We start from the raw sequence: 72089 nt of genomic DNA, 5'->3' as shown, positions 1-72089 counted from the left end.
TTCATTCCTTCATCTCGTTTTTTTTATTCTAACCCTCTGGCCCATTGGTGAGCAAGTAAACCTACCAATGGTGTTCTTGATATGAGAAACCCTCTGGTGAGGGACTCAGTTCTCGTCCTCTGACTTCGAGACAGGTTTTTTCTAGGTAAACCCCTACTCTTCCCTTCTTTTATCTGCTCTCTATCACCTTATTTTATTTGCCTTTCTAGTTTTTGACTACCCATCTCATTTTTCTGGTGATATACAAGTTGTGCTTGGAGAATGATGCTCCACGACCTCGTTCTTGGGAGTCTTTTTGGCTTGGGAAAGCAGGGTAGGATCCCTCCGTGATTGTCTTGTTGTTTTTTCTTGTGTTATACTTAGTGAGGCATAAACCCTTACGGTTTCATTTTCTCAGTATGTTTTGTAAGGTTTCATGGGTTTCACAATCTCACTATCGAACTAGTCTTGGCGTACAAAGCATTGTTTTCGGTGCTTGTGGCTTTCAAAACCCTCAACTGTTTTGGTTTCATAAATGTATATTGAACTATTAAATTTTGAAATCTAACAAATGCGCAAGTGTGCTTGTATATTGAATGTAAATGTACCTAGATTTCTGAGAAAGAATGTGATATCTTTGTTGGCATTGCCTTTGTCTGGTTCCTCGTTTGAAATGACTTTAGTCACGAGATTTATGTCGATGTCATTTGGCCTCTTAATGAAATACTTCACTATTTTTCTTTAAAACAATATCTAAAACACTAATGCACAAGGCAAAAAAGGAATTGTCTTTCTTTCATAATGACAAAGATTTTAGATTCATTTGCTTTCACATATACTCAAGAAAGTAATTTCAATTTATGTGTTCTTTCTTCTATATAGATGGCATCCCCCTCATAGTGGAGATCCGGTTTTGCTTTTTTGCCTTACCAGGAGTCTCTTATAGTTGAGAAATTGTCCTTCAATTACCTTACAATTATCTAACATTTTCTTTAAACATACTCTTAACTAATCCTATTTTACTTGATTTCTTAATTTTAAAGGACAATGGCTATACGAGCCTTAATTTAAGTAAAACAAAATAAAACAAAATTCATAATTTTTTTCTTTCTTTCTAGTAGAAAATGGAAACCATTTCCAGTTGCTACATAGTATTTTGTCACCGACCCCGTATCCCCTGATCCTGGGAAGTGTCAATCCCTAAATGGCATCTGCTGTGTGTCATACATCTAAATATGTGTCCACATCTCGCAAATCACTCAAGAATATTAACCACGCTCATTAATCCTGAAGTTGACCCTTTTTACCTATGTTTCAAGATCGTCACAAGACATTAGTATTCTTCCTGCAACGATAGCTTAGAGTAAACAAGAACCTCGCGGCATCATTGCAAAAGTACATCTGTTCGTAGTGACGGTTAGATGTTAGGGATCGTCACAAGTCACTAGTATCCTACTTATGAAAATAGATCTGAATACAATATTGCCTCGTGATGTCATCTTTGAGTCTTTGTGTTTGACTCGTGACGACCCATATATGGAAAATTAGTTCAAACATAATGCTTTTGGGTGGTTCTAGAACATGTTTTTGGGTCAAGGAAGTTTGCCTTTCCTCATTTGAGATGGTGGTTTCACCTTTTGAGTAACCTCCCATGAAGATAATCTTCCTCTCCCTCATTTATGGAGGTTGCTTCTCTTACAAATCATCCTCCATGACTATGATCAACTAGTTTTTGGTAGTGAGCAAATTAGATAGTTCTTGGTGTTGGATTGATAGTTTGTAGTGTGAATTACGGATAGTCTAGCAATTGGTTGTGGTTTGATAGTGTGAAATGGTTTAATAAGAAGAAAGGCTTGTTGTCATTGCCCTAGTCTCATACTAGTGCTTTTGGGTGAGAGAGAGTCAGCCTTTCTAGGAGACCCTTGAGAAAGAATGGTTATGGAGACATATTGCTCAGACCCTTCAAGGAAGCTTGCGACGTCAAGACATAGTTGTAACCTTTGTTGTTTTTTATATTATACAACCAATGCTTATTTCCTATATCATGTATGAAATATATTTGATAGCTTATGGTTCCTTGACTCTGTAAGTGGATAGTTCATTGTTCTAGTCTATTATGTGCTTCGTTGTTTTCTTATGTTGTTTCAGGTGAATCACTCATCAAGGAGAAGAAAATGATAGCTGAAGTAGTGTAACAAATACTCCATCAAAAATTGGCATAAGGTAGTCTCTTTCAATGATGACTATTTAAGGAATTAGTTGTTGTCTTTGTCTTGATGAGACTAGACCCACTCTAAGGCTATAATGGTTGCCTTTGTTCACAGAGGGAACTTTACCTACATCACAAGTTATGGGTATATCATTGTTGTCGTCTACTATTTTACAAAATGGGCTGAAGCAATGCCTACGTTATCTAACGACAGTAAGACAGCTATGCAGTTCCTATTCAATCATGTGATTACTCAATTGGGAGTCCCTCAGGCTATTATCACTAATCAAGGTTCTCATTTCTGTGGTTATATGAAGATTGAGTTAACAACCTAGTTAGGCTTGCATCATGATAGTTCGATGCCTTATTACCCTCACACCAATGGCCAAGTCAAAGTCGTCAACAAAGTGTTGGTTACGATGCTTAAGTGTAGCATTGGAATGCACAAGTCCAACTGGCACTTGATGTTGTTTTCCGCCTTATGGGCCTACCATACCTTAGTGAAGGATGTAACTGGATTCACACCATTTTAACTAATTTGTGGTCTGGAAGTTACCCTTCCGATTGAATGCACAATACCTTCTTTCAAGTTAGTTGTCGAATTGCTCCCGAATACTACTCTTGTGGAAGAACACCTTCTTTATCTAGAGTGGTTAGACAAGACCTATCGACTTGCTTCTTTAGTCATCGAAGCACATAAGAAGAGACTAAAAACTCACTTTGATAAGAATGTTAATGCTCGTTCTTTCGCTGAGGGAGATTTAGTCCTACTATATGATCAAGCAAATGATAAGTTGTGGGCAGGAAAATTCGAACCTATGTGACATGGGCCTAATATTGTCAAACACGTTTTGCAAAAAGGGACCTATGATCTAATTGACTATGAAGGAAACCCTTAAGATAAACCCGAGAATGGGCTTTATCTTAAGAAATACTATGCATGAGTATTTCACACATCTACTGTGTACATAAGTGTGATTTTCATTTCATACATGTTTGGCTTGATGTCGAAGCGTTTGCTGCTTATTGTGTCCTTTTACTTCTTATCCAGATGTCTCTTGCACCTTATATCGGTTTCACTGGTGGTGCTTGTCATAGTAGCTGGAATATTTCCTCCATGGCATGTGTGATCTACGATCCTCATGGCAAGTTATTGGACCTTCAAGGTGTTTGTCTAAGGTGTTCCACAAACAATGCCATTGAATATAGCACCATAATTGAATTACTGGATGAGGTTGTTTACCTCAATATTCATGCATTGATTGTGAGTCTCAACTCCCATCTTGTTGTTCTTCAAATTAAGGGACGTTATTCCGTTAGGAACCCTCAAATTCTAAGGTCGTATTTATGTGTTCGCTTATTGGAAAGAAAGTTTGATTATATCACATATCAACACATTCCTAGAAGGCTAAATATGCTAACTGATGTATTAGAAAACCATGTATTAGATAGACATTTATGCAATTTATAGGAATCATAAACAAGTATTCAGACTCGATAAGTAGATACAGTAAAACATAGATAGATGTATATCATGTGTTGTGCGTCATGGCGCCCAAAAAATATATGTATATGTCCAAAAAATATGTGTGTTCAAGTTACATTGCGAGACACATGTCTCTCAAAATTTGCAGAAAATGAAACCTAGAATTCTACTATGGATGATGCTCTCTATAGCAGACTACTACTCGGAGCACCTGTCTAAGTAGTTGGTGTATCCTTTTCGACACACCCACAGTGTGTCTTTAGTACTGTTTGGGGATCTCTTCGAAAGATCTGTAATCTGGGATCCCCTCAGTCAAGCCTCTAGGTTATGTGTTATCTCCTCCTTAGTATCTCCACGTGGAGGTGGTAAGTCAATCTCTCTGATAGCCCTCCCGGTAATAGGAATGATACCTACAGGTTTCTCAAGTCTAACATCTACAAATAAATTGAACATAATGATCAGGGCATGTATACTTAAAATATAGAAACAACAAAAAACAAATTACAAAAAGTTTTTCGGTCAAACTGAGTATTTTACCTCTCCCATCCCATTGTTCTCCAAGAGGAAGAAACATGTTTGGGTCACCTATAATGTCCATCCTATCATATGGCTAATCCTCTACTATGACCTGTTGATGGTTCTTCCACTCGATAAACTCTGGACACCATGACATAGGCTGGCCACTGCCTCCTCGCGGCATCACAAGAGCCCACTACGTAATCCATGTCTCTCGTGGTCCTGGCCATCCCACTATTACATGCTACCTATGAAGGATTGTTACTCACTATAGCATGAGCGATACCAAGATCGAACCATAACCAAACTGTTTTGTCTCACCCCTATGACATTTGGTCAATTGTCTCTTCATGTTAAGAGACATGACCTCGGCCTAGTCAAACATAGTGTGATTTAAAGAGTCTAAGGCTAACCACAATTTTTTTTTGGTTGTCTCATGCTGGGCTTGGGAGCCAGCTGCCCTAGCTATACTGAATAGTAAAACCTGCAATGAAAAATCATTAACCATGGAATCTGCACCTTCTCATTATTAGATGATTTCCATGCTCCTGGGCACACTCTTGCAATGAGAGTATCCAACGAGTCTCCAATAACTCGAGTACCCACCATGCGAGGTCTCTCCCCTCGCCATTAAAATATGGTCAAAAAATAAATGTTTGTGGCATGAAATTCAATTTCTTGCCCACATATGATAAATTTTCCCTCCATTGGATTCCACACTTGTATCAGGTACTCCAAGAAATCTAGTTGAGCTCTCAATAGTGGTGTTAAGAAGAATTTTAATATCCCACAATTTCGTAGGATATTTAGGCAATGAGGATCAGTTGCCCCCATAATGTCATCATTTGTGAGTGTGTTCCTGAAAGGAGAAAGACATTTTGAATCCCTGCATGCACAAAAAGCCTTTTATTAAATTCCATTCAACTATTTTCATCTATTAAAACTGTTTAGAAATGAAGTTTTTTTGGTTCCGTCACTTGTCGCAGCTGTTTTTAAAATAGTTGTGATGGGCCGATTTGCATAGTTCACAAAATTTCAGGTCATTGTAGGTGTACATCACTTTCATACAACAATCTTATTTTTGTCTCGTGCAATTTTTTTCGTCATTGCAACCCCGAGGGGGGGAACCTGTGACGACCAAGACGTAATTTTTGACCAAAAAATTACTCCAAACCCTAGTCTAAAACATGAAATTACATCTAAAATTGGCATAGAAACAAAGGGAAGGATACAACATTTACTTGGAGGAAGTGTGAAAGGAAATGGACCACTGCATCTTTGGGATTTGATCACCAAGTTTCACGAGGTATGCAAGGTTTGAAGTGTTTTTACCATAGTCAAAAACACAAGTGAATTGTTTTTTTACCATAATGTCTCTTTTATAGCCTTTTTGTTCAAAATTTTTGGTCATCTAGGGTTTTGAATTACGGTTTTAAGCATTAGTCATGTACTTTTGTGAAACGGGTCTTATGCTTCAATTTCCTTGTGCAGTGGCAGGTGTTTCGAACGTTGGAGATGATCGATATATACTCAATAAAAACCAAAAAGTCTATTCTGAGTCAACTTTAAGCTCTTTTCTAACTCTTGAATCGTAAAAAGATTTTCGAGCCCTTGTCATTTCGAGCTTGTTCATGGTTGGAAAATGTCGTGTATCTAGTAATTCTTTTACTTTTTTGGATTGGAGACACTATTTACGAAAAGTACTACTTGAGCGAAATGGTCAAGCAGTTATCTCAAGTATCGTTTTCTACCTTATCGAGCTTTAGAGGCACCAATTTACGAAAAGGGCCCATCTGGATTTTTCTTTTCCGTGTCTTTTTCAAACTCTCTAAATATGAAAAACACTCTATGTTTTACCTATGTCGGACTCATTAAACCCTGACAACATTGGACTCATCGCCATGATGAGACCTCAGCTTCTCCTCCCTAGGGCTCATTAAAATTTCACTAGGTTGGATTTGTCTGAAGGACAGACTTATATTGCAAGCATATACTATCCTCTTCAAGCTTGTTTTCCAAAAATAATTGGGGTACTCACCAGCAATGGTGGGGGTAAATTTGGAAATATTCTGTTGGTTATCTGTGGCAGCTTGAAACTCTTGTACATCGACACTTTTTTCTTCTTGCTGAGTTGATATCCTCACTTCGTCATTTTCCTTCCTGGGTTCTTCATTTTGCCTCATTCCATTCAATCCTTGTTGTCTCCACATAACCTTTGATAACTTGGTACCAAAGTGTTGCCACATTCTAGAGTCATGTTGTTGATATGTTCAAGAACTTAATCCTTTTGTTGTTTGCACCCTTACCTCCTCCTTTGATTCTCTCATCCATCATCATGTTGTTCCTTGTATTGTGTCATTGATGTGGGAAACATTGTGGCCCTCCTATGACAGATCGCTTCTCGTTGACATCAACTCATTATCCAAGAAGTTGATCTAGAGACCCCTTTTGGGTACCTTGGAGCTTGCATGCCTCAATGGAAAGCTCTTCGCACTTGACAACAGGATTGCATTATTGGTCTTCGATTGGGTGATTTCATAATTGTTCGAATTTAGATCATTCTTCACACTTTGTGGATTGTACTAGGATTACCTTGAGAACCATTGACATTACTAGTGGTCTCTCTCTCGCCTCTTAATGGTTTACATCATTGGTCGGTAATCAAGTGATTTTCTAGTATGCTCAAATTCAACACATTGATTCACATATTAGAAATTGTATGGTGGACAGGTTTGTTTCAAGACCCTGGACTGAGATTACATAAGTTCGGGTTACATGGATTCGTTTGTGATTTCATACATGACCCTTTGATTGGATGGCTACAACCATACCTGAGTCTTTCTGGATGGCTGCAACCACACTTGTAATTTCATATGTTCCTATCAAATCGATGGTTATGTCCGAACCACAGACCAATTCTATTTGTCTTTTGGATGGTTGTGCCCATACTTAGACTACATGTATTTCTTTCACTATCAGAGATATCAGTTGTAATTGCATCTGCAGGTTCTCGATGATGGTGTTCCGCTTCAGTTATGGTTTCGTAAATCATTTCACCCCGCCCACTCTCTCAGCCTTCATGCTTTAGGGGGCATCTCTTACACAGTATTTTGCCACCGACCCCATATCCCTTGCTCTGGGGAAGAGTCGGTCCCTCAATAGCATCTCCTTTGTATGATACATCTAAATATTTGTCCAAATCTTCCAAATCACTCAAGAATATTAACCATGCTCATTAATCCTTAAGTTGATCATTTTTATCTACATTTCAAGATCCTTGCTAGACAACAGTATTATGCCTATGACGATAGTCCAGAGTAAACAAGAACCTCGCGACATCATCAGAAGAGTACATCTATTATCAGTGATGGTGAGATTTTAGGGATCGTCGAAAGTCATAAATATGCTACTTGTGGCAGTAGCTCTGACTACATTGATACCTCGCAATTTTGTCTCTAAGTCTTAGTGTTTGACTCGCGATGACCAAGATATGGTGAAGTAGTTCAAACAAAATGCTTCTAGGTGGTTCTGGAATAGGTTGTTGGGTCAAGGAAGTTTTTCTTTCCTCATTTGAGGTGGTGGTTCTGCCTTTTGAGTAACCTCCCATGAAGATGAGATTCCTCTCCCTCATTTATGGAGGCTCCTCCTTTTATGAAGGCATCCTCCATGACTATGATCAGCTAGTTTTTGGTAGTGAGAAAATTAGCTAGTTCTTGGTGTTGGACTCATAGTTTGTAGTGCGAATTGTTGATGGTCTAGAAATTGGTTGTGGATTGACAGTGTGAAATGGTTTTATAAGAAGAAAGTGTTGTTGTGATAACCTTAGTGTCATACTAGTGCTTTTGGGTGAGAGAGAGTCAACCTTTCTCGGAGACCTTTGAGAGTGAATTCTTTTGGAGACATACTGATCGGACCCTTCAAGGAAGCTTGCGACATCAAGGCGTGGTTGTAAGCTTTTTTGTTGTTTATATTAATACAATCAATGGTTATTTCCTATATCATGTATGAAATATATTTGATATCTTATGGTTCCTTGATTCTGTAAGTGGATAGTTCATTTTTGTGCCCTATTATGTTTTTTGTTGTTTTCTTGTGTTGTTTCAGGTGAATTACTCATCAAGGAGAAGAAAGCGATAGCTGAAGTAGCCTAACAAAGACTGCATCAAAAATCGGCATAAGGTAGTCTCTTTCAAAGATGACTATTTAAGGAATTATCTATTCTCTTTGTCTTGTTGTGACTAGACCCAATCTAGGGCTAGAGGGGTTGCCTCTATTTGTAGAGGGAACTTTACCTACATCACTCTAGCTGTAACCTTTTAAGTCGGATGCTCCTGCATCAGGCTCCCGAGGTAAATTAAACTCATGGCTCTTGTCCATGAGCTCTTCAATAGAGTACCCGACGCTTTGAATCTAGCCAACATTTAGCCAAGAACCATCTTCAATAGGATGGCCATTCCACTTGACTAAGTATCACAAATATTCTTTTCTTTGAGTCGATCTAACCACCTGGGTGTCTAAGATCTGTTCAATCTCTAAAGGCTTTCCTGGGGGCATCTGATTAGTCCACGAGTCATTCTCATTCTGGGCGTTTCATGTTTATCTTTTCAAACTGTCTTCTTCATTAGCAAGAATGTATGGGTACAGATCTGCCACATTAAAAATGGGTGAGATTCCTATACCTGGAGCTAACTACAACTCATAACCGTTCTCAGAAAACTTTGAAAGAATCCTGCAAGACCCAATTTTCTTCAATCTTAACTTGTTGTATTCACCTTTAGCAAACCTCACCTTCTGTAGGTGTGCTAGTACGAGGTCCCCTACATTGAATTGTACCTGTCGCCTTTTCAAATCTACTTTCTATTTGTATCTTTGGCTATTATCTTGTAATTTTAATTTTACGAGTTCATGAAGATTGTTGATTGCCTTTGCAAAATCTTCACCATCGGCACTCATACGTTGAAACTGACCTAAATCCTACAACTCATGTACTCCATGTGGGTGAATTCCGTATAAGATCTCGAAAGGACTACTGCCTGTGCTTCTGTTGGAAGAATCATTATAAGCTAATTCTGCTTGCGCAAGTACACTATCCCACTCTCGAGAATTGTCACCAACTAGACTCCTTAGTAGATTTAGCAGACTTCAGTTCGTCTCTTTGGTTTGCCCAATAGTCTGTAGGTGATAAGATGAGCTGAAGTTCAGTTTGGTGTCTAACGTTTTCCACAAGGTTCATAAAAAATGACATGTAAAGTTCATGTCTCGGTCCAAAATAATAGACTTCGGCAAGCCATGTAATCTAACTATCTCTGTGAAAAACAAGTGTGCTACATGTGTGGGATCACTATCTCACTATCTCAATTGGAGGAGGCCCGGGAATAATAAAGAAAATGATTGTTAGATTTTAAGAATCTAAAATCAATGATATAATTAAATTTCTTTTGGAGAAAAAAAAAATTGATACCAAAAATTAACTAACCAAATTAATGGAGTTTTCCATGTTCCTGTAGAGTTGGAATCTCCTCCTCACATTAGCTACAGCATTACTGGAGCTTTGATACAACAGTAATGCAGAAGTTTCCTCAGACATGTAATTTTATTAATAAGAAAAGCAATTACATCTAGAATTTTGCAAGAGTTTACAACTGAACAACAAAACACTCTTGCAATGAGCTATTTATAAGCTTAGTGTCCTAACTACCTCTAATTATGGATCACTTAAAAAATAACAAGTGTCCATTTACAATAAAATCTATTTAAACAACTTACTAACAATTCTCCTAAAATAGAGCCTAAGACACGACACATTTGTAGAGTCATATCTTTTTACAATAATATTCTAATTCTAAATGTCTATATTAAATAATTAATTATTCTAGATTAATAATTATTAATTTAATATCATAAATTAATAATTATTTTATTCTAACTTTATGACCTATCATAATATTTTATTTTGGATCAACTAACAAAAACATAATCTAATATTTTCCATTTAGTGTTGGGTGAGGGATTTAATTGATAAGCTTTGGTAAGTTCTATAGCCCTAGTGAGTTTGTTGTCCCAATGTGAAGTGAGACGAAATTTAGGGGGGCATAATTTTATTTCATTATTATAGGGTAGAGATTATATAGTCTAAGTGTTTTTGAAGATCAATCATACAATAATTGAAGATTTTGGCACAAATACTGCTTATACTATACTCTTCTTGTTTTCTTAAATGTTGTCCACAATTAATTTTATTTTCTTATCGACAATATTATTTTATATATGTTTTTTCTATGTTGGTCATTAAAGATTTGATTTTAACTCACCAACAAAAATATTACTTATATGTGTGTATGTTAAATACTTATTATTTGTTAAAATTTACCCCCCCACACACACATATAGATATTCCATTTTTTTTTACTTAAAATTTACCTCTCACCACTATGATATCAATTTACATATTTTCTATATGTGAAATACTTATTAATTTTCACTTGGATCAGAAAACATTTTAATTAAGATACCAATTATTTCAGAAATATTTATTATTTTTTTACTCATTTTAACTATAATACATTTTGATTTTTTTTTAAATGAATTTTTACATTACACACCAACAATGCTTTTTTGTGCAATGTTGGGGTGTTGGTCAGTTCTATATCCTCGTGATTATGTTGTTCCAACGTGAAGGTACAATGTTGGGTGTGAGATATCGGAATAAAGAATCAGTGTTCGTGATTTCTACATCCTCGTGATTATATTGTTCCAATCTGAAGCTATAATACATTGACACTCACATAATTTTATGTTAGAAATTATATAGTTTAACCATTTTTAATGAACAATCATACAATAAATGAAGTTCTCAGTAGTAATACTCCTTGTACTCTAGTATTTTTGTTTTCCATGTATATGTGTGTGTTTTTCCTTTATACATTCGAAATATTTATTAATTTTTAGGTATTTTTTTTTACTTAGAAAAAATCTATCTTGCCCAAATATGATATCAATTTATGTATTTGATATATGTGAAATACTTATTAATTTTTACTAGTATAAATTTTACCTCACATAAAATCATTTTAGCTATGATACCATTTATATCAAAAATATTTATTGTTTTTCAAAATCATATAATCTAATACCCCTCAATGAAAAGTAAATATTTGATTTACTTTTACAGAAGTCATTTGGAAAATGTCATGAATAAACATGAATATGTATTTGTTTAATTTTATTAATTGAAATTGGTTATGGTTTACCTAAATGGGAAAATATGTGAATAGAGAGTTTTACATCAAGGAAATTATGAGATATGTATTCCTCTCCCTAGAGATAAATATCTTTGTTAAGGAAACAGGGGCCAAGATGGTGAGAGTGGAAAAAACTTAAGGCAACCTAGAGACTTAGAACCTAGTTGAAGGAGGACCAAGACATGAAATGAAATTGATTCCTCAAACATGACATTGTTGAGGAAGTGGAGGATAATGTGAGAAAAAGGGCTTCTTGAGCTAGTTAGCTACTGTAATACCATTTTAGACTTGGAAGGTCTCTAATAAACCTGATTGACATAGTGTGGTTACAAAATTCTAGGTCGACCTATTTTGATGCCTATTTAAAGAATTTTTCTGGAAGAAAACTCACTTAGGGGGATTACTTTTTCTCCTCAGTAATTTTGTGGTATCCCAACTAGTGTGAAGAAATAAGTAATTTTGTTACAACGTTATCCTCATAATGTGTTATTTGTTTATTGAATGGATGTAGTTCTGTATTTGATGTATTTTTACATAAGATAAAATTATGATTGGTTCTTCATCCTAAACAGAGAAAATTGAGTACTACATTTTACATACTAAAAAAATTTGTTTTAAATAATCATAGGCAGTTATTCCACTAATGTTGGGATTTTATTTTATGTGAACCTAATAATATTTGTGTAGAGAAAAGGATGGGGAGTATACTAAAGGATGGTGGGTGGACCTACCCATGGTTTTGTGCATAGGTTTTGCACATCATTTTGGGCATGATGGTTTGTCGTAGATGTCATAAGGGGACTATTGTTATGTTCTAATCCATGGTTAATAGATTGGGGTTTATGAATGGTTCAACATGTATGTATATGTATTTAAAATTGAAATAAATATAATGAAAAATCAATCTTGTAGTCCGAGTTTTGGGATCAAGGGGAAATCTCTCTATAGATTGTTTTCCTATTCTCACCATTGTTTATCTTTTTGTTTGAAGAATTCATTTGCACTGGTACAAGGCTAAAACTTACATTTGGTATCAGAGTTAGGTTTCGGGTTCAAGGGGATGTATTTGTTTTTGACAGGTTTTTATCAGGGCTCTGGTAGACCGTGTTGAGTGGGACGTCTCTGGAAATGATTCTTACAGTGAAAGAAGATAATGAAGAGTAGAAAGATAGAGGTTGAGAAATTTAATTGCCATATTTTTGACTTTTGGAAGCTCAAGATATGTTGGTGGATAACTATAAGTGGATCACACTAGATCCAAGTACTAAACTAACAATAATTTCAACAGAAGACTAGGAAAAGTTGGATTGAAAGGCAAAGAGAACAATACATTTTTGTATCTTAGATTTAGTATTGTTGAATGTATCAATGGAAGCTATGATGAAGGCTTTGTGGGACATGTTAGAGACTTTGTACCAATCTAATTCTCTTGTGAACAAATTGTTCCTACAAAAAAAGATGAATAACATGAGGATGAAGGATGGATACCTGGTAATGGAGCATCTCAACACCTTTAATACAAATTTTATCTATTGATATAAACATTTCAATTTGTTGTGTTCTCTAAGAGATTCATCCTATAGTCTAGTTGTTGCTAAAGGTAGCAATACAACTACCTTGAAGTTTGATTAAATAGTTTGATACTAGTTATGGGACAAGATGAGATGGAAAAATAGGGGGAGAGAGTATGGAGATTGGAGATTCCTTGTGTGTACGAGGACACTCCGAGAATAGAAACAAAAATAAGTCCTGGTATATCTGCAAAAATATCATTCAACAAAAATCAATATGAATTGGGCTACACCAAAGATGATAGCTTTTATGTTCAACACTACTTCAACCCAATTAAGTTTGTGATTGCACAATTTCTTGAATAACTTAAAAATATTAATAATGGCAATCAACATTGTCAAAAAGTGTGTCAAATGGAGAGTCAATGTTTTGATATCCATCATCCTCTTCATTGTGGGAAGACAAACCACCTATTAGAAATATTTTGAAATTAGAAGGATAAGAAGAATGTTAATTATGGATAGATAAATTCCTATAGATGGAAAGAAGAAGTGAATAAATTACGAGTCTTATTGCTTGGCCAAAACATAGATAAACACAAAACTATCTAGAAAAATGAACAAAGAGAAAATATTTCAACCAATGACTCAAACAAAAAGGTACTCTCCACACCTTGAGGGGAGGGAAAAATCATAACTCTCATACAAATTTGAAGGGGGGAGTATATTGATGAATTGAAGATGGTTCATGGTAGCCCATAAATTACTACATTATCCAAATCAAAGAAGATTAGTTAGTCATAATAAGGAAACAACTACATTATTCAAAGAAGATTGGTTAGTGGTCATTAGGAAACCACTGCATTATTCAAAGCAGACTAGTTAATGGTAAACCATAAACCGCTAGTTTCTATGAAAGATGGTAATTGGTTAAATAGAAAAACTACCACCTAAAGAATCCAATACCCGAGCTTGGACCCTTTCCATAATGAACTATTGAAAAATTCTCCCCTTTCATGTGACAAGCAAGAATATCATATGTCAATTTCCAACTTTCAAAGTCTTATAAACATTCAATCAACAATTGAGATTCCCACATAGTAGTTAGTTTCCTTAACATAAAAGCCATGAACAATTTTTTGAAAATTTTATTAACAATCTATTCTCAACAATACCACAAAAACCTTCAAAAAGGAAAGAATATATGAAAGAACCTCAACCTTTTTCCTTGGGGCTCACACATATCAAAGGACAAAGAATAACCTTAAATTAGAAGGTATACAAGAGCTCCAATATCGATATATCATGTCCATTAACTCTTTACCTAAGCCTTATATAGACCATACATCCTAGATTTGGAGATGAAGGAACTATGAATCATACTAATTCCACCCTATTTAAATATATAAGATCATTTGGCAAATTATATATTTGGTTTATTGAGTAATTTTATTATGTTATTGGGCCAACAATAAAAAATGTTGACATACTTAAACTACTCCTCAAAATAGGCCTAACTCTCACCATTTCAAAAATTTTGACATACTTACATTACACCTCAACATCTCGGCATACGTATTTATAGACTACCTCATGGTGAAAATATTGAAAAACTACTTATCACCCAAATCAAATAAAGAAAAACTATTTATAGCCCAAATTAAGATTATAAAGTTGAATAATATATAGAAGTTTTAGACAATATACTTACATTACTCCTCAACATAATGCCCATTCTGAAAATTTAAAAAGTGTTGACATACTTTCATTACACCTCAACATCGTAAAATTATAAAGTGCCTTATAATGAAAATATTTCAAAACCACTTAGAACCCAAATTATATAAAGAAAGCCTATTCATACTACAGATTTAATGGGAACCAGAGTAAAAGTTCAAAATTAGTTTTAGAAAGTATTATAAGGAGGCACACTCTTTTTTTCAATACAATACCATAAAGCCTCACTAACAATAAAATCTATATCAAGTCACCATCACCTCAAAAAATCATCTGCAAAAGATTCATAGAATCAATCTCCTTTATAAATGTAAATAAAATCAACAACAATCTATCAAACTGCCGCATAAAATCTGAGATAAGCTCAACAACAATCTATCAAACTGCTGCATAAAATCCGAGATGTTCAAAAATAACCCTCCAATTAATGTTGGCATCCATGTATCTGCCTCCTGGACAACCTGGTTGCAGTTGCAGGATCCCAGTGCTCATTGTATATTGCAACATATAGTTACTACAATGCAGCATTAGCCAAATGTTATCTGAACCATCACCTACTGCAAGAAAATTAGTACCCTGAGAAGATACAATCATGGTTTGCATAAATTCAAGTGTGATGACCTTCACCAGATTCCATTGCCGTGTGAGCCCATCAAACTTCCATATGCCCAGATCAGAATGGGCGACTACAGGAAGCCTCCCATATACACCTCCAACACAGTTTTTTCCATTCAATCTTCTGATTAAGGCACACAGACTCGGATTACACGGCACCATGGTGGGAAATGTAACATTAATATGACCTTCCCTGTAAAAAAAATTGGATCTCAATTCCCATTCTTAACCTCCTATTCTGACCTGGGCGCACTATGGTGTAGCCCAGTGCTTTATTCACTATATTCACTTTAGAGGAGTAATAAAAGAAATCATTGGTTGCAGAGAAACAAACAATAACATTATCTACACGATGATAACTGCGTAGAGAGCCTGGAAATAATGCTGAGGATAATGGGCCGCGGTATGGGTTTCCCATGAGGAAAATTTTTTCAACCCTCCATTTGTTTATTGTGGAGTCATATCTAGCAAGATGTACAAAACCATTGCCATTATCTTCACAAATACCGAACAAGAATTTAACTTTGTAACTTCCTGTTGCTTCTTCATCGACGATCATCTCTGTTGTTCCATAAATAATGAGAGATTTCAGATCTGGGCACGAAAAATAAACCGTTGTAGCTGGCTCTGACGCCCAAAGTCTTCAGGGCCAATGTGTCCTAATCCCAAGGGACCTTCATCAGAAAGAAATGCCTGGAAATAACACTGAAAGCCCACATATCTAAGTTATGATTGTTCACTACAATGCAGTTTTCTATTAGGTCATGCATACCCTGGAAATATTTGGAATTATAAACTGTTGCCTAGTCATGGGATATGGACCTAGAGGTTACCAAATCAGCTCGTTGAAGCCTTAGAACAATGTTATGCAATATCTCAGCTGGAAGATAAATGGCTTCCCCATTTTTCTCTTTTTCTTGCTGGACAATTACAGCCATTGAATTTTGACCCGATTCGCCTACACGAATTCTTTTGTTGGGTCGGAGATTGGGATATAAACGATCAAACTCCTGAATCAAAAGTTCCATGGGAAGGTTTTCTGCAAAACGTATAGTTGCTTCTCTCCATGCAAGGACTAACACTGAATCTGTAGAGAGTTTCCTCTTTCTTCTTAGTTTGTTATCTTGTCCTATCTGTGATGCCGAGATAGAGTCCTGTAACATTTGGAAAATTGTTGCGACCTTGGTACCCTTTTCTTGCTGCCTAGTAACCTCTTCCTGCTCGGTGAAAGTTTCCATGTTGGAATGGAGGGTAGGGTTAATAGTGCCAACACGGTGGTGGTTGGTTTTCACTTCCTCGCAAAAAAATAATGATGACTTGATGAGTTTTTCGTTTGCCTAGCCATGTGGTTTATATATACAAATCCCTTGGGAGGTGCTTCCTTGGTCAACGGGCCTGAGAAATGTCTTGGTCGGTGCTTCCTCGAGATGACATAGGATTTGAGGGAAGTGGGTCGTAGATTTTGTATGGACCGGCTTGTTGAGGGCCATGATCTTAACTTACAAAAGATAACCTCTCATGAAACTCGTTTTTCTTTGATGGCTGTGGTAAATTTTCATGGTATTTCTTTAGTGTTTAAAAATTTAAATGATGTGGATTGTTTAAAATGTTTGTTTGAATATAAATATATATATATATATATATATATATATATATATATTTATGTTTTTAATAAAATTTTAATTAAATGAAGTTGGATAATTTTCCATATTTACTACTTTTTTATTTTTGTACTTTTATATTATAGAAAATTTAAACTTATATCTAAATTAATATATAATGTATATCATATTTATTAAAAAGACTCTTTTTATATTTCTTATGGATGTTTAGATTTATATTAAAGTATGCAAGTGATTTGATTTTTTTAGAATGATTTAAATTTTTTAGTTGTTTAATAAATTATAAATTATCATGGATAAAATTCAAGTGTGTTAGCAATATAGATTGTATTTGTATTAGTATCTATATTTTATTAGCTTAAATTCATCTTAACTTCAAATGTGAAATATTTGAGGAAATATTTTATAAGTCAATAAATTTGATTCCTTTAGGATTCCAGGATGAGTTAATTATTAATTATTAATAATTTTATTGTTTATTTTATTTTATTTTATTTTTAATTTATTTTTATTTTTATATAATTTGACCTAGTCCAAATGTTTACATGCATAAACTTATAAAAAAAAATCATTGTGGTCTCAAGATATTATTTTCTTATATGTGAGAAGCATCCACATCCACATATCAAATCTATTGATATTTAAACTTTTTTTTTGGAGTGAAACGAGACTTTATCCCTCTCTATATCGAGTTAAATGGATCTATGTCACTTGAATTTATTCCACATGAATACCATGAGTTTGAGTTTATTCCACATGAATACCATGGGTCAATACTGTGGGTTTCCATAAATCTCTAGAGTTAAACGTATATGCCCATTTAATTTCCTCCTTTAAATGGACTTTATTCCACATGAATACTATGGGTCAATACCATGATTTATCATAAACCTTGAGCTCAAAATCTATGGTGGTATAATTTCCTCCTTTAAATGGACTTTATTCCAAATGAATACCTTGGGTCAATACCATGAGTTCTCATACAGCTTGAGCTCAAAAACCACCTGTAACTTCAACAGGTTAAGTTTACCTTATTATTTTAGTTGAAGGTTATTTTTGTATTAAGGTAGAATTATTTTTAATTTAATTTATTTTATATTTGACCTAGTAAAAATGTGAAGGTATGATTGTTTTTATTTTTATTAATAAATATAATTATTAATTGTTTTATTTTATTTTTATGTTTTTTGACCAAACAAAATGTTTACATAACAAGAAAAGAAAAATAAAGATTTTCACCTTAGAACATAAGATATACTTTATTTTTATTTTTATTTTTATGTAATTTGACCCATTCAAAATGTTTACATAACATAACCTTACAACATGTCCTCCATACTTGGCTCAAGAGATTAATTTATTTTAGACAATGTTAGATCCATCTTAACCTCATATCTACCAATTAGCAACAATAAGGATAAGTGAAGATAAGTCTCTTTAGATGCAAACATGTTTTAAAGTGAAAAATGGTTTGCTCTAGCTTGGTAGATATGGAGTTAAGATTGATCCATGCTCGTTTAATTATTATTAATTTTAGGAGTTGTCTTTCCTTGCATATGAATATTTGAGGTAAAATCTTGATTTGTATATTGAACACCCCAAAAACCTACCCATCAAACTTGATATTGCAATAAATTCCTCCGAGATTTTAGAGAAATTAGACTTGAAAAGCCCACTAGAAAAGCTTCCAAAAAGTTGCACTAAATATAAGTGTTAATTTTATGTTTATTTTACTTTATTAAATTTATTTTTAATGTTATTTTATTTTACTTATTTATTTATTTTACTTAGGGAAAATGTTAAACAAGACATTACAATATCTATACCATACTACACAAAAGAGTACCTGTATTGGGCAAAGATAAACTCAACAACCTAGTATGTGGAAGATGTTGTCATGTAACGTTAACTTAAAAAAATAATAAAATAATATCTACATTAACAAATAAAAAACTAGTAATAACAAAACAAATCAATGTCACCCTTAAATTAAATACTTCGTTTTTCACATTTGTAATACCTTCCAATCTTGAATATGGATTTTGATATGTAATATTTAAAAAAATAAAATAACAATAATAACATAAATAGCTCAATATGTACATACTGATATAAATAGAGATAGATATGTAACATTTTAATTAATTTATATACATATATAGAGAATGTATGTTTTCTACTTCATGAAAAGGTGACACTATTAACATTGTAATGTGGAGAATTTGAATCATAAATAAATAAAATATTTCACAGTATATATGTGTGTGTTTAGTTTAAAAGCATCCTAGAATCATCATATGTATATTTCAAAAAAAAAAAAAAGGATCAAGAAGATATTCATCTTAACACTAATCAAATTTCTTAGGGTGAATACATTTTCTCAAATTTTGGGATCAAAAAAAGCTTCTCAACTTGAATGATTTGTTTTTACCTCAAAAAAAACATTACTTACATCTATGTTAGGAACTTATAATTTTCCTTGTTTGTCAAAAGTAATTTATCTTAAGAAAAAACATGCTATATATATATGTGTGTATGTGTGTGTGTGTGTTATACCTTCTATATGTGAAATACTTATTAATTTTCATTAGGATAAATTTTACCTTACATAAAAATGTTTTAGCTGTGATACAAATTATATCAAAAGTACTTATTGCTTTTTAAGCCACAAAAAAATGTTTTCAACCATAACATCAATTTTTACATAATTAATATATCTAAAAATATAATTATTTTTTTTACTCTTGATAAATTTCATCTCACAGAGATTAGCTTTAACTATGGTATGCATTTACTTAAATTTTTAGTTTTGTAAGTCTTCCAAGTTCATGCAACATTTTACACATAATAAAAGTTACCATGTGCGTAATCAATTTCAAGCTTCTAGAAAACATTCTTATAAGATTTTTTACATTACACACCAAAATTTATCTAATATTTTCCACGTAATGTTGGGTGAGGGATTGAAGCAAACCAAATTAAGGAAGGGGTGTTGGTAAGTTATAGCCCTAGCGAGTTTGTTGTCCCAATGTGAAGTGAGATGAAATTTAGGGGCCAGTAAGTTTATTTCATTACTATAGATTATAAATGTTTCTTTCTATTTTGGTTATTGAATATTTTTTTTTAACTCATAAATACTTATTATTTTTCTCTCTGTTAAAGTTTACCTCATTAAAAAACAGGTAAAGCATATATATATATATATATCTATATATATATATATATATATATATATATATATATATATATATATATATATATATATATATATATATATATATAGATATATATAGATATATATATATTGGTGGGAATATTGAGGAAGGACATGTATCAACGACCATTTAACTTCGTAGATCTTTCAAATAAAAAAGAAATGGTTTTAGATGTGAGGTTTCAATGCACTTTAATTGTTTTAGCATGCCCCTTTGTAGTGGCCTTGGTTTCGCAAATGTAGCCAATTCAGATCTGTCGTAGGAAACTAAGAGTCGGCTTCCATTCATGCATCCGTTGTTGGTCCAGTTTGGCTCTGTATGTGTGTTATACCTTTTCTTGTTTCTTGTGGTGGTTTGTTTTCTCGTCTATAGAGACTTCAAGTTAACTTTCAATCTGCAAGTTGTTTCATTTATTCTTTGTTTCTTGGCTTACGCTTCATTTTTATTCTACTCGTGGTGATTTTCGATGTTGGTTCTAGTGTTGATCTCGCTCTGTGTAACCACAGGTTCTTCCCTTGCAACTTCTGTTGGAATCTTTGTAAACGCTACTTCAGGTAATTTTTTGTTCTTGTTTCATTCCTTCATCTCGTTTTTGTGATTCTATCCCTCTCGCCCATTCGTGAGCGGGTAAACTTACCAATGGTGTTCTTGATGAGAGAAACCCTTTGGCGAGAGACTTGGTTCTCACCCTCTGACTTGGAGATAGGCTTTTTCCAGGTAAACCACTACTCTTCCCTTCTTTTATTTGCTCTCTATCACCTTATTTTATCTAACTTTCCAGTTTTTGACTACCCATCTCGTTTTTGTCATGATATGCAGGTCATGCCTAGAGAATGATGCTCCACGGCCTCGTTCTTGTGAGTATTTTTGGCTTGGGAAAGTAGGGTAGGATCCCTCCGTGATTGTCTTATTGTTTTCGCTTATGTTATCCTTAGTGAGGCATAAACCCTTCGGGTTTCATTTTCTCACTATGTTTTGTATGGTTTCATGGGTTTCACACCATCGCTATCAGACTAGTTTTGGCGTACAAAGCGTAGCTTTCGGTGCTTGTGGATTTTGAAACCCTGTATTGTTTCGGTTTCATAAATGTATATTGAACTATTAAATTTTGAAATGTAACAAATGCAAAGGTGTGCTTGAATATTTAATATAAATGTACCTGGGTTTTTGAGAAAGAATGTGATATCTTTGTTGGCTTTTCCTTTGTCTGGTTCCTGGTCTCAAATGCCTTTAGTCAGGAGATTTATATTGATGTCGTTTGGACTCTTAATGAAATAATTCACTATTTTGCTTTAGAACAATATCTAAAACACTAATGCACAGGAAAAAAAAGGAATTTTCCTTCTTTCTTAATGACAGAGATTTTAGATTCATTTGCTTTCACATATACTCAAGAAAGTAATTTCAATTTCTGTGGTCTTTCTTCTATCCAGATGGCAGCCCCCTCACAGTGGAGATCTAGTTTTTCTTTTATGCCTTACTAGCAGTCTCTTATAGTTGAGAAACTGTCCTTCAATTACCTTAGAGCTATCTAACAGTTTCTTTAAACATACTCTTAACTAATCCTATTTTACTTGCTTGCTTAATTTTTAAAGGATACTGGCTATACCAGCCTTAATTTAAGTAAAAAAAAAAAAAACAAAATTCGTATTTTTTTTCTTTCTTTCCAGTAGAAGGTGAAAACCATTTCGAGCTGTTACATACTATTTTGTCACCCACCGTGTATCCCCTGATCTCGAGAAGTGTCAGTCCCTAAATGACATATGCTCTGTGTCATACATCTAAATATGTGCCCACATCTTCCAAATCACTAAAGAAGATTAACCATGCTCATTAATCCCGAAGTTGACCCTTTTTACCTATGTTTCAAGATCGTCACAAGACATTAGTATTCTACCTATGATGATAGCCTAGAGCAAACAAGAACCTCGGGACACCATTACAAGAGTACATATGTTCGCAACGATGATTGGATTTTAGGGATCGTTGCAAGTCACTAGTATCCTGCTTGTGACAATAGCTCTGAATACACTATTGCCTTACGATGTCATCTGTAAGTCTTAGTGTTTGACTTGCGATGACCCATATATGGAAAATTAGTACAAAAATAATGCTTCTGGGTGGTTTTGGAACTAGTTGTTGGGTCAAGGAAGCTTTCATTTCCTCATTTGAGATGGTGGTTTCACCTTTTGAGTAACCTCCCATGAAGATAAGCTTCATCTACCTCATTTATGGAGGCTCCTCCTCTTATAAAAGCATCCTCCATGACTATGATCACCTAGTTTTTGGTAGTGAGAAAATTAAATAGTTCTTGGTGTTGGATTGATAGTTTGTAGCGTGAATTATTGATAGTCTAGCAATTGGTTGTGGATTGACAGTGTGAAATGTGTTGGAAATAATATTGAGAGGGGGGGTGAATCAGTATTATCTAATTCTTTTAATAAATCTTCCTTATTTGTTCTTTGAATTATTTTTTCATGTCAGTACCATAAAATAATGAGCATGAACAAAGAAAACAGATAGTCACACCAAAGAACACAAGATGTAAGGTGGAAACCCAATGTGGGTGAAAACCACCTGCTGCAATATGTCTCTATCTTCTTTCAAATTAGAAACTCCTTTTACAATGGTTTTGTACTAGTGCAGTCCTTTACCATTACGCAGGCTGCAACCTGCAGAGAGCTACAACTCTCTCTCTCGTTTTCCAGTCTCTCCCGGAAGGGAGCTGCAACCCCCTACTTCTTTTCTTACAAGGACCACTTTTCATAAATTTTCAAACTAGATCCATAAGCATCAAATGATCATCAAGTATAAGAAAATCACCCAGTCAACTGTAGTAACCAGATCAACAACAATAGAACCAGACCCAGAACACCTTATCAACAAAAAAATACAGCCAAACAAAATGTCTTAAGACAGATACGCAATTCTTCTTTCTCTGGTCTGCGTGCGTACGCACTTCACCTTCTGCTCCCCTGCGTATAACCGCAGAGACCCTTCTGTCGCACTGCGTGTCCACGCGTTGTTCCTTCAACCGCGCTGCTTACTGTTACTGCAAGTATGCACCCAGAGACACTATTACGCCGCATACTATTTCTGCAGGTACGCGCCCAGAGATACTATCGCATCGTGTACAGTTACTGTGCGTACGCACCTGAACCTTCGTCGCTCTGCGTACCCACGCAGGTCTCCTGTTTCTGCTCTGTGTACCCACGCAGATCTTCGGTTTCTGCTCTGCGTACCCACGCAGATCTTCTGTTTCTGCTCTGCGTACCCACGCCGCTCTCCTGTTAAAAACCTGCGTACTCCTGATTAGGGCCAAATAGGCAGTCCATCAGAGTGGCACAGATGCTCAGATGCCCAGATCTGATCATGCGCTCAAGAGATCACACTTCACAGATTCACTTTCAACTTCATAAAGATCAAGCTTTTAATACCATAACCTAATATATTTCAGATCTTAAGATATTCAATTGCAAAAGATACATAGCTAAGTGATCTCCTTTGCTTTATATAGGCAAGCTCCTCCTAAAATCATGGATCAATACCACGAGCCAAAACCATAGAAACACAAATACCGTCGGCTAGTTAAACATAAGAAACCCCACGTGTGCTTTTCTTTGCCTTGAAATGTGTGCACTGGGGTACGCACCTCCTGGACGGGTATCTGCGTATCAGGTCGCGGTCCCTTCACGGTGTACCTGCGAGTACGCACTTTCTGAACTTATCTCCTGCATACTTCTTAATTTTCAATATATTGAGAGCCTTGCCATGGGGGTTGCCATCAAGTACAACATCTGTAACATATAGCCATATCAGAAACATAATGCCAACAATCTCCCCCTTTGGACTTGATGGCAACGTCACAAACTTCAGCTTCATTCTCCCCCTTTGACATCAAGGGCAAAGGGTTATGCTCCCACTAAGAACATGATCCCCCTGAATATGAACCAGACCTGCAGCGAAGAACCATAATCCACCATGAAAGAGATAGAGACATATTGCAGCTACTTCCAAGATCTCCTTCTGCACATCCTCCATAATGCCAATAATGCATTATATGCTCCCCCTGAACCTGTACCATCAATCATAAGAGGTTCAACAATAAGATGATGCATCAACAACCCCCTCAATCAGATGAGGTTCAAAAGTGTCCCTGGGCAGTGGTTTGGTGAGTATATCAGCAACTTGTTCCTTAGAAGGAACATACTCCAATTTGACCTTCTGTTCAAGCACTTTTTCCCGAAGAAAATGATACTTGATTGGTATGTGCTTGGTTTTTGAATGCATAACAGGATTCTTTGAGATGCTGATTGCACTTGTGTTATCACATAAGATGGGGATTGGTGGTGTACAAGTGATTTGAAAATCCTGCAAAGTCTGCATCATCCAAAGGAGTTGGGTGCAACAAGATGCAGTAGCAACATATTTCGCTTCAGCTGTAGACAAGGGAATCGAACTCTGTTTCTTGCTGAACCAAGATACCAGTCTGGACCCCATAAAGAACGCACCACCACTTGTGCTTTTCCTGTCATCCACACTTCCAGGCCAATCTGCATCTGTATAAACATGAAGTGTAAGATCTGTATCTCTAGGATACCATAAGCCATAATTTTGAGTCCCTTGAAGATATTTGAAAATTCTCTTCACTGCCTGAAGATGAGACTCCTTCGGATTTGCCTGAAATCTTCCAACTATTCCAACTGCATGCATGATGTCCGGTTGGGTACCTGTCAAATAAAGTAAACTTCCAATCATAGATATGTAGGTTGGTTGATGTACTGCTGCAGATTCATCATTTGCACTGAGGCTACATCCTGTGACCATGGGTGTACATATTGGTTTTGCATCTTCCATGCCATATTTCTTCAAAATCTGTTTGAGATACTTGGTTTGAGATAAAAATATTCCTCCTTCTTTTTGTTGGATTTGCAAACCAAGGAAATATGTTAGTTCTCCTAGCAAGGACATTTCAAATTCTTTCTACATGACCAAGGCAAAGCTTTGACTCATGGCTTCTTCATTGCTGCCAAAAATAATGTCATCTACATACACAACAAGTATTAGTAATTTGTCATTTTCAACTTTTATATAAAGATTGCTATCTGCTGGTCCTTTTGAAAAACCTTGTTGATGAGGATATTTGTCCAAATGGTAGTACCAAGCCCTTGGAGCTTGTTTGATACCATAGAGAGCCTTTTTCAATCTGCATACAAGATTTGGATCATTTCCAAGAATGAACCCATCTGGCTGTTCAATGTATACTTCTTCTTCCAAGTCTCCATTCAAAAAGGTTGATTTCACGTCCATTTGAAATACTTTGAAGCTTTGAAAACTTGAGAGAGCAAGGAACATTCGGATGGCCTCAAGTCTTGCAACACGAGCAAAGGTTTCTTCAAAGTCTATTCCTTTTTGTCTGCATCATCCAAAGGAGTTGGGTGCAACAAGATGCAGTAGCAACATATTCCGCTTCAGCTGTAGACAAGGGAATCGAACTCTGTTTCTTGCTGAACCAAGATACCAGTCTGGACCCCATAAAGAACGCACCACCACTTGTGCTTTTCCTGTCATCCACACTTCCAGGCCAATCTGCATCTGTATAAACATGAAGTGTAAGATCTGTATCTCTAGGATACCATAAGCCATAATTTTGAGTCCCTTGAAGATATTTGAAAATTCTCTTCACTGCCTGAAGATGAGACTCCTTCGGATTTGCCTGAAATCTTCCAACTATTCCAACTGCATGCATGATGTCCGGTCGGGTACCTGTCAAATAAAGTAAACTTCCAATCATAGATATGTAGGTTGGTTGATGTACTGCTGCAGATTCATCATTTGCACTGAGGCTACATCCTGTGACCATGGGTGTACATACTCGTTTTGCATCTTCCATGCCATATTTCTTCAAAATCTGTTTGAGATACTTGGTTTGAGATAAAAATATTCCTCCTTCTTTTTGTTGGATTTGCAAACCAAGGAAATATGTTAGTTCTCCTAGCAAGGACATTTCAAATTCTTTCTGCATGACCAAGGCAAAGCTTTGACTCATGGCTTCTTCATTGCTGCCAAAAATAATGTCATCTACATACACAACAAGTATTAGTAATTTGTCATTTTCAACTTTTATATAAAGATTGCTATCTGCTGGTCCTTTTGAAAAACCTTGTTGATGAGGATATTTGTCCAAATGGTAGTACCAAGCCCTTGGAGCTTGTTTGATACCATAGAGAGCCTTTTTCAATCTGCATACAAGATTTGGATCATTTCCAAGAATGAACCCATCTGGTTGTTCAATGTATACTTCTTCTTCCAAGTCTCCATTCAAAAAGGTTGAGTTCAGGTCCATTTGAAATACTTTGAAGCTTTGGAAACTTGAGAGAGCAAGGAACATTCGGATGACCTCAAGTCTTGCAACACGAGCAAAGGTTTCTTCAAAGTCTATTCCTTTTTGTCTGCATCATCCAAAGGAGTTGGGTGCAACAAGATGCAGTAGCAACATATTTCGCTTCAACTGTAGACAAGGGAATCGAACTCTGTTTCTTGCTGAACCAAGATACCAGTCTGGACCCCATAAAGAACGCACCACCACTTGTGCTTTTCCTGTCATCCACACTTCCAGGCCAATCTGCATCTGTATAAACATGAAGTGTAAGATCTGTATCTCTAGGATACCATAAGCCATAATTTTGAGTCCCTTGAAGATATTTGAAAATTCTCTTCACTGCCTGAAGATGAGACTCCTTCGGATTTGCCTGAAATCTTCCAACTATTCCAACTGCATGCATGATGTCCGGTTGGGTACCTGTCAAATAAAGTAAACTTCCAATCATAGATATGTAGGTTGGTTGATGTACTGCTGCAGATTCATCATTTGCACTGAGGCTACATCCTGTGACCATGGGTGTACATACTCGTTTTGCATCTTCCATGCCATATTTCTTCAAAATCTGTTTGAGATACTTGGTTTGAGATAAAAATATTCCTCCTTCTTTTTGTTGGATTTGCAAACCAAGGAAATATGTTAGTTCTCCTAGCAAGGACATTTCAAATTCTTTCTGCATGACCAAGGCAAAGCTTTGACTCATGGCTTCTTCATTGCTGCCAAAAATAATGTCATCTACATACACAACAAGTATTAGTAATTTGTCATTTTCAACTTTTATATAAAGATTGCTATCTGCTGGTCCTTTTGAAAAACCTTGTTGATGAGGATATTTGTCCAAATGGTAGTACCAAGCCCTTGGAGCTTGTTTGATACCATACAGAGCCTTTTTCAATCTGCATACGAGATTTGGATCATTTCCAAGAATGAACCCATCTGGCTGTTCAATGTATACTTCTTCTTCCAAGTCTCCATTCAAAAAGGTTGATTTCACGTCCATTTGAAATACTTTGAAGCTTTGAAAACTTGAGAGAGCAAGGAACATTCGTATGGCCTCAAGTCTTGCAACACGAGCAAAGGTTTCTTCAAAGTCTATTCCTTTTTGTTGCGCATACCCTTTACAAACAAGTCTGGCTTTGTTTCTAATTACTTCTCCATTTTCATTCAATTTACTTTTGAAGACCCATTTTGTTCCGATAACATTCTTATCCTTTGGTTTAGGAACCAGCTCCCAAGTGTTGTTCTTTTCGATCTGCTCAAGTTCTTCATCCATTGCTTTTACCCAACATTCATCTTTGCATGCCTCTTTCACATTTTCTGGTTCAGTTGAGGAGAGTAATGCCAAATAGCTTGAAGCTTCTACAACTGTTCTTCTTGTTTGTACACCTGCTTCTTTCTACCACATAATCTGAGATTTTGGATGATTCTTCTGGACATATCTGGATGGAGTCTTTTCTTCTATTCTTGTTTGCTCCTCTGGTTCTTCTTGAGGTTCTTCTTCTTCATCATTCCGTCGTTGGGGGTAGCCTTCATCTTCTTTGATGTCTTCATGATGTACTTGCCTAGGAATGTATCCCTACTCATCAACCACTACATCAATGATGTCAACAATTCTGCCAAGTCTTTTATTGTAGCATTTGTATGCTTTGCTATGTGGAGAGTAACCAACAAGAATGCCTTCATCTGCTCTAGGTTCACGTTTGCCAAGCTGCTCATCAGTATTCTTGATATAGCATTTGCTCCCAAAGATTTTGAAGTGCTTTACCGAAGGAGTCCTACCACTCCAGAGCTCATGAGGAGTTTGAGTGTTGTTCACCCGAACATTTTTTTTGTTGAGAATAACAACCGCAGCATGTGCAGCTTCACCCCAGAAAGTTATGGGAGTTCCTGACTCATCAAGCATAGCACAAGCCATTTGTTGGACTGTTTTGTTCATTCTTTCCACAACTCCATTTTGCTGAGGAGTTCTTGCTGTAGAAAATTCTCTTCTTATCCCATGTTCTTCACAGAAATCGAAAAACTCATTTGAAGTAAATTCCCCACCTCTGTCGGATCTGAGGCACTTAATTTTGTGACCTGATTCATTTTCAACCAGGGCTTTGAAGGATTTGAATTTTTCGAATTCTTCATATTTGTGCTTCATAAGTCCTAACCAGACAAACCTGGAGAAATCGTCAATGAATAATATGAAGTATTCTTCTCCTCGAGGTGTTCTTTTCCTGAAAGGAACGCATGTATCTGTATGTACTAGCTCAAGAGGCATGCTAGCTGATCCTTCTTTCTTTGGAAAGTTAGTTCTGGTTTGTTTTCCAAACTGACATGATTTGCATATGGTGTTGTCAGGAATTTTGATATCTGGAAGATCGCGAACTGCCTGATATTTGCATGCTTTCCTTATTTGTGAAAAGCTTAGATGTCCCAACCTCTGATGCCATAACCAGTGCTCATCATCCTTGCTCAGATAGCATTGTTGTTGTCCTTCTTCAAATATGTACAGATTATTTGGAGTTCTTTTGCCTTTGATCACTGTTTTACCTGTATCAAGATCACGAACAAGACATCCATTTGATCTGAATATCACCTCGGTTCTTTGATAACACATCTGGCTGACACTTAGAAGACTATGCTTCAATCCATCAACATACAAAACATTTCCAGCCTTGACCTTTTCTTTTAACTGAGCAATGCCTTTTCCTTTTATAGTTGCAGGAGTATCATTTCCAAAAGAGACTTTCTTTCCTTTTTCTAGAGTAGAATATGACTCAAGTTTTTCTTTATCACCTGTCATATGCTTCGAACATCCACTGTCAATGTACCATAGATTTTCCTGTCCCTCTGCATAAAATGCTATCCCACATCTTTCTGTTTGTGGTTCCTTTATTCTCCATGTTTTGGTGCTTGAGGCTTATTCCTTTTTCTGCTGAAACCTGCTCCTGCATTCAGAGTCTTCATGACCAAAGTTATTGAAAATAGAACATTCAACTTCATTTTCAAGAACCGAAAAGTTGTTATAGGTCCTTTTTGTAATCCCGGGTCATACTTCTTTGTTTTTGAGCTTCCCTAGTCATGATCGTTTTATATGCAACACATTGAGCTGCTTTGTGACCAAAGTTATGGCAAGAAAAGCATTGTCCATTGAAGAAACTTCTGCGGTTATCGAATCTACCAGTCAATTGATTGTAATTTCTATTGTCATCTATTCTTGAACCAAATTGAGAAGATTTTACCCGTGGCTGGTTGTAGCTTTTGTTCACCCTTAAGACGGATTGCCCCTGATAGTTTCTGTTTGTAATTCGTCCCTGCTTTACCTGATGATCTTCATTGTGCTTTTGCTCATTTCTTCTTGCTGCATCACGATAACTTTTTGAGGTGGATGCTTGAGAAGTTTCTCCATTATAGCCCAGACCTGTCTTGTTTAGTGGAGACCACTGCACATTGATAATCTCATCCAAAGTTTCAGATCCTTTGACAAACTTAAGATTAATAGCTTTTGTTTTCTCAATATCTTTTCTAAGACCAACAATTTCACCTTCTAATTTTTCAAGATGTTTTTCCTTTTCATCAATTTGAAATTGTAGAGTATCAATGATCATATTCTTTTCTTCTATACTTCTCTTGAGTCTAGTAATTTCATCATAAAGGTTATCCACATCTATAGCATCCATATAATCATCATCTTCAGATGCCATTAACAACTTATATTCATTACCTCGTTCATATTCATCACTGTTTGATAGACCATCACTATCTTCCCGAGTGTAGTAGCTTTTATTATTTGCATTCTGTTTCTTGTTCCATCTAGAAGGTTCCTTTCCTTTATCCTTATAAGGACATTTTGCAGCATAATGACCTACTCTTCCACAAGCAAAGCATTTAAAAGGTAACTTACCTCTGAACCTTCCAGAACCCCTTTGAAGATTTCTGACAAAATTTGATTCTTCTTCCTCTTCTTCTGGAACGTGGCTTGCTTCATAATAATCTCCTTTGCCTGATGCCTTGAAAGCAGCTTCTCTTCTGTCTGATGGACCTCCCTTTCTCATTTCATAATCAGTTAGAATTCCATGTAGCTGAGACATAGTAAGAATTCGTAGATTTTCCTTTTCTTCTATTGCAGATACTTTAGATTCAAACTTGGGAGACAATGATCTTACAACCTTTTCAACCACAATAGCCTCTTTTATTTCTTCACCCAAATTTTTCATACAATTAACAACCTCATCTACCCGAAGAAAATAGTTAGCCACACTTTCATCATTATACATCTTGAGAGTCTCATACTGAATTCTGAGAGTTTGAAGTTTAGCACGCTTTACCTGTTCATCTCCTTCATAGCTCATGAAAATTTTGTCCCATATCTCTTTTGCGGATTTATAGTGCATTACCTTCATGAATTCCGATTGGGATATACATCCTAATAGAGTACTGACTGCTTTCGCATTTGTTTCATACTTCTTTTTCTCAACTGCATCTGTAGGAGTAGCTGAAGGAAAAGCGTAGCCTGTCTCTACGATGTCTCAAACTTCTGTACCAAGAGATTGAAGATAGGCAGTAACTCTTACCTTCCAATAATTGAAGTTTGTCCCATCAAAAACCGGTGGCCTGATTGATGCTTCTCTCTCGTAGTTGCTCATGATGAACGATCTACCTTCAAGTGATCAGGCTTCTCTGAAGGACCTGCTCTGATACCGATTGTTGGAAATAATACAGAGAGGGGGGGGGTGAATCAGTATTATCTAATTATTTTAATAAATCTTCCTTATTTGTTCTTTGAATTATTTTTGCATGTCAGTACCATAAAATAATGAGCATGAACAAAGAAAACAGATAGTCACACCAAAGAACACAAGATGTAAGGTGGAAACCCAATGTGGGTTAAAACCACCTGCTGCAATATGTCTCTATCTTCTTTCAAATTAGAAACTCCTTTTACAATGGTTTTGTACTGGTGCAGTCCTTTACCAGTACGCAGGCTGCAACCTCCAGAGAGCTACAACTCTCTCTCTCATTTTCCAGTCTCTCCTGGAAGGGAGCTGCAACCCCCTACTTCTTTTCTTACAAGGACCACTTTTCATAAATTTTCAAACTGGATCCATAAGCATCAAATGATCATCAAGTATAAGAAAATCACCCAGTCAACTGTAGTAACCAGATCAAGAATAATAGAACCTGACCCAGAACACCTTATCAACAAAAAAAATACAGCCAAACAAAATGTCTTAAGACAGATATGCAGTTCTTCTTTATCTGGTCTGCGTGCGTACACACTTCACCTTCTGCTCCCCTGCGTATACCCACAGAGACCCTTTTGCCGCACTGCGTGTCCACGCGTTGTTCCTTCAACCGCGCTGCTTACTGTTACTGCAGTTACGCACCCAGAGACACTATTATGCCACGTACTATTGCTGCAGGTACGCGCCCAGAGATACTATCGCGCCGCGTACAGTTACTGTGCGTACGCACCTGAACCTTCGTCGCTCTGCGTACCCACGCAGGTCTCCTGTTTCTGCTCTGCGTACCCACGCAGATCTTCTGTTTCTGCTCTACATACCCACGCAGATCTTTTGTTTCTGCTCTGCGTACCCACGCCGCTCTCCTGTTAAACACCTGCGTACTCCTGATTAGGGCCAAATAGGCAGTCCATCAGAGTGGCACAGATGCTCAGATGCGCAGATCTGATCGTGCGCTCAAGAGATCACCCTGCACAGATTCACTTTCAACTTTATAAAGATCAAGCTTTTAAGACCATAACCCAATATATTTCAGATCTTAAGATATTCAATTGCAAAAGATACATAGCTAAGTGATCTCCTTTGCTTTATATAGGCAAGCTCCTCCTAAAATCATGGATCATTACCACGAGTCAAAACCATAGAAACACAAACATCGTCGGCTAGTTAAACATAAGAAACCCCACGTGTGCTTTTCTTTGGCTTGAAATGTGTGCACTGGGGTACGCACCTCCTGGATGGCTTATCTGCGTATCAGGTTGCGGTCCCTTCACGATGTAACTGCGGGTACGCACTTTCTGAACTAATCTCCTGCGTACTTCTTAATTTTCAATATATTGAAAGCCTTGCCATGGGGGTTGCCATCAAGTACAACATCCGTAACGTATAGCCATATCAGAAACATAATGCCAACAAAATGGTTTTATAAGAAGAAATATTTGTTAAGATTCCCTTAGTCTCATACTAGTGCTTTTGGTTGAGAGAGAGTGAGCCTTTCTAGGAGACCGTTGAGAGTGAATTCTTATGGAGACATATTGATCAGATCCTTCGAGGAAGCTTGCGACGTCAAGATGTGGTTGTAAGCTTTGTTGTTGTTTATATTAATACAACCAATGGCTATTTCCTATATCATGTATGAAATATGTTTGATAGCTTATGGTTCCTTGACTCTGTAAGTGGATAGTTCATTGTTGTGCTCTATTATGTGTTTCATTGTTTTCTTATGTTGTTTTAGGTGAATCACTCATCAAGGAGAAGAAAATGATAGCTAAAGCAGTGTAATGAAGATTGCATCAAACACTGGCATAAGGTAGGCTCTTTCAATGATGACTATTTAAGGAATTAGTTGTTGTCTTGTCTTGATGTGACTAGACCCACTCTAGGGCTATAGCGATTGCCTCTGTCCATAGAGGTAACTTTACCTACATCACAAGTTATGGGTATATCATTGTTGTCGTCTACTATTTTACAAAATGGGCCAAAGCGATTCCTACATTGTCTAACGATGGTAAGACAGTTGCGGAATTCCTATTCAATCATGTGATTTTTCGATTTGGAGCCCCTCAGGCTATCGTCACTAATCACGGTTCTCATTTTCTTGGTTATATGATGACTCAGTTAACAACCCAGTTAGGCTTGTGTCATGATAGTTTGATGCCTTATTACCCTCAGGCCAATGGCCAAGTCGAAGTTGTCAACAAAGTGTTGGTTATGATGCTTCAGTGTACCATTGGAATGCACAAGTCCAACTGGCACTTGATGTTGTTTTTTGCCTTATGGGCCTACCATACCTCGGTGAAGGATGCAATCAGATTCATGCCATTTCAAATGGTTTATGGTCTGGAAGTTACCCTTCCGATTGAATATGAAATACTTCTTTCAAGTTAGTTGTCAAATTGCTCCTTAATACTACTCCCATGGAAGAATGCCTTCTTTATCTAGAGCAGTTGGACAAGACCCATTGACTTGCTTCTTTAGTCATTGAAGCATAGTAGAAGAGAGTGAAAACTCACTTTGATCACACTGTTAACCCTCATTCTTTTGTTGAGGGAGATTTAGTCCTACTATACAATCAAGCAAATGATAAGCTGGGAAAATTCGAACCTATATGGCGTGGGCCCTATATTGTGAAATGCGTTTTGCAAAAAGGGGCCTATGAGCTAATTGACTATGAAGGATACCCTTTAGATAAGCCCCAAAATGGGCTTTATCTTAAGAAATACTTTGCATGGATATTTCGTGCATCTGTTGTGTACATTAGTGTGCTTTTCATTTTGTACATGTTTGGCTTGGTGTTGAAGCATTTTCCGCTTATTGTGTCCTTGCACCTTATATCAATTTTGCTAGTGGTGCCTGTCACAGTACTCAGAATCTTTCCTCCACGACATGGGTGATTTACGATACTCATGGTGAGTTATTGGACCTTTAAGGTGCTTGTACAGGGTGTACCACAAACAATGCCATTGAATATAGCATCGTCATCGTGTTACTCGCTAAGGTAGTTGACCTCAATATTCACACATTGATTTTGAATCTGGACTCCTAGCTTGTTGTTGTTCAAATTAAGGGGCGCTATTCCGTTAGGAACCCTCAAATTTTACGGTTGTATTTATGTGTTCACTTACTAGAAAGAAATTTTGATTATATCAAATATTAACACATTCCTAGAAGCCTAAATACATTAACTGATGTAGTAGAAAACCATGTATTAGATAGACATTTATGCAATTTATAAAAATCATAAACAAGTATTGAGACACAATAAGTAGATACAGTAAAACATAGATAGATGTATATCAGCTGTTGCGTGCCATGGCGCCCAAAAAATATATGTATATATCCAAAAAATATGTGTGTTCAAGTTACATCGCGAGACACATGTCTCTCAAAATTTGCAAAAAATGAAACCTAGAAGTCTACTATAGATGATGCTCTCTATAGTAGACTACTGCTCAGACCACCCGTCTAAGCAGTCAGTGTATCCAATATGACACACGCGCGGTCTGTCATTGGTACTGTCTGGGAATCTCTTCGAAAGATCTGTAATCTAGTATCCCCTTAGTCAAGCCCTCTAGGTTTTGGGCTATCTCCTCCTTAGTATCTCCACATGGAGGTGGTAAGTCAATATCTTTGGCAGCCCTCTAGGTAGTATGAGAAAGACCTACAGGTTTTTCATGTCCACCCTCTGGAAAGAAATTAAACACAATGATCAGGGCATGTATACTTAAAATCCAAAAACAACAAAAACCTAATTACAAAAAAGTTTTTCGGTAAAACTGAGTATTTTACCTCTCTCATCCCATTGTTCTCCAGGAGGAAGCAACATGTCTGGGTCACCTCTAAGGTCCATCCTAGCATATTGCTAATCCTCGACAATGACCTGCTAACGGTTCATCCACTTAATAAACTCTGGACGCCATGACAAAGGCTGGCCATGGCCTCCTCGTGGCATCATAAGAGCCCACTGGGTTATCTATGTCTCTCATGGTCCTGGCCATCCTACTATGAAGTCCTACCTCTGAAGGATTTGTACTTGCTCCAGCATGAGTGGTACCAAGATCAAACCATAACCAAACTGTTTTGTCTCACCCCTATGACATTTGTTTAATTGTCTCTTCATGTTAAGAGACACGGCCTTGGCCTAGTCAAACATAGTGGGATTTAAACAGTCTAAGGCTAACCATAGTTGAGTTTTGGTTGTCTCATGCTCGGTTTGGGAGCTAGCTACCCTAGTGATAGTTAATAGCAAAAACAGTAATGAAAAATCATTAACCGTGGTAATCTGCACCTTCCCACTGGTAGATGATTTCTATGCTCATGGGCACACTCTTGCAATGAGTGTCCAAGGAGTCTCCAATAACTTGAGTATGCACCATGCGAGGTCTGTCCCTTTGCTATGACAATCTGGTAAAAAAATACATATTTATGGCATCAAATTCAATTTCTTTCCCACGGATGATAAAGTATCCCTCCATTGGATTCCACCCTCGGATCAGGTACTCCAAGAAATCCAGTTGAGCTCTCAATGGTGGTGTTAAGAATAATTTTAATAGCCCATAATCCCGTAGGATATTCAGGCAATGAGGATCAGCTGTTCCCATAACATCATCATCATCGTGAGTGCATTCCTGCCAAGAGAAAGACATATTGTATCCCTGCATGCACAAAAATCTTTTATTAAATGCCATTCAACTATTTTCATCTCTTAAAACTGTTTAAAAGTGAAGTTTTTTGGTTCTAGTCCTTGTCGCATCTGTTTTTAAAACGATTGCGACACGTTGTTTTTCATAGTTCACAAACTTTCGGGTCATTGCAGATGTACATCACATTCCTACAATGATCTTGTTTTTGTCCCGTGTAAATTTCTTTGTTGTCGAAACCTCGAGGGGGAAACGTGTGATGAATAAGACATATTTTTTGGCCAAAAAATTACTCCAAACCCTAGTCTAAAACATGAATTTACATGTAAAATTGGCACAAAAACAAAGGGAAGGACAGAGTATTTACCTGGAGGAAGTGTGAAAGGAAATCGACAGGTAAATATCTGGGATTTGATCACCAAGTTTCATGAGCTATGCAAGGTTTGAAGTTTTTTTACCATAGTCAGAAGCACAAGTCAATTGTTTTCTGATCATAATGTCTCTTTTATAGCCTTTTTGTTCAAAATTTTGGGTTTTCGATGGTTTTGAATTACGGTTTTGAGCGTTAGTTGTGTAATTTTGTGAAACGGGTCTTATGATTGAATTTCCTTAAGCAGTGACAAGTGTTTCAAACATTTGCTATGATTGATATATACTCAGTAAAAACCAAAAAGTCCATTCTAAGTCAACTTTAAGCTCTTTTCTGACAGTTGAAATGTGAAAAGATTGCCAATCACTTGTCAATTTGAGCTCGTTCATGGTTGCAAAATGTCGTGTATCTAGTAAGTTTTTTACTTTTTTGGACTGTAGATGCTATTTATGAAAAGTACTTCTTGAGTGAAATGGTCAAGTGATTCTCTCAAGTATCATTTTCCACCTTATCGAGCTTGAGAGGCACCAATTTATGAAAAGGGCCCATATGTAGTTTTCTTTTCCATGTCTTTTTCAAACTCTCTAAATATGAAGAAGACTCTGAGTTTTACCTATGTCAGACTCGTTAAACCCTGATGACAATGGACTCATTGCCATGATGAGACCCGAGCTTCTCCTCCGTAGGGCTCATTAAAATTTGAGTAGGTTGGATTTCTCCAAAGGAAAAACTTATATTTCAAGCATATACTATCCCCTTCAAGCTTGTTTTTCAAAAATAATCGGGGTACTCGCTAGCAATGGTGGGGGAAAATTTGGAAATATTCTGTTGGTTACCTATGGCAGCTTCATGATATTGAACATCGACACTTTTTTCTTCTCACTCGGTTGATATCCTCACTTCGTAATTTGCCTTCCAAGATTTGGGTTCTTCATTTTGCCTCATTCCATTCAATCCTTGTTGTCTTCGCATGACCTTCAATCCCTTGGTACCAAAGTGTTGCCACATTCCAGAATCATGTCGCCGATATGTTCAAGAGCTTAATCCTTCTACTGTTTGCACCCTTACCTCCTCCTATGATTCTCTATTTCATCCATCTTCATCTTGTTCCTTGTCTTTTGGCATTGACGTGGGAAACATTATGGCCCTCGTGCAACGAATCACTTCTTGTCGACATCAACTCATTATCTAAGAAGTTGATCTAGAGACCCCTTTTGGGTACCTTGGAGCTTCCATGCCTCATTGGCAATTTCTTCGCACTCGAAGATAGGCTTGCACTATTGGTCTTCGTTCGAGTGATTTCACAAGTGTTCGAATTCAGATCATTCTTCACAATTTGCGGATTGCACTAGCAGTACCTTGAGAATCATTGACATTACTGGTGGTCTCTCTCACGCTTGTTAACGGTTCACATCATTGGTGAGTAATCATGTGATTTTCTAGTATGCTTGACTTCAACACATTTATTCACATATTAGAAATTGTACGATGGACAGGTTGGATTCAAGACCCCGGACTGAGATTACATAACTTTGGGTTACAGGGATTGGTTCGTGGATTGGATGGCTATGGCCATACTCGAGTGCTTCAGGATGGATGAAACCACACTTGTATTTTGATATGTTCTTATCGACTCGATGGTTGTGTCCATATGACAGACCAATTCTATTTGTCTTTTGGATGGTTGCGCCCATACCTAGACTACATGTATTTCTTTCACTATCAGAGATATCAGTTGTACTTGCATCTGTAGATTCTCCACAATGGAGTTCCGCTTCAGTTATGGATTCGTAAAGAATTTCATCCCTCCCACTCTCTTAGCCTTCATGCTTTAGGGGACATCTGTTACAGAGTATTTTGTCACTGACACTGTATCCCCTTATCCGGGGAAGAAACGGTCTCTGAATGGCATTTTCTCTATGTCATACATCTAAATATTTGTCTACATCTTCCAAATCACTCAAGAAGATTAACCATGCTAATTAATCATGAAGTTGATCGTTTTTACCTATGTTTCAAGATCCTCACAAGACAACAGTATTTTGTCTACGACGATAGCCGAGAGTAAATAAGAACCTCGTGACATCATCACAATAGTAGATTTGTTCTCAGCGATGGTCAGATTTTAGGGATCGTCACAAGTCATCAATATCCTACTTGCGGTAGTAGCTATGAATACATTGTTTCCTTGCATTGTTGTCTCTGAGTCTTAGTGTTTAACCTGTGACAACCTAGATATGGCGAATTAGTTCAAACAGAATGCTTCTGGCTAGTTTTGGAACTAGTTGTTGGGTCAAGGAAGTTCGCCTTTCCTCATTTGAGATGGTGGTTCCGCCTTTTGAGTAACCTACCATGAACATGAGCTTCCTCTCCCTCATTTATGGATGATCCTAGTCTTATTAAAGCATCCTACATGCCTATGATCATCTAGTTTTTGGTAGCGAGCAAATTAGCTAGTTCTTGGTGTTGGATTGATAGTTTGCAGTGTGAATTGCTAATAGTCTAGAAATTGGTTGTGGATTGATAGTGGGAAATGGTTATATAAGAAGAAAGCCTTGCTGTGATTTCCCTAGTCTCATACTAGTGCTTTTGGGTGAGAGAGAGAGTGAGCCTTTCTGGGAGACCTTTGAGAGTGAACTCTTATGGAGACATACTTATTAGACCCTTCAAGGAAGCTTGCGATGTCAAGGCGTGGTTGTAAGCTTTGTTGTTGTTTATATTAATACAATAAATGGTTATTTCCTATATCATGTATGAAATATATTTGATAGCTTATGGTTCCTTGATTATATAAATGGATAGATCATTTTTGTTCTCTATTATGTGTTTTGTTTTTTTCTTATGTTGCTTCAGGTGAATCACTCATCAAGGAGAAGAAAAAAATAGGTAAAGCAGCCTAAAAAAGACTACATCAAACATCGACATAATGTAGTCTCTTTCAAATATGGCTATTTAAGGAATTAGATGTTGTCTTTGTCTTATTGTGACTAGTCCCACTCTAGGGCTAGAGGGGTTGCCTCTCTCGGCAGAGGGAAATTTACCTACATCACACCAGTTGTCACCTTTTAAGTTGTATGCTCTTGCATGAGGCTCCCGGGGTAAATTAGACTCATGGCTCTTGTCCATGAGCCCTTCAATATAGTGCCTAACACTTTAAATCTGGCAAGCATCTAACCAAGAACTATATTCGATAGGATGGCCCTTCCACTTGACTAAGTACCACAAATATACTTTTCTTCGAGTCCATCTAGCCACGTGGGTGTATAGGATTTGTTAAATCTCTAAAGGCTTTCCTGGGGGCATTTGTTTAATCCACGAGTCGTTCTCGTTCTAGGTGTTTCATGTTCGTCTTTCTGAACTGTCTTCTTGATTAGCAAGAATGTATGGCTACAGATCTGCCACATTAAAAATGGGTGAGATTCCTATACCTGGAGGTAACGACGACTCATAATCATTCGCAGAAAACTTTTAGAGAATCTTACAAGGCCCAATTTTCTTCAATTTTAACTTGTTGTATTAACCTTTAGGAAACCTCTCCTTGTATGGGTGTGCTAGTACCAGGTCCCCTACGTTAAATTGTACCTCTTTCCTTTCCAAATCTGCTTTCTATTTGTATCTTTGGTTGTTGTCTTGTAATTTTAATTTTACCTATTCATTAAGATTACTGATTGCCTTTGTGAAATCTTCACCATCATCACTCCTACACTCAAACTGACCCAAATCCCGCAACTCATGTACTCAACATGGGTGCATTGCATAGAGGATCTAGAAAGGACTATTGCTCATGCTTCTATTGGGTGAATTGTTCTAAGAAAATTCTGCTTATGCAAGTATAGGATCCCACTGTCGATAATTGTTACCAACCAAACTCCTTAGTATATTTCCCAGACTTCGGTTCATCATTTCGGTTTGCCCATCGGTCTGCAGGTGATAAGTTGAGCTGAAGTTTAGTTTGTTGTCTAACATTTTCCATAAGGTTTGCCAAAAATGACATGTAAACTTTACGTCTCAGTCCAAAATAATAGGCTTCGGCAAGCCATGTAATCTAACTATCTCTGTGAAAAACAAGTGTGCTACCTGTGTGGCATCACTATCTTACTATCTCAATTGGAAGAGGCACGGGAATAATAAAGAAAACGATTTGCAGATTTTAAAAATCTAAAATCGATGATATAATTAAATTTCATTTCGAGAAAAAAAAATTAGATACCAAATATTAACTGACCAAATTAATGGAGTTGTCCATGTGCCTGCAAAGTTGGAATCTCCTCCTCACATCAGTTGCAATATTACTAGAGTTCTCATACAACAGTAATGCAAAGTGTCCTCAGACGCGTCATTTTATTAATAAGAAAAGCAATTACATGTGGAATTTTTCAAGTGTTTACAATCGAACAACAAAACACTCTTGTAATGAGCTATTTATAAGCTCAGTGTCCTAACTACCTCTAATTATGGATCACTTATAAAATAACAAGTGTCCATTTACAATAAAATCTATTTAAAGAACTTATTCACAATTCTCCTAAATTAGAATCTAAGATACGACACATTTGTCGAGTCATATCTTTTTAGAATAATATTCTAATTTTAAATGTCTACATTATATAATTAAATATTCTAGATTAATAATTAATAATTTAATATTATAAATTAAATGTCTACATTATATAATTAAATATTCTAGATTAATAATTAATAATCTAATATTATAAATTAAATCCCTTTCTTGGACATTCTTATCATCAGAAAAGAGGATGGCTCTTTGGGCCATAAGGTTTTCAGGAAATCAACTCACACGGAAAGCTACCTTCATGCGGATTCCCACCATCACCCAGCCCAAAAGCTTGGCGTTCTGAACACTCTTGCCATTAGAGCCCTCCGAATTTCTGACTCAGAACATATAAATGAAGAGAAGAGGCATTTAATCTCAACTTTCAGAAATATAGGCTACAAGGATCATGAGATTAAAAAAGCCATAAAGAAAGCCGAAAAAAGGTTGTCCTCTCCCAAGCCTAAAGAGGAGGATCAACCTCATGATGGTAGGGTTTTTCTACCTTATATCCATGGGGTCACAGATAAAATGGCAAAGATCCTAAGAAAGAAAAACATTCTAACGCAATTCTCAGCTCCCGGTACCATCAGACAAAATTTAAAATATGTTAAGGATGATATTGATAAACTGCAGCTCAAAGGAGTCTATAAAATAGACTGTTCGTGTGGGAAAAGCTACATAGGTGAAACTAGTCGCTCCCTCCAGACAAGACTGAAAGAACATGGCGCTGACATCAGGAAAGGAAGATCTCGTACCTCAGCCTTGGCAGAACACTCGTTGAAAACTAAACACCACATCTGCTTAGAAAACGCCTCAATCATCGCAAGAGAGGAGCAGCATCAGAAACGGAAAATCAGAGAAGCCCTCGAAATCTTGAAGCACCCTTGTAATTTGAACAGAGACGGCGGTTTGGAGATTAGCGGAAGTTGGCTTCCCCTGATCAGTGAAATCAAGAAACGTCAGCCCGACCCCAGGTAAGTTGTCTAACAGGTAAGTTGTCTAAGCAGGTAAGTTGTCTAACAGGTAAGATAGTTATCAAGATAGATATGAATTTAAGTTTCCATAGTAATTAGAGACAATGGCATTGTTTTGATGTTCATAGTAATATTATCATTAGGTTAATTATATTATATTATATTAGAACCCTAATTATTAATATAATCTCATGGTTTGTTTTTGATATTATTTAGGCATTAATGCATGTTCTTATTATAGTCTAGTCTTTAATGTTGAATTAATATAAAATTTAGGTTTTATTAATTATTATTAATTTGAATTTATTTAGATATTGGTTAGGTTTTTATTAATATTTCATAATTTAAGCTTTTTAAGACTTTATGTTATAAAAATAAAAAAGTTTTAAGTCATATAGTGATCTAGGTTAAAAAAAAAAAAAAAAAAATTTAGGTTATATAGTCATTAGGTTATTTATTCATATTTAGATTAATATTAGAGTTATATAGCAATATATATTATTATTATTATTAAGTTATAGGTCTTATATATTAGCATTATTTTGTCATATAGTGTCATTATCTTATAGTATCATATTTATTAATATTAATATATTATTAATACATTTACATTAGTTTTAGATAATAATTTTATATAAAGATTATGTCTTATTAATGTTATGATATTAAAATATTTATTTTAGTTTTTTGTGTGATTGATATAAGCTTTAGGGTTGATTTTGATTAAATTTAATATATGTATTTGAAGTTGTAGGCTTGATTGTTTGTAATTCTAATATTTATATATGAATTTATTTAGATAAATTCTTAGTTATGTCTTTAAGTTATAAAAATATTAATGTTATTAGGTTTTGATTTAAATATCAAAATATTATAATTTATATTCTAGTTTCTAGATATTATTACCATTAGGGTTTCAGGTTTTTAAAAAATATTTTTTGATATTTTTATCATTATCTATTTTAGTATCTAGATAATTATATGATTTTAAAATTATTAAAATTAAAATTAATTTATTAAAATTATTAAAATTAAAATTAATTTATTAAAATTAAAATCAATAAATAAAAGTAAAATCTATTTTAGTATCTAGATAATTATATGATTTTAAAAATTATTAAAATTAAAATTAATTTATTAAAATTATTAAAATTAAAATTAATTTATTAAAAGTAAAATCTATTTTAGTATCTAGATAATTATATGATTTTAAATTTATTAAAATTAAAATTAATTTATTAAAATTATTAAAATTAAAATTAATTTATTAAAAGTAAAATCTATTTTAGTATCTAGATAATTATATGATTTTAAAATTATTAAAATTATTAAAATTAAAATTAATTTATTAAAATTATTAAAATTAAAATTAATTTATTAAAAGTAAAATCTATTTTAGTATCTAGATAATTATATGATTTTAAAATTATTAAAATTATTAAAATTAAAATTAATTTATTAAAATTATTAAAATTAAAATTAATTTATTAAAATTAAAATCAATAAATAAAAGTAAAATTAAAAATTAAAAATTAAAATTAGGTTTCATTATTTTTCCAGCCGACCTGTGCTTTACCTCTATCATTCTGCCCTCATAAGTATATATTCCCTCCATCTGGCTCTTCTTTTTATCATCTTTCTCTTCATCTTTCTCTTTTCCCTGATGATGGATCCCATTTGGGATTCGAAACGTTGGTGTAAAAACTCCATTACTGTGGGTTCTCCGATCAGAAATTCAAATAACACAAACCACAGATCTCTGAAATCCAAATTAATAGTTATTTTATTCTAACTTTATAACCTATCATAATATTTTATTTTGGATCATCTAACAAAAACATAATCTAATATTTACCATTTAACCTTGGTTGAGGGATTTAATTGGTAAGTTTTGGTAAGTTCTATAGCCCTAGTGAGTTTGTTGTCCCAATGTGAGGTGAGACAAAATTTAGGGTGGCATAATTTTCTTTCATTATTATAGGCTAGAGATTATATAGTTTAATGATTTTTGAAGATCAATCATACAATAATTGAAGATTTTGGCACAAATACTCCTTATACTATACTCTTCTTGTTTTCTCAAATGTTGTCCACAATTAATTTAATTTTCTTATCCAAAATATTATTTTATATATGTTTTTTCTATGTTGGTCATTAAAGATTTGATTTTAACTCACCAACGAAAATATTACTTATATGTGTGTATGTTAAATACTTATTATTTCTCTCTTTGTTAAAATTTACCCCCCACACACACACATATAGATATTCCATATTTTTTACTTTAAATTTACCTCTCACCACTATGATGTCAATTTACATATTTTATATATGTGAAATACTTATTAATTTTCACTTGGATCAAAAAAAAATTAATTAGGATTGCAATTATTTGAAAATTACTTATTATTTTTTATTCAAATAATCTTTTTCTAACTATAATATCAATTTACTTAATTTAGTTATCATTTTGAATTTTTTTTTTTTGAATTTTTACATTACACACAAATAGTATTTTTTGTGCAATGTTGGGTGCGAGATACTGGAATAAAGAATCGGTGTTGGTAAGTTCTATATCCTCGTGATTATGTTGTTCTAATGTGAAGGTGCAATGTTGGGTGTTAGATACCGGAATAAAGAATCAGTTTTCATGAGTTCTATATCCTCGTGATTACATTGTTCCAAGGTGAAGCTATAATACATTTACGCTCACAAAATTTTATGTTAGAGATTATATAGTTTAACCATTTTTAACGAACAATCATACAGTAAATGAAGTTCTCAGCACTAATACTCCTTATACTCTAGTCCCTTTGTTTTCCATGTATATGTGTGTGTGTTTTTGCTTTATACATTTGAAGTATTTATTAATTTTTAGGTATTTTTTTTTACTTGATAAAATCTATCTTGCACAAATATGATACCAATTTATGTATTTTATACATGTGAAATACTTATTAATTTTCACTAGCATAAATTTTACCTCACATAAAATCATTTTAGCTATGATACCATTTATATAAAAAATATTTATTGTTTTCTCAAATCATATAACCTAGTACCACTCAATGAAAAGTAAATATTTGATTTACTTTTACAAAAGTGATTTGGAAAATGTCCTGAATAAACATGAATATTTATTTGTTTAATTTTATTAATTGAAATTGGTTATGGTTTACCAAAAATTACTGAAGGGAAAATATGTGAATAAAGAGTTTTACTTCGAGGCAGTTATGAGATAGTTATTCCTCTCCCTAGAGATAAATTATCTTTGTTAAGGAAACGGGGGCCAAGAGGGTGAGAGTGGAAAAGACTTAAGGCAACCTAGAAACTTAGAACCTAGTTGAAGGAGGGCCAAGAGAGGATATGAAATTGACTCCTCGAACATGACATTGTTGAGGAAGTGGAGGACAGTGTGAGAAAAAGGGCTTCTTGAGCTAGTTAGCTACTGTAATACCATTTTAGACTTGGAAGGTCTCTAATAAACCTAGATTGACATAGTGTGGTTACAAAATTCTAGGTCCCTATTTAAAGAATTTTTCTACAAGAAAATCGTTAGTAATTTTGTGCTAGCCCAACGATTGTGAAGAAATAATTAATTTTGTTACTCAGTTATCCTGATAATGTGTTATTTGTTTAATGAATGGATGTAGTTTTGTAATGTATTTTTACATAAGATAAAATTATGAATGGTTCTTCATCCTAAACAAACAAAAATGAGTACTACATTTTACATACTACACAAATTTGTCATCAATAATCAGAGGCATTTATTCCATGAATGTTGGGAATTTTTTTTATGTGAACCCAATAATATTTGGTTAGAGCAAAGGATGGTGGGTGGACCTACCCATCGTTTTGTGCATAGGTTTTGCACATCATTTTTGGCATAATGATTTTTGGTAGATCTCGTCAAGGGGAGTATCCTTATGTTCTAATCCATGGTTAATACATTGGGGTTTATGAATGCTTCAACATGTATGTATATATATTTAAAACTGAAATAAATATAATGAAAAATCAATCTTGTAGTCCGAGTTTTGGGATTTAGGGGAAATCTCTCTGTAGATTGTTTTCCTATTCTCGCCATTGTTTATTTTTTTGTTTGAAGAATTCATTTGCACGTAATTTTTATAGTAGGTTAAAACCTACATTTGGTATCAAATTTAGGTTTTTGGTTCAAGGGGATGTATTTGTTGTTGATGGGGTTTTATCGAGGCTGTGGTAGACCGTGTTCAGTGGGACATCTATGGAATTGATTCTTACAGTGAAAGAAGATAATGAAGAGTGGAAAGATAGAGATTGAGAAATTTAATGGTCATATTTTTTAGTTTTGGAAGCTCAAGATGGAGGATATGTTGGTGGATAAATATAAGTGGAACACACTAGATCCAAGTACTACACTAACGGTAATTTCAACAAAAGACTGAGAAAAGTTGGACTGAATGGCGAAGAGAATAATACATTTCTGTAGATTAGATTTAGTATTGTTGAATGTATCACCGGAAGCTAAGATGAAGGCTTTGTGGGACATGTTAGGGACTTTGTACCAATCTAAGTCTCTCATGAACAAATTGTTCCTAGAGAAAAAGATGAAAAACCTAAGGATTAAGAATGGATACTTGGTAACATTGCATCTCAACAACTTAAATACAGTGGTAAGACAATTTTTATCTATTGATATAAACATTTCAATTTGGTGTGTTCTCTAAGAGATTCATGTAATAGTCTAGTTGTTGCTATAGGTATCAATACAACTACCTTGAAGTTTGATTAAATAGTTTGATACAGATGGAAAAATATGGAGAGTAAGTATGGAGATTGGAGATTCCTTGTGTGTACTAGGACACTCCGAGAATAGAATAAAAAATAAGTCCTCGAGTGTTATATCTGCAAAAATATCATTCAACAAAAATGAGTATGAATTGGGCTACACAAAATATTATATCTTTTATGTTCAAAACTACTTCAACCCAATTAAGTTTGTGAGTGCATGATTTCTTGAAGAAGTTAAAAATATTAATAAAGGCCATCAACATTGTCAAAAAGTGTGTCAATTGGAGTGTCAATGTTTTGATATCCATCATTGTCTTCATTATGGGAAGACAAATCACCTATTACAAATATTTTGAATTAGAAGGCTAAGAAGAAAGTTAATTATGGATAGATAAATTCCTATAGATGGAATGAAGAAGTGAATAAATTATGAGTCTTATTGCTTGGGCAAAACATAGATAAACACAGAACTATCTAAAAAAATGGACAAAGAGAAAATATTTCAACCAATGACTCAAACAAAAAGATACACTCCGCACCTTGAGTGGAGGGAAAAAGCATAACCCTCCTACATCTTTAAAAGGGGGAGTATATTCATGAATTGAACATGATTCATGGTAACCCAAAAATTACTACATTATCCAAATCAAAGAAGATTGGTTAGTCGTAATAAGGAAACAACTACATTATTCAAAGAAGATTGGTTAGTGGTCATTAGGAAGCCATAAAGTGCTAGTTTCTATGAAAGATGGTAGTTGGTTAAATAGAAAAACTACCACCTAAAGAATCCAATACCCGAGCTTGGACCCTTTCCATCACGAGCATCATATGTCAATTTTCAACTTTCAATGTTTTATAAACATTCAATCAAAAATTGAGATTTCCACATAGTAGTTAGTTTCCTTAACATAAAAGCCATGAACAATCTTTTGAAACTTTTATTAACAATCTATTCTTAACAATACCACAAAAGCCTTCAAAAAGGAAAGAATATATGAAAGAACCTCAACATTTTTCCCTGGGGCTCACACATATCAAAGGACAAAGAATAACCGTAAATTAGAAGGTATAAAAGCCCTCCAATATTGATGTATGATGTTAACTAACTCTTCACCTAATCCTTCTATAGACCACACACCCTATATTTGGAGGTGAAGGAATTATGAATCATACAAATACGACCCTATTTAAATATATAAGATCATTTGGCAGATTATATATTTGGCTTATTGAGTAATTTTGTTATGTTATTGGGCCAACAATAAAAAATGTTGACATACTTACATTACTCCTCAACATAGCCCAAACTCTCAACATTTAAAAAATGTTGACATACTTACATTACACCTCAACATCTCCCCATACTGAATTATAGACGGCCTCATAGTGGAAATATTCAAAAACTACTTATAACCCAAATCAAATAAAGAAAAACTATTTATACCACAAATCAAAATTATAAAGCTAAATAATATATAGAAGTTTTAGACAATATACTTACATTACTCCTCAACATAGTGCTCATTCTGAGCATTTAAAAAGTTTTGACATACTTACATTACAACTCAACTTCCTCTAATACTAAATTATAAAGTGCCTTATAGTGAAAATATTCCAAAACCACTTATAACCCAAATTAAATAAAAAAAGCCTATTTATACTACAAATTTAATGGGAACCAGAGTAAAAGTTCAAAGTTATAAAGCTATATAATATATAGAGGTTTTAGAGAGTATTATAAGGAGGCACACTTTTTTTTTTCAATCCAATACCATAAAGCCTCACCAACAATAAAATTTACAGCCAATCACCATCACCTCAAAAAATCATTTACAAAACTCAAAAGATTCCTAGAATCAATCTCCTTTATAAATGTAAATAATCTCAACAACGATCTATCAAACTTCTGCATAAAATTTGAGATAAGCTCAACAATGATCTATTAAACTGCTGCATAAAATCTGATATGTTCAGAAACAACCCTGCAATTAATGTTAGCATCCATGTATCTACCTCCTGGACAACTGGGTTGCAGTTGTAGGATCCTAGTGCTCATTGTATATTGCAACATATACTTACTACCCCTCACCATTAGCCAATTTTTATCTGAACCATCACCTACCGTAAGAAAATCAGTACCCTCGGAAGATTCAATCATGGTTTGCATAAATTCAAGTGTGATGACCTGCACCAGATTCTATTGCCTTGTGAGCCCATCAAACTTCCATATGCCCAGATCAGAATGGGGGATTACAAGAAGCCTCCCATATAGACCACCAACACTGTTTTTTCCATTCAATCTTCCAATTAATGCATGCTGACCTGGATTACACGGCACCACGGTGGGAAATGTAACATTAATATGACCTTCCCTCTAAAAACTTTGGATCTCAATTCCCATTGGTAACCTCGTGTATTGACCTAGGCACACTATGGTGTAGCCCAGTGCTTTATTTACTATATTCACTTTAGAGGAGTAATAAAAGAAATCAGTGGTTATAGAGAAACAAACAATAACATTATCTACATGAGGATAACTCCATAGAGGGCCTGGAAACAATGCTGAGGATAATGGGCCGCGGGATAATAAACCATTGCAGCTTGCTCTGACACCCAAAGTCTTCAGGCCCAAGGTGTCCCGATCACAAGGGATCTTCAACAAAAACCAACGCCTGGAAATAACACTGAAAGCCGACATATCTAAGTTATGATTGTTCACTACAATGCAGTGTTCTATTAGGTGACGCATACCCTGGAAATATTTGGAATTATAAATTGTGGCCCAATTATGGGATATAGACCTAAAGGTTACCAAATCAGCTGGCTAAGGCCTTAGAACAATGTTCAGCAATATATCAACTCGAAGATAAATGGCTTCCCCATTTTTCTCTTTTTCTTTCTGGACAATTAGAGCCATTGAATTTTGAGTGGATTCGCCTGCACAAATTCTTTTGTTGGGTTGGAAATTGGGATAACAACGATCAAACTCCTGAATCAAAAGTTCCATGTGCACATTTTCTGCAAAATGTACAGTTGCTTCTCTCCATGTAGGGACTAACACTGAATCTGTAGAGAGTTTCCTCTTTTTTCTTAGTTTGTTTCTTGTCCTCTCTATGATGCCGAGATAGAGTCCTGTACCATTTGGAAAATTGTTGCGACCCTGGTACCCTTTTCTTGCTCCCTCGTAGCCTCTTCTTTCTCGGTGAAAGTCTCCATTTTGGAATAGAGGGCAGGGTTGACAGTGACAACATGATGATGGTTGGTTTTCACTTCCTCGCAGAAAAATGATGATGACTTTCCTGTGCCATGTGGTTTATATATACAAATCCCTTGGTCGGTGCTTCCTCGAGAAGAGGACGTAGAATTTGAGGCAAGTGGGTCATAGATTTTGTATGGACCCGCTTGTTGAGGGCCATGGTCTTAACTTACAAAAGATAACCTTTCATGCAACTCGTTTTTCTTTAATGGATATGGTAAATTTTCATGGTATTTCTTTAGTATTTAAAAATTTAAATGACGTGGATTCTTTAAAAGGTTTGTTTAAAATTAAATATATATATGATTTATGTATCTTAATAAATTTGTAATTAAATTAAGTTGGATAATTTTCCATTTTTACTGCTTTTTATTTCGGTATTTTTATATTATAGAAAAATTAAATTTATATCTAAATTAATATATAATGTATATCATATTTATTTAAAAACTGTTTTTATATTTCTTATGGATATTTAGATTTATATTCAAGTATGCAAGTGATTTTAGACATGGTTTTAGGTGTGAGATTTTAATGAACTTTAATTGTTTTGGCATGCTCCTATGTACTCGTCTTGGTTTCGCAAATATAGCCAATTCACATTTGCCATGGGAAACTGAGATTCGGCCTCCATTCTTTCATCCATTATTGGTTTGGTTCGGCTCTATGTGTGCACTTTTCCTTCGCTTGTTTCTTGTGGTGGTTTTTTTGTTGGTCCACGGAGGCTTCAGATCGACTTTCAATCTACAAGTTGTTTCATTTATTATTTATTTCCTGGCTTATGCTTTGTTTTTATTCTACTCGTGGTGGTTTTCAATGTTGGTTCTAGTGTTGATCTCACTTTGTGTAACCATAGGTTCTTCCCTTGCTACTTCTGTGGGCGGCTCAGCAAATGCTACTTCAAGTAATTTTTTTGTTCTTGTTTCATTCCTTCATCTCATTTTTGTGATTCTAACCCTCTGGCCCATTGGTGAGCAGGTAAACTTACCAATGGTGTTCTTGCTGAGAGAAACTCTCTGGAGAGAGACTCGGTTCTCGTCCTCTGACTCAAAGACAAGAAATTTCCAGGTAAACCCCTACTCTTACCTTCTTTCATCTCCTCTCTATCACCATATTTTATCTTCCTTTCTAGTCTTTGAATACCCATCTCATTTTTGTGGTGATATGTAGGTTGTGCTAGGAGAATGATGCTCCACGGCCTCGTTCTTAGGAGTCTTTGCGCCTTCGGGAAACAGGGTAGGATCCCTCCGTGATTTTTTTTTTTTTTTCTGGTGTTATCCTTAGTCAAGCATAAACCCTTAGGGTTTCATTTTCTCACTATGTTTTGTATGGTTTCCTGGGTTTCACACCATCGCTGTGAGACTAGTCTTGGCCTCCAAAGCGTTTCCTTCAGTGCTTGTGGCTTTTGAAACCCTCTACTCTTTTGGTTTCATAAATGTTTATTGAACTGTTAAATTTTGAAATGTAACAAATGCACAGGTGTGCGTAAATATTGAATGTAAATGTACCTGGGTTTTTGAGAAAGATTGTGATATCTTTGTTGGCTTTGCCTTTTTCTGGTTCCTGGTATGAAATGCCTTTAGTAATGAGATTTTTGTCGATGCCATTTGGCCTCTTAATGAAATACTTCACTATTTTTCTTTAAAACAATATCCGAAACACTAATGCATAGGAAAGAAAGGAATTTTCTTTCTTTCTTAATGCTAGATATTTTAGATTCATTGGCTTTCACATATACTCAAGAAAGTAATTTCAATTTCTGTGTTTTTTCTTCTCTCTAGATTGCAGCTCCCTCACAATGGAGATTTGGTTTTGCTTTTATGCCTTACTAGCAGTCTCTTACAGTCGAGAAACTGTCCTTGAATTACCTTACAATTATCTAACTATTTCTTTAAACATACTCTTAACTAATCCTATTTTACTTGCTTTCTTAATTTTTAAAGGACAATGGTTGTATGAGCATTAATTTAAGTAAAACAAAAATAAAACAAAATTTGTGATTTTTTTCTTCCTTTCCAGGAGAAAATGAAAACCATTTCCTACTTATAGAGTTCAGGCTTCTGTGATCCATATCAAGTTTGTGAGAGATTTTTCGGCGAAAATCACATGGAATACCATTTGCCCATGGAAAGTGGTATTCCATGTGATTTTCGCCGAAAAATATCTCAAAACCATTTCCTATTGTTACACAATATTTTATCACCGACCCCATATCCCCTGATCCCGAGAAGTGTCACTCACTGAATCGCATCTTCTATGTGTCATACATCTAAATATGTGTCCACATCTTCCAAATCACTCAAGAATATTAACCATGCTCATTAATCCTGAAGTTTACCCTTTTTACCTATGTTTCAAGATCATCACAAGACATTAGTATTATGCCTACGACGATAGCCTAGACTAAACAAGAACCTCATGACACTGTCGCAAGAGTACATCTGTTCCTAGCAACGATCAGATTTTAGGGATCATCGCAAGTCACTAGTATCTTGCTTGTGACAATAGCTCTAGATACACTATTTCCTCACGATGTCATCCCTGAGTCTTAGTGTTTCACTCGCGATGACCCATATATGGAAAATTACTTCAAACATAATGCTTCTGGGTGGTTTTGGAACTGGTTGTTGGGTCAAGGATGTTTGCCTTTCTACATTTGAGATGGTGGTTCACCTTTTGAGTAACCTCCCATGAATATAAGCTTCCTCTCCCTCATTTATGGAGGTTTCATCTCTTATAAAAGCATTCTCCAGGACTATGACTAGCTAGTTTTTGGTAGTGAGCAAATTAGATAGTTCTTGGTGTTGGATTCATAGTTTGTAGTGTGAATTGCTAATAGTCTAGCAATTGGTTGTGAATTGATAGTGTGAAATGTTTTTATAAGAAGAAAGACTTGTTGTGATTTCGTTAGTCTCATACCAGTTCTTTTGGGTGAGAGAGAGAGTCAGCCTTTCTGGGAGACCTTTGAGAGTGAATGCTTATGGAGACATACTACTCAGACCCTTCAAGGAAGCTTGCGATGTCAAGGCGTGGTTGTAAGCTTTGTTGTTGTTTATATTAATACAACCAATTTTTATTTCTTATATCATGTATGAAATATATTTGATAGCTTATGGTTCCTTGACTCTATAAGTGGATAGTTCATTGTTGTGCTTTATTACATGTTTCATTGTTTTCTTATGTTGCTTCAGGTGAATCACTCATCAAGGAGATGAAAACAATAGCTGAGGCAATGTAACGAAGACTACTTCAATGTTAAGTTATGGTATGTTCTATGCTTACAACAATTTACTTCTTTTTCTTATTATATTCCATAGATTAGCAATCACATGTGCATAAAGTAATGTGCATATAGAACATTAAATGATCGACAGAAAATAAGCCAAGACAAGAGACACAAGATATGGCGGCTAGCAAGGGACAAACTCCACAATGTGTGGGGAAACCCTTTGATCAAATATTCTTTTATCTTCAATAATTCAGCAGAGGGAGATAGTACAATAAATCTGATTTATATCATCAATAGCAAATTGTAGATCAGCAACATCAACATTAGTAGCTTCATCATCAAACTAGGGTAGACGATATCTCACAAACAGATCGTCGAATCGGCTTGATTCCACCACCAAAAGTTGCAGCTTTCAGAGGAGGTTTAGATGAACCTACATCGCAGTTCAGATGAGGACATCTTCTGGTCCATGTAGGTCAAACATCACTTCTACAGTTACAGCTTTAGTTCAGTAGCTTCCTTCAAACTAGGGTGGTCAATATCTTGCAAACTATCTGTCGGATTGACTTGATTCCACCACCAAAAGTTGCGGATTTTAGAGGAGGTTTAGATTAACCTACAATTCAGTTTAGATGAATAGATATTCTAGTCCACGTAGTTCAAACTTTACTTCTGCAGTTGCAGCTTCAATTTCAGCAGCTTTAAGTTTCACATGTGTGAGGGAGAGACCCTTTTCTTTGCAGTAGAGAAGAGACTCCTTTCGCCACAGTAGAGAGAGAGAGAGATGTGATCAGATGAGTGAGTAAAAATGAGGAAAATTCCTTCTATATTTATACACGATGTCGATATTTGAATAGATGCAACTATTGCGCTTCTGAGCCTACATGAATTGTAGGTGAGCTTGCTAATAATTCCATAATCAAAATAAATTCATATCTCCATGAATACTTATCAGAATCTGATGATTTTTATATCAATCCTACACCTTTCAATGAGAGGAATCTAATAAAAATATTATCAGCCATGAATAAGATGAACCACATGAAGTTTTTCCCTAGTTTCCAATTTTAACACTCCCTCTCAACTAGGGAGAACTTCATCTACAATCTGTCTATTGGTCATTAATATTCATCCATCAAATGCATTGTCGTGTACAAATTGACCTTTGCCTTGCTCTACTCTATTCTACCTATTTTGCTTCGTTCTGTTCTGCTCTGCTTTTGTCTGAATTATGAAGAAGAAGAAATGATCGAGGATGTATCATACTGACTCAAAGTCAGTCTCAGAGTATGTACCACTGGTCCTAGACCAGTCTCAACCAACTCAAAGTCTGCTTCATACTTAGTACAAATCCACTTGTCCCACACCAGTATCATCCTTCATTGACTCAAAGTTAGTCTCAGAGTGCAGACCACTTGTCCTAGACTAGTCTCAACCGACCCGAAGTCAGCTTCATAGTAAGTACCACTCCTACCACTGGTCCCAAACCAGTATCGCAGTCTCCGAGAGTATACCACTGGTCCTAGACCAGTCTCAACCGACCCGAAGTCAGCGTCATATTATGTACCACTCTCACTGGTCCCAAACCAGTACTACTCTAACACAAAGTCAGTCTCAGAGTATGTACCAATGGTCCCAGACCAGTCTCAACCAACCCAAAGTCAGTGTCATAGTATGGTACAACTCCTACCACTGGTCCCAGACTAGTATCATTGATCCCAGATCAATGGATGTCATCCTACCGTAGGGAGTATAGTAGATACAACGATGTGTCCATCGGTACTACTATGGTCCCTAACCTCATTTCCCTGCTCATTGATCAGATGAGAGGTACTTCCCATGAGTCCCAGACTACATGAGTAGGATGCCTTAACAGGAGAACTAATCAATCCTCTCCTCACAGGAGAACACATCAATCCTGCTACAATCACCATGGAGAACATATCAATCCTGGCTGCCATGGAGAACATATCAATCTAGGCCTCACAGGAGAACACATCAATCCTGCCACAATCACCATATAGAACAAATCAATCCTTCTATAATGTCGCCACGGGGTGTACATGTATACCATCAGGGGATAGTGAATTATCATGTGGTCATATGATGCTCCAAGAAGTACCCCGAAACCCCCCAGAGCTCCGAGAGCTCAATGCATCATATATGACTCTCATCGGAGGGTCTTTGAACAACTCCAAGTTGTTCTCAGAAAGTCAGAAATTTTACTTTCCCAAGGGGTTTTGTGAGAATGTCAGCTTCTTGTTCATCTATACTGATATGTTGGAGCCTTATAGCTCCCCACTGCACCATATCTCAAATATAGTGGTATCTGATATCGATATACTTGGAGTGATCATGAAATATGGGATTCTCTGATAAACGAATCCCACTATAGTTGTCACAAATGATCACGTTGGTATCCAATGTAAATCTAAACAGCTCACTGAAGAGCTTTCACAACCAAACTACCTCATAGGAGGCCATGCTTGCAGCAATATACTCTGCTTCAGTGGTTCTCAAGGCCACCGACTTCTACTTCCTGCTCATCTAGGATATCGAAGCAGATCCCAAGGAGAAACAACACCCGGAAGTGCTCTTACTGTCCTCCACATTGCCTGCCCAATCAACATCTGTGTATCCAAATAGTCTCACATCTCTGGCAGTGTATCTTAACCCATAAGTGATAGTGTCACAAAGATATCTCAACATATTCTTGGCACCAATCCAATGTAACTGGTGAGGTTCAACCATATGTTGACTCAACATGTTGACTGCGAAGCATATATCTGGATAGGAGTTCACTAAGAACATTAATGCTTTGACGAGTTGTCGATACTCGGTAGCTTTTCGTAAAATAGGTCAAGCAGAACTACCGCTTAACTTCTTGAAGTCAAGCTCCATTAGGGTAGTTACAGGCTTGTAGTCCACCATAACGAATCTTTCCAATACCTTCACCACATACTTTCCTTGAGATAGGAAAGTTTCCCCTGGCTTCTGCCACACTTCAAGTCCTAGGAAATAATGCATGAGTCCTAGGTCCTTCATTTCAAATTTAGAAGTCAACTCCCTCTTACATTTGAGAATGAGAGGGTCTGCACCTGTTAGAAAGGGGTCATCCACATACACCACGAGTATGAGAGTTTTATCATATTCAACCTTAAAGTAAAGGTTATTATCAACTTCACTGCTAGTTAATCCTAACTTCATTAAGTAGTTGTCAATCCACTCATACCATGCACAGGGTGCTTGCTTCAGCCCATAGAGGGCCTTCTTCAACCTGCATACATGAGATTTTCGATCATAAATCCAAAAATCTTCTGGTTTCTCCACATAGACCTCCTCTTTGATTGAGCCATGCAAGAATTTGGTCTTGAAATCCATCTGATGTAGGTTCCATCCTTGTGAAGCAACAAGGGCTATGATCGAGCAGATGGTCATCTATCTGGCAACAACTACAAATATCTCACCATAGTCTATACCTTCCTTCTGATAGAAACCACGAGCAACAAAACGAGCCTTATACTTTTCCGTACTTCCATCTGTTGCGTGCTTTATCTTGTAAGGCCATTTGGAAGTAACAATTTTCTTGTCCTGGGGTCTGGGAACTACTTCCGAGACATCATTCTTAATAATAGACTCATATTCTTTGCTCATAACATCCTTCCATACTTGATGCTTGATGACATATGAGAATGATGAAGGCTCATTTTGCATGATCGTGCTCATGATGGTTAGGTATCCCTGATACCTATTAGGTTTCTTACTTTCACGAAAGGTTCCTCGGGGTGCACCATGTCCTTTAGCATCATCAAGCAGCCGCCTAAGCCATGAAGGCCTCTTCCTAGAAGAGGAAGGCTCATGTGGAGGAGGATCAATCTGATCCATGGGTTCTTCTACATTAGGCATTGATTCATTATCGTTTTCTTTCAGTTCCCTAGCTTTAGTTTCTTGAGAGCTCCTCAAAGTTGGAAGATTGTCCACCTTGCTGAGAGCCATATCTTCATCAAAGGTGACATCATGACTAATCATGACTTCCCTTTGACCAGCTACATAGATTCTATAGCCTTTAGTATTTTCACCATAGCCCACAAAAATTCCTTTCTTTCCAAATGCACCCAATTTATTTCTTTTCTCTTTTGGCGCATGAAAATATACAGGGCTTCCAAAAATTCTAAAATGAGAAACATCAGCTTTCTTACCTGTGAACTTTTCTTCAGGATTCTTGGAACCTAATTCTTGATGAGGGCATCGATTTTTTACATATACGGCGGTGTTTGTAGCTTCAGCCCATAGAAATTTTGGAAGTCTTTGATCATGTAGCATGGCCCGGACAGTGTCCATAATTGTGTGGTTCTTCCTTTCCACCACACCATTCTATTCAAGATTACATGGTGAAGTAGTCTCCCTCTTGATGCCAGCCTCTTTACAAAAATCATGGAAATTATTAGATTCATATTCAGTCCCATTATCAGCTCTTAAGATCTTGTTCTTCTTTTCGGTTTGATTCTTGATGAGGGCTTTGAAGTGTCGAAACCAAGAGAACACATCATCCTTCCTTTTCAAGAAGTATATCCAAGTATTTTGAGAAAAGTCATCTGTAAAAGTAAGATAATATGAATATCCTCCAAAGGAGTTCACAGGAATGATACCAGATATGTCTGAGTGAACTAGTTGTAATATATCGAAGGTCATGCTTTGACTTTAGGGGAATGGTCCCCTTGTGAGCTTTCCTTCGGCACATCCTGGACATACACCTTCTTTCTCTACTTGGAATTCGGGCATCCCTATTACCATATGTGTTACATCGGGTATAGCTTTGTAATGAAGGTGGGCAAACCTCTGATGCCAAAGTTTGGACTGAAGAGTTGTGTCACAAGACATGACACGTAGTGGACTTCCACCAACTTGATATAAAGAATCAACTCGAAACCCAAGAGTGAAAGCGTCTTTAACATTAATTTTCCATATGTGTACCTTGCCATCGCTGAAGGTTACCTTGTAGCCTTTGTCTTCCATCGGTGAGATCAAGTACATATAATACATCTTGTAAGTGGATCATACTACCTTGATTGAATTTGAGAGAAACATTGCCTACACCATTCACGGGGTTTTTCATGTCATCTCCAAGGAAAATTTAAAAGTTAATTTCTTTCTCTACCAGATTATGGAGTAGTTCTTTGTAACCAGTGAAGTGTCTTGAGGCACAACTATCAATGAGCCAAATTCCCATTGAGTTCGAAGGAGCGGAGGTAGATAGAGCAGTTGGCAGATAATATTCAGCCTGCTTATTGTCAATAGTTTTAGATTCATACGTGGAATTTCTAGCCTTCTTGAATGGTTGCCCTCTTCCTTGATTTCCAGCATTCCTTTAACCTTTGCTATTGAATTTTCCATTCCTTCGATTACCATGAGAGGGATTTTGATCATTGTCACGGTGAGAGTCCTTTCTATCAGGGCATTCCCTTGCATAGTGACCCGCTTTATTGCAAATGAAACACCATCCTTTTCTTCCACCCTTAGGTCCAGCCTTTCTTTTCGATTTAGACCTAAAATTATTTCTTTTCTTAGCATGAGAAGAAAAAGAAACAGGACGACCTTTAGGTAAGGGAATTTCTTACTCTTCTACCCTTGTTTCTTCTTGAATGCATCTAGCCATTAATTCCTCGAAGCCAGGAATTACATTATTGTCCAGAAGAGTAGTCCTGAACACGTACCATTTGGAAGGTAATCCTCCAAGAGTCATGAGTGCCATTTCTCTATTAGTAATAGTCTCCCCTATAGATAGGAGATCGTTCTTGATCTCGGTGATTCTTAAGAAGTATGCTTGCATACTCTCATCTTTACACTCCTTGATTTCTCTCAACTTATTTCTAAGAAACAAAACTTAATTTGCATCATTAACTTTAAATAAACTCACCAGTCTATCATAGATTTCCTTGGAGGTGTCCAGTTCAGAGATGTAGGCCACCAATCGCTTGTCAATAGAGTCCTAGATGATATTCTTCGCTTTAATTTCTCTGTTCTTCCATTTGTTCCTAGCAATAGGAGGTACATTTGATGGAGGCTCAACAATATTGCCTGTCACATGATCCAACACTCCTTGATCCTCAAGGGTTAGATCGATAGACATCTTCCATGCATGACAGTCAACTTTCTCACGGAGTTTGTCTTCGGCAAGAAAGAGTGTTGAGGACCATATCGTTCTTTCCAATCCTCTCTTCAGTGATTTCTCTTGCTCTTGCTCGAGATTTGTCTTCACCTCAGCTCCGATACGATGTTAATTTAAGCTATGTTCTATGCCTATAATAGTTTACTTCTTTTTCTTATTATATTCCACGGATTAGCAATCACATGTGCATAGAGTAAAGTGCAGATAGAACATTAAACGATCGACAGAAAACAAGCCAAGACAAGAGACACAAGATGTGGCAGCTAGCCAGGGACAAACCCCACAATGTGTGGGGAAACCCTTTGATAAAATATTCTTTTATCTTCAATAATTTAGTAGAGAGAAATAGTACAATAAATCTGATTTATTTCAACAGTAGCAAGCCCTACATCAGCAGCATCAGCATTAGCGGCTTCATAATCAAACTAGGGTAGACAATATCTCACAAACCGACCATCGGATCGGATTGATTCCACCACCAAAAGTTGTGGCTTTTAGAGGAGGTTCAAATGAACCTATAGGATAGTTCAAATGAGGATATCCACTGGTCCACGCCAGTAAAACTTCACTTATGCAACTGCATCTTCTGTTTCAGTAGCTTCCTTCAAAATAGGGTAGTCGATATCTTTCAAACCGTTCGTTGGATTGATTTGATTCCAACACCAAAAGTTGCGTCTTTCAGTGGTGGTTCAGATGAGGAGATTTGCTAGTCCACGTAGGTCAAACTTTAGTTCTACAATTTTAGCTTTAGTTTCAGCAGCTTTCGGCTAAACATGTGTGAGGCAGAGACCCTTTTCTGCACAGTAGAGAAGAGACTCTTTTCTGCGTAGTAGAGAGAGAGAAATGTGATTAGCTGAGTGAGTCCAAATGAGGAAAATTCATTCTATATTTATACACAACGTTGGTGTTTGAATAGATGCGACTGTTGGGCTTCTAAGCTTACCTGAGTTGTAGGTCGGCTTGATAATAATTCCATAATAAAAATAAATTCATATCTCCATGAATACTTATTGGAATTGGATGTTCTTTATATCAATCTGTTGTGGCCAGCAACAACCCCCCCCTTTTTGTTCAAACTAGTATCGACCACGATGCTAGAATGAATGGGGACCCTTAGTTACATTTCAAAAAAGAAAAATAATAATAATAAAGATTTCTTTTGAAATTGCAAGCATCAGCTTAGAAAAGGTTTCTTGGACAACTTAAGCCTAAACCTGTGTTCATAAAAGCAAATCTTCAAGGTCGCAGCACGAAAAGGGTAAGAAACGCCCGCATTTCCCTTCTGAAGGCCAATATGCGCATCATCTCGGCATTAATAAACCACGTCGCATCGCAATACGTTAACATCCATGGACAAAAGCTTACGAGTCCGCTGATTTGCGATATTGCGATGGCGCGATCGCACATCGCAGAAATGAGGCGGGGTACGTTAGCAAACATTGAACCATTGCGACCCGCGATGTTGCGATGCTGCGATATGCGATATTGCGATCACTACCGTTTGCGATCGCGCGGCATGCAGGATGCGTTGGCAGTTCATAAAAGCACCTTGATACGACTCCTTCGGGCACACCACCCAAAGAAAATCCACTTACTATAACCTGACTTGAGAATTATTGCGCTTTTAATGTTAGTAATGAATTAGTTGTCAGTTATTAAGTGGCATAAAGACGCGTGCCTTAATGCGGATTTACTTCACGTAAGGTGGCGTATCTGATCTATCTCTTGCATTCAAAACTCTCCCATCACCTTTTTTTATTAATCTTTCCATTTCTCTCATAACCTGCAGGAGCGAAGTGCGAAGGCAAAAATCAAACAGAAACGATAAGCAAGATGGGGAAGAAGAACAAAGCTCAGAGCTCAGAGACAAGAGAAAAGACCAAGGAGATGGCGCCCCTTTACACAGATACCGCATGCAATAAAGATGCAGGAATTTCCACATGGGAAAGCATGTATAGACTGTTGGAGGAAGAGAACTCTAGAATAATCAAGGCAACTGCTGTTGTCGCAGATGCACCGCGCTCTTCAGAAGCATCCCTGGAAGATCTAGCGTGCTCTTTCCTCCATAGAATAGCATCAAGGCCAAAGATCCTACCGTACACGGACATGATCAAGTGGGTTTTAGACGACGCAGAGCTGCATCATAGGCAATTCAAAGTCAAAGGACATGGGCTCGTAGGATCGTTCGCGGCTCAAGACCTGAAGCTCATGTATCACCTTCCCGAACCTCAAACGACCTACAATGCAGATTTTGTTAGGAAGTTCACATCAGAGAATCCGGACCTATCAGACACTACCAAGGAATGGTCGAAAAGGGATGAACCACTGAAGAAAGATAAAAACAGTATGTATAGCACCGGTTCCCTTACCTCTCTGTATTGTTTTGCTGCAGCCATGCTCTGTAGGCTATTCGGTAAGCCTGATATCAATAAATTTCCATCTGAATGGCTACCGTTAATTGATGCTGCGACTAACTCCGAGGTAATAGATTGGGCCAAAATCCTTTCTGACACTCTATACATGACCATTCTTCACTATCGTTGTAAAAGATCCTTCTCCCAAAGGTTTTATCCCCCTTTTTATATGTCTACCTACATAATGGACTCTATCTGTTATGTGTCTAAATTCCCCACTATGGGCTGGAAATGGACTACCCAAGACCCATTGCCCCTTCATGTCTACCATAAAGTCTTGTGAGATTCTCAGTTTGCCCCCCATTTTTACCAGATTTGCCACGGGTTCATACTGCCCATCCATAGAATGATATATGATAAAGACCCTCCGAGATGCTCTCCCGAAGCACAAAACGACATCACCGCCGTAGCAAGATGGTTTGGAGAAGAATGGTTTACCTACATTCGAGTTTTTGGAAGCACAGTACCTCCTCATGTCCTACCCTTGTACATCCCAGATAAACTGTTGGCCCGAGAGATTACTTATCAGACTTGTTCTGAAGGTGGTTTAACTAAGGACCTAAAGAACAAAAAGAAGGCCATTTGGCCTCTATTCCCCGTCACATGTGGGGCCTTCTCTTTATTCGATGTGGGACACGCTTTTGGTGAGGTGGAGAATGTGACGTGTCTCCAACTATTTAAACTCCCACCAAGGCCATTCGACCCAAATAAAGTCGCCCAAGAGTTTACAACTAGCGTCAGGATAAGTGTGTTCTCTGGACAGAAAGATCCCTTTGATGACCTCTTTCAGAGTAAGAACTCGATCAAATAAGTTTTGAAAGAATCTCAGTCAAGGTTTTCCCCAGACAACCTCCGGAAATTCAAGTTGTATAGAGAAAGAAGGTTGGCTAGCATTCCACTGGAAGTGCTGCGGATAGCTGCCAGAGAACTGACTCCAAGCGTCAGCCTCAGTGAACACTCCAGTGCCTCCAAACCTGATTCCAGCGCCATGCAAGAAATATCTCCATATCTTGAAGAGTCTGTCCACAAAGAAGACAAGAACGAAGAAACAATCAAAGACACGGCTCAGTCAAGCTCGATGGCCCAGCAGCAAGTTGCCGTCTCACCACCAAGAGGAATTACCCCTCCCGTCATTGAAGCACCTCTGGTTACAGCAGAACTGGATAAAGAATGGGAGACCTTCAATGAACTGATAAATCTTGAAGGCCAAGTCCCGCAAACACCTGTGAGCAATACTCAGGTGGCGTAAGAGGTCTTCTCAACCATAGTCAGTAGTACCGTAGAGGCGGAGCATCTCCCTATAGCTCCATCCTCAGAACTTCTACTCGGCATAGAAGAAATCCCTCCACTGGACGTATTTTACAGTCCACAGCACAAGGCAGTTGTGAGACGACAAAGAAAGAAAAGGAAGCTTGAAAATGCACTGGCTCAGAATGCAGAACACCTAGATGTCTTGTGGAAAGACCCGAATAACAATCCAAAAGAAAATCTCACGAAATTGTCTCAAATTGCAGGAGCATATGCTTCTGCAACTATCGACAACGCCTCTGAAGTTCAACAGCTTCTAAAAGAATGTGAAAGTCAAATACAACTGCTGCAACAACAGTTGCGACAAGCCAATGAGAACGCTGAAGCCTCCAAGCAGCTTGAAGAGTTACAGGAAAGCTTTCGCCGGATGCAGGTGAGCCACCAAAGAAGTATTGAAGAAAAAGAAAAACAGCTGCAGACGGTGCAAGAAATGCATAAAGATGAACCCAAGCTGACAGAGTTTATTTTAGAGTCCATCGGCTTAAACGACCAGTTTTCACAGCAACAGGAGGAAATGGTGCGCAAAATATCACAGTGGAGGGAGTTTTGTGAAATAAGCGACAAGATCACCAGCCAAGTAGTGGAACTACGGAATGACTATGACCAGGCCAACAAAAGAATAACAGAATACCTGGCTTGGAAAAATGACGAAGAAGGGAAAAGAGCAGGGGCACCCAAGATTAATGAAAATCATAAAGAACTGCTCTTTAACAAATGGGACGAGCAAATCACACAGGCGGAGCAGGCGGCAGAGTCAGCGGCAACACAGGCGACCATACTTATCGATTGTGTAAATGAAAATTTACACAGGGCCAACTTAGTTTCAGAGTCCACTCCGGGATACCTACCAATCGCATCGCAACTGGAGGCTGAATGGAAACAGAAAGCACAGGCAAATGGGGAGACAATCCGAGCATTATCGAGGCTAAACTGGGAAAGTTACTGGACTTACTTAGTTAAGCCCCACAGCCAATGCATGACAGTAAGGTGCATCATGAACGCAGCCGAGAAAGTAGCGCCAGCTCTTATGGACGCTGTTTTCGCAGCTCAACTAAGCACGGAAGTCGGCCAACCGACTCTTCTCAAGCCCATGGTTGAAAACTGCAATTTCAGAGACCAGATTAAGAAGTAATTTCAATTTAGAAAGTTGTTTTTCTTTTTTGTTTTACAGAATTAGAAAAAGGACGGTCATTTGAGAGACGTATCCTAAAATTTTGTAATAATACTATTATTAGGATTAGATAGTAGTATTTTAACCCTTCTCATTGCATTGGAGAAGGGTCCAGATATTTGTCAAAAACTTGTCCTCAGAACATGCACTTCTGCACCCTCAGAGGAGGTTTTGATGAATGGAAGGATCGTGATTTATTTATGTTTGCATTCTTATGTCTGCTACTAATGTTGCACTTCTGTACTCTTGGTAGATGTTAGAAGCAAGTAGAAGTAGATCGTTGTTGTTTGAAGTCTATGGGTAAGAATTAGTCATCAATGGTACTTTTATCTCTTGATTAATTTCTGCTTGTATTCTTAAAACGATATACAGCTGATATTGTTTGCATGTTAATGTATGAATATATAAGTTATCATTTGGCACTTCTGTACGGTGGATTTGTCTATTCATGTTTAATATGCGAATGATTTGATTATGCGATGTGTTGTTCACAACCGCTCTGCCTAACTTCTTATGCAGAATGGTTTATCTTTATTGATTTATATTCCGATATCAGTTGAATGATCTTTATCACCAGCTGCTGTTAGAAATCTTTCTAGATCGCATGATAAAAGAAATATCCTGGGTTAATGTAAATTATGTGTGTTGTTTTCATTTGATTATAGTAATTTAGGCTCAAGTTTGTAAGATAGATTTACAGTAGTCTTTAGAACGTTTCTTAGAAGTAACCTAACCAAAATTCCACACACACACACATACACATCCCATGCATCGGGAAGCTGGTCCCATTATCCCCAGTCGGACTCGCTACTCCAAACGGGCAAGGAGCCGCCAACCAGGTTCCGGACCGGGTGGGTATCCCCCTTGTTGTTGACCCGACCTCGGGCCACTCAACATTTCTGGCGCTAGAAGGAGGGCCTGAGCATATTGTCTATTGGGATATGTTTAAAACTAGAAGTCCCGGAAAAGGATGTCTACTCACAGAATTCCCATTTGGAGTTGCATCCAGGTTCCTACATCTTCCAACACTCCACCGGATGTGGTAAGACTATTATCTCAGGTAAAATTTAATGGTAAGAATAATTCTTCTGCGTTTCATCACGCCTTACAGTTCATTCATAGAGTCTCTAGTGCTGATATTCAGAAAATTGACAAAGGCGTTCTGTGCAGGATTTTTACTCTCACGTTCACAGCAGAAGCTAGGAGATGGTGCAGGAACCTCCCAACTGCATCAGTCCACAGCTGGGACCAACTTGTTAGAGATTTCATCTTAGAGTTTGATTGCTATGAATACGACCAGGTATACGATGAGATCGACCATCTGCGGAAACAAGACGAGCCCGTAAGGGATTTCAATATACGATTTCATCTTAAATGTCTACAATATGATCTTGAAGATGAACTCACAGATGAAGAATCTTCGGATTATGATGAGTGCTTCCCACCTCCTGCACCTGATCAGACAGAATTTAGCCTAGGAGTTTTGCATGCTCTAACATCAGAAAACGCAGGCGAAAGTACTAAGTGGGAAGGTGCCCTGACATCAGAAGTTGACTTTAATGTAAAGTCAGACAACATCATTTCAAATCAACAACTCCTGGTCCCAAGGTTAGATCCACCTACTGTTTCTCTTCCGAAAAATATCGATGCAAAAAGGTACGATCTAAAGCCCGATTCTTATCATGAATCTGATGAACGAGATTTGTTTGATGATTTTAAATACATTGTTCCAGATCGACATTTTTCTCTTTACCCCGATGTTTTTTGTAATGACAATATTCTCCCTCATAGTATCAAGTCTATTCCAATAGAGGGCTATTCGAACGAGACATCACTGGGTTTCCAAAATAAAGAGACCACTATATCACAGTCTACGATTCATATCAAACAAGAGCTGCCTCACCTCTCTTGTCTAAAAACATATAATGAAAAAGAGGAATCTAGGGAAAATTGTGAAATCTTTCGTGCTAGTTGCTTTGATATTTATGATGATATTGAATTGTCGCAAGTAACTCAACCAGGTTCTGGTTATAAGAAACATCTTAGATCAGAAACTGCTTTATCTGACCCGCATCTCAAAGCAAAATCTCATTTGAATAATTTCACTGTCCGAAGCGATACTCCTATCTACGATTCATATCCATAGGAGATCTCATTCCCTGATCGCAATCATGGTTCAATTCCCGATTCACAGAACCCGGCCAGTTCTTGTGAAAAACATAGAGTTTCAAGTAACTCCCACATGTGCGACACCACTGTATATACAGCTACCCAATCTGTTCTTTCTCACTTATTTTCTTTGTGTACGAAATCGAATCTCTCTTTAAAACTCCAAAATTTTGATAGACTAGATTTCGGCGATTTATGTATAAAAGCTTTCATTCCAAACGAGATCGCTAAACACTCAGAATTAACAATCGACGGGTCACAAGCCACCCAAATCGAAGAACATATCTCACGGATTGGATTGCTGTCCTTTCCATCGAAAGGCCACCCATTCACAAAAGAAATTCATCCCAATTTCTGCGATCCAATAGGTGTTCAGTTGGAAGAAACCTATCACAAGAAAATAAAATCAAACAAGATTCCAACTGGATTCGTGACTCCCTATCCCCTAAACAACAAGTCCTATCCATGGGGAATTCGATTCATTTTTTTTATCCTGGGGCAATCTATGCCACTAGGAATAATAATGAACCGTTGGTTCCACTGGAAATACCATTTCTCTTAGCTATTTCCTGCACATAATTAGAATAGGAGTAGGAGTAGTTTAGCTAAAGTTATTAGTTTTGCTTCCAATAATTGATAGGCAAAGTTAGTTATATTCTCTACATAACCCCAGAGAATGGTTGCCTCTCCCAATTAAAAGTTTGTTCTGGCAAAGCAATATTTGACGTTTCCGAAAGAAACCCTGTCTCTGTTAAAGATTTTGGAATTTCGGCTCTTATGAACAAATAAGCTTGTGGGAATTCAATCTTTATTGTCAATAGATATTTAACCCGGAAGATGGTGTTAGAATTCAAACCCAGAAAATTTTAAAGAAAGCTATCTCAGTGAGGAATTCGTGATAGATCAGCACAATAAAAGGTATCAATATCAGAATAAAGGTTCTCTGTGAAAACAACCATTATCAAAAGTAGCCCTATCATTGTCGTCCAGAACTTTCTTAAGGAAAGAGAATTTGACTTCCTCCCTGCTGAAGAAGAATGCAATGATTCAGGAGGATAACCCGAAAGGATGCTATATCTCGAAGAATAAGAGGTCTCATCACGAGCCGACTTATCATGATCACAGATATTATAACTTGCTGACTTTGCCAAAACTGTCTACCAAAACAGGGCAATGACTCAAGATTGTTGCGATCAAAAGACAAGGGGTCTCATCACGAGCCAGCTTGTTCAGCAAAAGTATAAATCAAGTGAATGACTGTGTCATAATTTTGGCCACCAAACCAAGACATTGTTCTTTTGAGGATTTATTTAAAAAAAAAAAAAAAAAAAAAAAAGCATCAAGAAAGGTATAATTCTTCTGAAAAAGTTGCAAGAAACTAAGGCAGGATAAAGGATCATTCCTGGATAATAGGTAACCCTGTCGAGGCTATGGACGCCTGCTGGCAGCAGTGGCTCTACCTGCGACAAAGGGACATTCTTTAAAAAGGGGCTGATACATAGAGAACACTTTATTTTTATGTTCTGCAAGACCAAGTAATAACTGATCCGAACTCGAAAGAAACCTGGGAATGCAAGTAATTGGAATAGAATGGGACGAGGACAAAACATCATTCACGCTTTAAAGTATTATTTCTCTTATCCTTTTATAATAAAGTTCGAATTCCCTGAGAAATTTTTTCGAAAAGGGTCTGAAAACGTCAATAGAAAAAGAGCAGAGATAACTGGTTCTCCCAAGTGAATCGCCAATTGTTGTGGCCAGCAACAACCCCCCCCTTTTTTGTTCAAACTAGTATCGACCACGATGCTAGAATGAATGGGGACCCTTAGTTACATTTCAAAAAAGAAAAATAATAATAATAAAGATTTCTTTTGAAATTGCAAGCATCAGCTTAGAAAAGGTTTCTTGGACAACTTAAGCCTAAACCTGTGTTCATAAAATCAAATCTTCAAGGTCGCAGCACGAAAAGGGTAGCAAACGCCCGCATTTCCCTTCTGAAAGCCAATATGCGCATCATCTCGGCATTAATAAACCACGTCGCATCGCAATACGTTAACATCCATGGACAAAATCTTACGAGTCCACTGATTTGCGATATTGCGGTGGCGCGATCGCACATCGCAGAAATGAGGCGGGGTACGTTAGCAAACATTGAACCATTGCGACCCGCGATGTTGCGATGCTGCGATATGCGATATTGCGATCGCTACCGTTTGCGATCGCGCGGCATGCAGGATGTGTTGGCAGTTCATAAAAGCACCTTGATATGACTCCTTCGGGCACACCACCCAAAGAAAATCCACTTACTATAACCTGACTTGAGAATTATTGCGCTTTTAATGTTAGTAATGAATTAGTTGTCAGTTATTAAGTGGCATAAAGATGCATGCCTTAATGCGGATTTACTTCACGTAAGGTGGCGTATCTGATCTATCTCTTGCACTCAAAACTCTCCCATCACCTTTTTTAATTAATCTTTCCATTTCTCTCATAACCTACAGGAGCGAAGTGAGAAGGCAAAAATAAAACAGAAACGATAAGTAAGATGGGGAAGAAGAACAAAGCTCAGAGCTCAGACACAAGAGAAAAGACCAAGGAGATGGCGCCCCTTTACACAGATACCGCATGTAATAAAAATGCAGGAATTTCCACATGGGAAAGCATGTATAGACTGTTGGAGGAAGAGAACCCTAGAATAATCAAGGCAACTGCTGCTGTCGCAGATGCACCGCGCTCTTCAGAAGCATCCCTGGAAGATCTAGCGTGCTCTTTCCTCCACAGAATAGCATCAAGGCCAAAGATCCTACCGTACACGGACATGATCAAGTGGGTTTTAGATGATGCATAGCTGCATCATAGGCAATTCAAAGTCAAAGGACATGGGCTCGTAGGACCGTTCGTGGCTCAAGACCTGAAGCTCATGTATCACCTTCCCGAACCTCAAACGACCTACAATGCAGATTTTGTTAGGAAGTTCGCAGCAGAGAATCCGGACCTATCAGACACTACCAAGGAATGGTCGAAAAGGGATGAACCACTGAAGAAAGATAAAAACGGTATGTATAGCACCGGTTCCCTTACCTCTCCGTATTGTTTTGCTGCAGCCATGCTCTGTAGGCTATTCGGTAAGCCTGATATCAATAAATTTCCATCTGAATGGCTACCGTTAATTGATGCTGTGACTAACTCCGAGGTAATAGAATGGGCCAAAATCCTTTCTAACACTCTATACATGGCCATTCTTCACTATCGTTCTAAAAGATCCTTCTCCCAAAGGTTTTATCCGCCTTTTTATATGTCTGCCTACATAATGGACTCTATCTGTTATGTGTCTAAATTCCCCACTATGGGCTGGAAATGGACTACCCAAGACCCATTGCCCCTTCATGTCTACCATAAAGTCTTGTGGGATTCTCAGTTTGCCCCCCATTTTTACCATATTTGCCACGGGTTCATACTGCCCATCCATAGAATGATATATGATAAAGACCCTCCAAGATGCTCTCCCGAAGCACAAAACGACATCACCGCCGTAGCAAGATGGTTTGGAGAAGAATGGTTTACCTAAATTCGAGTTTTTGGAAGCACAGTACCTCCTCATGTCCTACCCTTGTACATCCCAGATAAATTGTTGGCCCGAGAGATTGCTTATCAGACTTGTTCTGAAGGTGGTTTAACTAAGGACCTAAAGAACAAAAAGAAGGCCATTTGGCCTCTATTCCCCGTCACATGTGGGGCCTTCTCTTTATTCGATGTGGGACACGCTTTTGGTGAGGTGGAGAATGTGACGTGTCTCCAACTATTTAAACTCCCACCAAGGCCATTCGACCCAAATAAAGTCGCCCAAGAGTTTACAACTAGCGTCAGGATAAGTGTGTTCTCTGGACAGAAAGATCCGTTTGACGACCTCTTTCAGAGTAAGAACTCGATCAAAGAAGTCTTGCAAGAAGCTCAGTCAAGGTTGTCCCTAGACAACCTCCGGAAATTCAAGTTGTATAGAGAAAGAAGGCTGGCTAACATTCCACTGGAAGTGCTGCGGATAACTACCAGAGAACCGACTCCAAGCGTCAGCCTCAGTGAACACTCTAGTGCCTCCAAACCTGATTCCAGCGCCGTGCAAGAAATATCTCCAAATCTTGAAGAGTATGTCCACAAAGAAGACAAGAACGAAGAAACGATCAAAGACACGGCTTAGTCAAGCTCGATGGCCCAGCAGAAAGTTGTCGTCTCGCCACCAAGAGGAATTCCCCCTCCCGTCACTGAAGCACCTCTAGTTACAGCAGAACTAGATAAAGAATGGGAGACCTTCAATGAACTGATAAATCTTGAAGGCCAAGTCCCGCAAACACCTGTGAGCAATACTCAGGTGGCGCAAGAGGTCTTCTCAACCATAGTCAGTAGTACCGTAGAGGCGGAGCATCTCCCTATAGCTCCATCCTCAGAACTTCTACTCGGCATAGAAGAAATCCCTCCACTGGACGTATTTTACAGTGCACAGCGCAAGGCAGTTGTGAGAAGACAAAGAAAGAAAAGGAAGCTTGAAAATGCACTGGCTCAGAATGCAGAACACCTAGATGTCTTGTGGAAAGACCCGAATAACAATCCAACAGAAAATCTCACGAAATTGTCTCAAATTGTGGGAGCATATGCTTCTGCAACTATCGACAAGGCCTCTGAAGTTCAACAACTTCTAAAAGAACGTGAAAGTCAAATACAACTGTTGCAACAACAGTTGCGACAAGCCAATGAGAACGCTGAAGCCTCCAAGCAGCTTGAAGAGTTACAGGAAAGCTTTCACCGGATGCAGGTGAGCCACCAAAGAAGTATTGAAGAAAAAGAAAAACAGCTGTAAACGGTGCAAGAAATGCATAAAGATGAACCCAAGCTGACAGAGTTTATTTCAGAGTCCATCGGCTTAAACGACCAGTTGTCACAGCAACAGGAGGAAATGGTGCGCAAAATATCACAGTGGAGAGAGTTTTGTGAAATAAGCGACAAGATCACCAGCGAAGTAGTGGAACTACGGAATGACTATGACCAGGCCAACAAAAGAATAACAAAATACCTGGCTTGGCAAGATGACGAAGAAGGGAAAAGAGCAAGGGCACCCAAGATTAATGAAAATCATAAAGAACTGCTCTTTAACAAATGGGACGAGCAAATCACACAGGCGGAGTAGGCGGCAGAGTCAGCGGCAACACAGGCGACCATACTTATCGATAGTGTAAATGAAAATTTACACAGGGCCAACTTAGTTTCAGAGTCCACTCCGGGATACCTACCAATCGCATCGCAACTGGAGGCTGAATGGAAACAGAAAGCACAGGAAAATGGGGAGACAATCCGAGCATTATCGAGGCTAAACTGGGAAAGTTACTGGACTTACTTAGTTAAGCCCCATAGCCAATGCATGACAGTAAGGTGCATCATGAACGCGGCCGAGAAAGTAGCGCCAACTCTTATGGACACTGTTTTCGCAGCTCAACTAAGCACGGAAGTCGGCCAGTCGACTCTTCTCAAGCCCATGCTTGAAAACTGCAATTTCAGAGACCAGATTAAGAAGTAATTTCAATTTAGAAAGTTGTTTTTCTTTTTTGTTTTACATAATTAGAAAAAGGACGGTCATTTGAGAGCTGTATCCTAAAATTTTGTAATAATACTATTATTAGGATTAGATAGTAGTATTTTAACCCTTCTCATTGCATTGGAGAAGGGTCCAGATATTTGTCAAAAACTTGTCCTTAGAACATGCACTTCTGCACCCTCAGAGGAGGTTTTGATGAATGGAAGGATCGTGATTTATTTATGTTTGCATTCT

The sequence above is a fragment of the Pinus tabuliformis genome, chromosome 9 (assembly GCF_031772625.1).
Source record: "Pinus tabuliformis cultivar Carrire ecotype Pingquan chromosome 9, CPIR1, whole genome shotgun sequence".
In the NCBI taxonomy this organism is placed as follows: Eukaryota; Viridiplantae; Streptophyta; class Pinopsida; order Pinales; family Pinaceae; genus Pinus; species Pinus tabuliformis.
The sequence above is the reverse complement of the archived record's forward strand: the minus strand, read 5'-3'. Positions refer to the sequence as shown.